Source organism: Cydia fagiglandana, chromosome 21, assembly GCF_963556715.1.
Source record: "Cydia fagiglandana chromosome 21, ilCydFagi1.1, whole genome shotgun sequence".
Taxonomy (NCBI): domain Eukaryota; kingdom Metazoa; phylum Arthropoda; class Insecta; order Lepidoptera; family Tortricidae; genus Cydia; species Cydia fagiglandana.
Genome location: NC_085952.1, coordinates 9,713,948 through 9,786,036, shown reverse-complemented (window position 1 = coordinate 9,786,036; position 72,089 = coordinate 9,713,948). Strand labels below are relative to the sequence as shown.

Below are 72,089 nucleotides of genomic sequence, written 5' to 3'. Positions count from 1 at the left end.
CTTGTAAAAAATGTTTACGGAAATTTAATGTTACGTGACACCTACTATTGGCTAAGGTGGCTCATAACATTCAGTTCGGTGCAAAGTTATCTTAGACGGACTCAAATGTTAATGAATTAAATTTAATTCTAACTTATTATCGAGATGTCAAACCGCGTCCGCTTAGCCCCGCCCTCCCCATTTAGGTACTCGCGAAATGGATAGCGAATTGGATGTTTATTTAACAATTTTCAAATGCAAATCCCTTCCCCTCCCCCCGCCGAGTGTTGAGGCGTTTGCAGATTCCAACGGATTAGGGATTGGGTATAGTCAGCTTTGTTTTTTCGGGATGTATAATGGCTAATTTTCAACATGTAAGCATTGAAGATAATTTATCTCCTAGCGACCTACTTGAACTTTAAACATCGCAACTTTAAGATTATTATGTTAACAAATCAAGTTTTTTTATTTTTATTATTATTATGAATGGGCTTACTCATGGCCACAGACTAGCCGAGGCGTAGACGTGGCCTACGATGGAGCGAGCTCGCCCAGAAGGTGCCTGTTCACTCTTGATTTGAAGGTTGCCGGGTTATAAGAGCACGGAAATATAGACGCCGGCAAGGAATTCCATTCCTTGGTACTGACTTTCTAAGTTCGAATAGACTTACCTACTGCGTATGATGTTTTCGGGAAGTTAGCTAATAACCCAACTCAAGTAGTTATGCCAAGGATACGCGAATATCCTGAACTTGCCTACAAATAAGCCTCTCGAGCCTTCAACAAACAAGTATCATATCATAAAGGTTAAGTGGTGAAAGGTTCAAGTGTTTACAATTCCCACCGACTCTGGGTAAACATTTGTTTTCCATTGAGAGTAATTCGAATAAATACCGTAAAATACTGTATTGGGTGAAATTTGACCTTGATAAAATTTTATTTTTACATGTGAAAACTGAATAGTGTATATAATAAGTGGTTCGGACGTTTGTATTTTAGTTTCTATTTTATTTTGGTTAGTTCCATTTCATAACTTTGACGATAAAGAGGAAAACCCACCTCACCCCGTAGTGCCTCGTATTTGGGGTGAGAGGGTTTTTCATACAAAGGTGATTTTGGAAGATTGTTGGATCGATTTTTTTTTATTATGCGTATTACTATAGCCCCATTTTAAATTGGAAGAGATTATTTTTGTAGCAGTAGCCTTAAAATCCCTTGTCACCCCCCTCTCAAACCTTCTCTCCCCATTCATAACCCAGCTCTCCCCGCGAAACCTACTCACCCCGTTTTACGGTACAAATATCGACAAGGCTCGTTGTGACCTTTCGATTTATCGCCCACGGCGTTTTGGAATCACGATACAGTCACGATCCAATCATTTATTTGGTTTGATAAAATTACGAGTGGAATAATGTGGCTGTCAGTCCACTTAGCTCTAGCATCCTTACGGCCTGAGGGGCTACCGCGAAAACCAAAATTCGCAAATTGCGGGGATCTTTCTCTTTTACTTCTATGAAGGCGTAATAAGAGTGACAGAGAAGAATGCCCGCAATTTGCGAACTTCGATTTTCGCGGTTATACTTAGCCCTGACCACGACATTGCGCGACAGTTCGGCGATCTCGTTGTGAACGCGAACGCCTTGGGCCCGCCGCGCTGCGTCTCGCGTTCGCGAGTTGTTCGCTTACGTAGGTAACGGCTCCTCTACACGATTGGCCAACGCCAGCCACTCCAAAGCCATGCGGTAGAATGAGATAACAATATCACTTGCTCCTTCTAACGCATAAATGCGTCCCTTGGAGTGGCCGGCGTTGGCCCATCGTGTAGAGGAGCCAGAAGACGCAACGTAAGGCGACAACCATAGGTGGGAACGAAAGGTCCGCTCGCTATGTCTCGTTACAACCTATGATTAGCCGAAGGCAGTCGCGCAATGTCGTAACCAGCGCGTTATTGTGGTCACGCGTATCGCGCTTGACACGACATGATAGCCATCCATAAGGGTAAAATTCCATTTTTGACCGCAGCTGTCCTCTTGAACGATTTCCACAAGTTATGACTTAGATATCCAAGTCACATCTAGTAGATATCTAATGTAGATCCCAAAAATCTCTAGTTCGTCTCTAATCTTGTAATTATCTCGTTTCCCGAATACGCTTGTAATTCTCCGAGCCAAAACCTCGGTAACCTTTAAGAATGCAGACATCCCAACCTCTCATCAAATATTAATGGGGCCTTAATAAATGGAGGGCAATTTTGGGCTGACAGCTGTTCGGTAGGGCATTGTGAATTCCGAACTGGTTATTACTAGTTGTTAGGTTCGAGGTTAGGTCTCGAAGATCTAGGATGTCGCCTTTATTAAGATGTCACGTCACAGGACTTAGGGATAATGTATACCTGGGGGACTAGCCAAGATGACAATCGTTTTCAGAAACGCTCGGAGTGATTCGGGAAATGAATTAGAGATTCACTAGATATGAAATAGTAAAGATATGTGACGTTCGACGAATAATGTGGCTGTCAGTCCACTTAGCTCTAGCATCCTTACGGCCTGAGGGGCTACCGCGAAAACCAAAATTCGCAAATTGCGGGGATCTTTCTCTTTTACTTCTATGAAGGCGTAATAAGAGTGACAGAGAAGAATGCCCGCAATTTGCGAACTTCGATTTTCGCGGTTATACTTAGCCCTGACCACGACATTGCGCGACAGTTCGGCGATCTCGTTGTGAACGCGAACGCCTTGGGCCCGCCGCGCTGCGTCTCGCGTTCGCGAGTTGTTCGCTTACGTAGGTAACGGCTCCTCTACACGATTGGCCAACGCCAGCCACTCCAAAGCCATGCGGTAGAATGAGATAACAATATCACTTGCTCCTTCTAACGCATAAATGCGTCCCTTGGAGTGGCCGGCGTTGGCCCATCGTGTAGAGGAGCCAGAAGACGCAACGTAAGGCGACAACCATAGGTGGGAACGAAAGGTCCGCTCGCTATGTCTCGTTACAACCTATGATTAGCCGAAGGCAGTCGCGCAATGTCGTAACCAGCGCGTTATTGTGGTCACGCGTATCGCGCTTGACACGACATGATAGCCATCCATAAGGGTAAAATTCCATTTTTGACCGCAGCTGCACTACTAGTACGAACGAGTCGGTATTATTTTTAATGTAACATAGTAAAATGAATAGTAGTGCTGCTGTCGTTGGAAATGGACTGTCACCTTAATACGCCTGCGGGCGCAGCATGGTTCCATTGTTATCGCTTGTCACTATCCCCGTTACTTTCGCACTTACATACTTGTCAGAACGTGACAGGCATGGTGACAAGCGATAAAAATGCGACCGTGCTACGGCCGCTGCTGATTTATACAATTAATCGCCTGTGAGCGACAACTTATTACAATAAGTTTTTGGCAAAAATTTCATTTTCGATACAAGCTTTTATCGCCGACTGTACTTTTTTTTCCACAGGCAACTAATACTCATCGAGACAATTCTAAGAACCCCAAACGCAATTAGGTTTCGTTGTTTTATCATAAAGTTCCTATGGCCACCTCTGGTCTCCATCATCAGATCAGCTCAATGACACCATAACATTGCATTGTCACCCGACTTACGTATGTATGCAAAATTTCAGCTCAATTGGAAACCGGGAAGTAGATCAAATTTAACTCGCAAGATTTGATTACGCACAGACAACGTTCAGGGTGAAACTAAATAAAAGCTTGTAATAAATGTGTTTTAAAAGTAAAAAACATCTCTTGGGAAACATAGGTCTGGAATGTTGAAAATTTAAATGAGTCGCCGAATTCTAGAAGGCAATAAGCTCATCATTAACAAACAGGGTTGATATTTTATGTTGCTGGCATCCTAAAACTTCAAATTGTGTATTTTAAGTGCTGATAAGGGTGGACGACGAGTTCATCAGTTTATGTTAATACTTTGATGGCATTATTATTACGTAATTTCATTTCAATTTATCGCCTGAACGAGATTAAATTTTATTAAATTTTGATTTGAGCCTTATTATTAAATTAATTATACCAATAAATGTTTTGCATCAAAATAGTTCAATTTACATAAATATTTCTCTCATCGTATACCATTTTATTTATAGTAATTATACTAAAGGCCGAGCCACACCGGCTTGCGTGTGCGTGACGTGCGCGTGTGTGTGCGCTAAAATGTTGGAGCCGCACACGCACACGTCACGCAAGCTGTGTGCCATCTCTCATAAGGATCTGTATACTACAACGCCGCACGCGCACGTGCACGTCACGCACACGCAGCCGGTATGCACAGGCCTTTCAGATGTGTTTCAGGCACCTGCAATAATTTACGGGGTGAATATACAGTGTGTTTTCTGAAATAGGAGCAATAATTTAAACTGTAGGCTGTACTCCTCGAACTGACCAACATTTGTTCAGCAAGTTTTGTAAATAACTCATGTTTTGATTTTTATTACACTTTAAAGTTTATTCTAAGACGCAATGTATTGCACATTTTGTTATGTTAAAAGCGTGACAAGTAACGTCAAACACATTGATGTCAGTGTACATTGAAGGCAATATTTATTTTGTATGAAAAAGAGAAAGTTTAAAGGATTCATAATTTTTAAAAGTTGCTGAACAGATGTTGGTCGGTTTGAGGAGTACAGCCTTTAGTTTAATTTATTGCTCCTGTTACAGGAAGCACCCTGTATAAGGTCATACTGAGCAACTTTTACTATAGAACCAAATCTAAATCGCGAGAAAAAATTGACTCTCACATGCAAAATACCTGCAGGTGACTAAAAAACCCCCTGTATATACAGATCTACATATATGCTGACTGCTGAATATTCAACGTGGTTTCATGAAACATTTTTTAATTTATTATAATTATATCATGAATAATTTATTGATCATTTTATAATCTCAAAACATTTTAAAACAGATCTACCTGAAAACTAGAGATGCTCCGAATAGTGAATTTGGTCGAATACCGAATATGCCGAATGTTTGTGGCATCTCTACTGAAAACTCTACCATGTTCTATTACTATAATTTTAATTACTTCTTATATAAATCGACATATCATCATCATCTCAGCCATAAGACGTCCACTGCTGAACATAGGCCTCCCCCTTGGATCTCCATACGTGCCGGTTGGAAGCGACCCGCATCCAGCGTCTTTCGGCGACCTTAACAAGGTCATCTGTCCATCTTGTGGGTCAACATATAATTATTTATAACTCAAAACCATAGGTATCCTATACCAAGCTAACTTTTATTACTTATAGCTCCCTATAATTCAGAAGCTAAAACGCCGCACAAACTCAGTTCCAGCCTCCCAAATTGTCGGCGGCAGGCAAACACAAACATTATATTATATACAAGTATGGCGGCGACATACGACGCCGCTATTAAATTACTGTGACATGCACATATACTTCCAATCTTCGGTAAAGTTTGGTTGGGGTTCAAGTTATAAGCTTTTGTGGCGAATTAATTTTATCATTTTAACCCATTGGGAGAAGAGAAGAGAAAGCTTCGTGTGGTTTACATCTTTCGCACTTGCGAGGAACAGACGGTTGCTTAGGCAGGTAAACAGATAAGGTTCCTAGCATATTTAGGCTTCACCGCTCCCATTACCGCTCCCGCTACCGCCCCCGCTGCCTCTCGTGCCTTGCGCACTAGGCTCATAATAATAATAGATGGACACACAAGGCTCGTAGCGTATTTAGCTTCACCGCTCCCGCTACCGCTCCCGCTACCTCCCCCGCTGCCGCTCATGCCTTGCACACTAGGCTCGGGTAATCACGTTAGCGCCGTCTCCTGAAACGGAAATCCGGCAGGTAGACAGATAAAGGCTATTTTTAGCGTTTCGTATAAAATCACACATTGATATGACAGTTACGCACGATTCGTGGAATACAAGAATAATGTTTTTACTTCAGTGTCAACTGAAGTAAGAAAGTAAGTATTCACTAACCTTATAAAATAGTTGTTTCTGAAAACTTAACTGTCTGGCGTAGTCGGTAGTGACCTTTATTTCTGAGAACATAAGTACCTATCAATAGTCTTATTTAATATGAACACTAGTTTTTGCCGGCGACCTCGACGTGGAATGAAGAATAATATGTACTTGTTAAAAAGTACTTTTTACTCATGTACTTCTTTTCAGGCCCCAAATTATCTCCATGCCAAATTTAATCTAAATCGGTTCAGCGGGTGAAGAGGTCACAGACAGACACACTTTTACATTTATAATATTAGTTCAAATAGCAGAGATGTGAAAAATACTTTATAAAAAGTATTTAAATACAAAATACAAATACTTCCTTGATAATACTATTTCAAATGCAAAATACAAAATAGTTTTTGAATTTGTATTTAAATACAAAATACAAAATAGGTATTTTCAAAATACTTTTTAAAAATACAAATACTTTGCGATAAAAGGTACTCTGAGTAGTGAATACCTAGTCTGAATTAAAAAGTATTACTCGGAATTTCCGACTCTCTTTATTCTTTGAAATCAATCCTCTATCTAAAGTGCAAATTTCTAGTTGTTTGCTCATATTAACCGGTAGGATGTAGGTACGGATGATGGTTTTTAACGGCTAACTTTTAAAGTATTAATTTGTAATGTTTTACAGCTAGTATAATGCCTCTCGTTAGTGTGATGAAAACGTCTCGTTTGTGTTTCACCATGGCAGAAAAGTTTGTTCTCCTCTCGTGTCTTGAAACCCTCGCAACACTCAAGATTCCACTTTTTTAACCACTCGCTACGCTTGTGGTCATGTGCGACGTTACTAAACAGATTCAACAGTTCCATGTTAAAAGAATGAGCGTTGCCAGGATTGTAACATCAGAAGAGATTGTAATTCCTACCTACATTACCTACCTACTATAAAGTATTTTGTATTTTGAAAATAGAAAATAGGTCCCAAAAACTATTTCAAATAAAATACAAAATAGTTTTCTTCAAAAGGTATTTAAATACAAAATACAAAATAGGTATTTTGCATTTTGTATTTGCATTTTAAATACAAGTATTTCAAATAAGTCACATCTCTGTCAAATAGTATGGATACAGATGGATTATAGGTATTAAATACCTAATAATTTCGAATATATAATTAGGTATTATTTTTGTGTACCTACCTTTAATGAGATTTTCATAGGTCAAATGCCACATCACCCCATCAAAATACCTATATAAAAATGTCGGAAGCCCTCAAGACTTTTATGTTCGCAATAAAATCGCAATGAAGCTTTTTACAGGCCACCATTATCATCATACTAATTTGTAATTCGTGTTTGACACGCTATCGCCTCGCGGTACAACATTTTTACACAAAATGACGACCGGTCTGGCCTAGTGCTAGTTTTAAGGTATTTATCTATGAGCCAATAGTTGCCTGAAAATAAATGTTTTCATTCATTCATTCATTCATTAATAACACTGATTCTTCCATGGCATTTTTTCTTACTCAATCAAGAATCGAACCTAACAATATAAATAAATAATAAATAAATAAATAAATATTGGGGACATCTTACACAGATCAACCTAGCCCCAAACTAAGCAAAGCTTGTACTATGGGTGCTAGGCGACGATATATATACTTATATAGATAAATACATACTTATATACATAGAAAACACCCATGACTCAGGAACAAATATTAGTGTTCATCACACAAATAAATGCCCTCTGGGATTCGAACCCAGGACCATCGGCTTAGCAGGCAGGGTCACTACCCACTAGGCCAGACCGGTCGTCAAATATAGGATGTTCTACTAATAAGCCAACCAATAGCAAGAAGGCTTCATCTAAACGGGACCACTGGGAAATTAAATCCTCCATCTTGATCTGATGGGGTGCCTAGCCAACGTGTCAATCGTTAACGTTCCGTAGCGTAGCGTAGCGTAGTCATCTCTCTCTATCGGCCCGATTCATTTCAAACTTTAAGATAAGTTTTGTTAATCTTTGAACTTCTAACAAAAACGTCACTTTTGACACTGTCATATCCGATCCATATCGTATTTAGACCTAATATTTGACGTATCTGAAAGTTCGAATCGGGCCGAGTCATTCTTCCATATTAATGCGACAGAGACAGTTGCGTTTTGTTCGCTACGGAGCGTATACCGGGTGTGGCCTGTAATATGAGCAAAAAATTAAACTGTAGGCTGTACTCCTCATACTGACCAACATTTGTTCAGCAACTTTTAAAAATAACTTGTGGGTTGATTTTTAATACACTTTGAAGTTTATTCTAAGACGCAATGTATTGCGAATTTTGTTATGTTTAAGGAGTGACAAGCAACGTCAATCACAATGATATGGCGTGGCGATGGCGTCCATTGAAGGTAATATTTATTTTGTATGAAAAATAGGGAGACTAGATACTTCATAATTTTTAAAAGTCGTTGAACAAAAGTGTCACCATTTGAGGAGTACAATCTATGTTTTAATTATTTGCTCGCGTTACAGGCCACACCCGCTATACGATTGGTACGTTGACTACGCACCCTGAAATGGCGTTTTAGATCATGCTTTTAAGTGGCGGCTAACGCAAGATTTAAATATATTTCATTTTATTTAGGTTTCCAAATAAAACAATATAATATATATATTCTCTTTACAGTTTATTATTATAACGACACCTTTTTACACTCTTAACAAAATAAATTGAAAATATTGCACATTTTTACTTAACCACTAATTTTTTTACACACAAACTACTTACCCGTGACTTAGACATATTATTATAGATTTTCAATCCCATTATAGTACAAAATTATAAAATAAAAAGTTTTGTGCGTGGATCAGTAGGTCATTATTAATAATTTGGTGAAAATTTCAAAAAACATTGTATTTATTTAGTAACTTTTTTATCGATTATTTGTTTTAATCTACGTTAACAGATGTAAAAAAACAAAATACTATGTAATTGTTATATGTAGGTATAAGTAATGTAGTTACCTAGTTATAAAACGAAGTGCCTACGTGAGATGTATTATTATGTTTTCATTCTGCAATATATTTTGTTTAGTAAAAAGCCCTCGTTTTATGGTTAAGGAACTAATGGAATCTACTAGAAGTCGAACGTTTTGGTCCGGACCCGGACCGGTCTAGCGCGAGGTGCGCGAGTCATCCTTAAAGGTGACAGTCCATTTCCAACGACAGCTGCATTACTATCCATTTTACTATGGAAATTGACAATGACAGCGACGCGTTCAGTACTAGGAATGCAGCTGCGGTTAGAAATGGAATGTTACCATAAATCAGAAATGCCAAATAAACAATATTTTCTGATGAAATAGGTAGATATTCGAACAGCCTATTTATAAAACGTAGTACAGTTTATGTATGGTATTTTTATTTCACATACCATAAGCTCAGAATCCAATATGCGCATACCACGTGAATGCTATTCGATTCCGTATATAGCAGATCACCTCCCATAGATTCTGCATCCTTTCTAATATATTATAAATGCGAATACAACCTGTATGTCCGTTTATACCTCTTCACCCTTAAACCGCTGAACAAATTAAGATAAGATAAGATATCGTTTATTTCCGTGAATTATGGTAGCTAACAGATGTTACATAGTTTTAATAGGACAAATAAATAAATAAATAAAACACACACAGACACTGACATATTAAACACAAAACAGATTTAACAGCTTAAATTAATACATGGTTTTTATCAATCATCATGATTAGAGTCTGCAGTCTCGTTATGAATAAATGGATGATTGACAGGGTATATTGGGATTGTCATTTTGTTTCATATCTTAATTAATAGGTATATTATAAAGAAAATCAGCATTGATTTTTGTAGAGATGCTATGAAAAGCGCCGTTTAAATTAATTTCTATTTGAAATAAGCGATTATGTCACACTAATCCTACATTGCATTATCACTCTTTCACTTGATTATTCTAATAGCGAAAAGATCGTATTTTGGCTTCACTTTTAACTTTGGCCTTTGGTGGTATACTTAATAAGCATTTCACCTATCCTCTATTAATGTATTTATTTAAGCCGAGTAAAATAAGCAAATCATAAAAAGGCGCCAGGGCGTCATGTGAGATCTTCTAGAGTCAAACGCTATTCATCTTATGTGCTCTATCTAATGGGAAGTGATCCGTGAAATATCGCTGTAGATTCCTTCTAAAGCGCGCAATAAAACTGATATATAACTATTCCCCGCAGTTTTATAGGAAAATGTTCAGTATGAAAAAGTAAATGAAATTTTTAATGAAATGTTCACAGACATATAATAGTAAAAGGCGACCTACAAACATTTAGATTAATACCTGGGATTCGATTATTGATAATAAACTTTCTTATGTCTTTTCTCGGGTTTCAAGTATCGCCATACTAAATATCGGTAAATCGGTACAGGCCGCGTAGCCAAGATGCCAATCGCTTACGCTCCGTAGCGATCGAAACGCAACTGTCACTGTCACATTAATATGGAAGAGTGATAGAGAGACAATGCTTTTCGTTGTCGAAGCGATAGCGATTGTAACCTTGGCTAGGCCGGCTGGCCTTTAAACGTGAGGAGGTAACATACAGACAGACCGACAGAGTTATTTTCGCATTTGTAATATTATGTATTAGTAGGAATTTTACTAACCTTAAACATTACATATGTTATGCAGCATTAAGACTAGTGGAAATACTAGTAAATACAATGATTCGAAATTAAAAAAACCGGGCAAGTGCGAGTCGGACTCGCGCACGAAGGGTTCCGTACCATAATGCAAAAAAAAAAAACAAAAAAAAAAGCAAAAAGAAAACGGTCACCCATCCAAGTACTGACCCCTCCCGACGTTGCTTAACTTTGGTCAAAAATCACGTTTGTTGTATGGGAGCCCCATTTAAATCTTTATTTTATTCTGTTTTTAGCATTTGTTGTTATAGCGGCAACAGAAATACATCATCTGTGAAAATTTCAACTGTCTAGCTATCACGGTTTGTGAGATACAGCCTGGTGACAGACGGACGGACGGACGGACGGACGGACGGACAGCGAAGTCTTAGTAATAGGGTCCCGTTTTACCCTTTGGGTACGGAACCCTAAAAAAATGTCAATCATCTGTATATATATTTGTGCATATATTTGTGCTAAAAGTTGATAAAGCCTGTTGGCGGCTGGCTGGCGCATGACCTCTTTGGATTATATACTATTTTCTTATTAAGTAAGTACCTTTTGATTTATTGAGTCTGCTTCTTCCTCGCGTTATCCCGGCATTTTGCCACGGCTCACATAGGAGCCTGGGGTCCGCTTGACAACTAATCCCATGATTTGACCACCACCTATCTATTAAGATCTTGTGTTCTGTCTTAAATAAATTATTTTTAATATTTGTGTAGGTAATTATCTGCGTGTTTGCATTATATCATTAATTCATCATACAGTCCACTCCATTAGCTATCAAAGCCTATGATAAGGTAAGGTGGGGTAAGACTATCACTTGTATGCCATCTTCATAGCGTCTTGTCTTTGTCTTGCCCCGATCAAAATAAACTTCACCCCACTTTACCTTACGCCAGCCATACTCTAAGTGTGTTCCGCGGAACCCTAGGGTTCCACGTCACCCCTGCAGGGGTTCCACAAGAATTTAGAACACTGTGCTTTAGTGGCCTCGAAAAATTGTATGTAGGGTTAGGTTACATTTTATGTACAATGTAGGGTTCCATCAAGTATTTCGCTTTCCAAAAGGGTTCCGTCAAAAAAAAAGATTGAGAACCGCTGCCTTACGCCATTCAATACGCATAATGTGTTGATGTACTAATATATTTTCATATTTTTTGTCGGGTGAATATTTACTTATTAAACTCAAGAGCAGTGAAAATGGGTACACTTTTGCATATACTGTGACTGTTGACTATATTAAGGTGCATTGAGGTAAATTCGAAAGCGGGGTATTTTTTACTATGGCAACACTTACTTCAACGCTTACCAAAATATCTTGCTTACTGTTGCTACTGTAAAAAATGCTTTAAGTTTAGTATTTGTTATTTTAAAAATGACCCCTTTTTCGAAGTTACTCTAATGCACCTTATGGTGTTGAAAAAATTAAATATTATATTATATTACAGCCATGTCTCATTATGTATATAATAAGAATAAAGTTCAGATATCTATTTCAATATATTAATTACAATTTTCAACTGATATACGCGCTATAGCCTTTCCCCATTTAATTAATATTTTAAATTCACTGTACACATAATATGACATATTAATATAATAACTAATATACATTTAGTTCGTAAATACCCGTACATTTCATATTTGATCTATGTAAATATCAGTTCATATTTACAATGGATCCACATCTAAAATTGATCTATTTGGCACCCAAATTGCCACTTATTTACTTATGAATTATTATTTTATCTTTTTTACACTATAGATATGTCAACGTTTAGTAAATTCTGGTTTATTAACACTAGGATAAATAATTCCACTACTTTCAGAACCGATGGGGGTAGGTATTTTAAATTGTAATAATTACACATTCGTGGCAAAAAAGAGTGATTGACAAAATGCATTCTTGGAACTCCTCAGTAGTTAATTTACAGCAAGTTGAAGTTACATCTTTTATTTATTAATCTATGACTTATTGATAGTACCTATAGGTATTTACCTATCCATGTTTTATTTTCTCAAACACTCGTGAGTGCCACGAAAAGTTCTATGTCTGGTAATAATAAACAAGTTGCGTCCAAATATTTTACGTAGATAATCCAATTAAGTTGTAATAGGTAGTAGAGTTACTTTCTAAAATTATATAAAATAAAACTTGTGGTTCTATTCTAACCTCACCGTTAGGGGTCATCCATTAATTACATCACACGTTTAGGGGGAGGGAGGGGGTCAAGAAAATGTGACATATTGTGACATGGGGGAGGGGGGAGACACAAACTTTGTGACGTCACTTTAACTTCATCAGTAACCGAAAATTTATTTAAATTATTTTATTCACTGTACATTTAAATAACAAGTTTTTAAAACGATAATCGTTTTTATTCGTTTAATTTTCTTTCCTAAGCAGTTTTGGGTTATAAAATTACTAATATTTATATCGTCAAAAATATTTTAATAAAATATTAATAATACTTAGGTACTTACTTAATTCGATTTGGCGATTTCGTAGAAAAAATGTGACGTCACACTAGGGGGGGAGGGGTTTGCCAAATGTGACCAAGTGTGACAAGGAGGGGGGGAGGGGTCAAAAAACCTAGAAATATGTGTGACGTAATTAATGGATGACCCCTTACCTACATAAATCATTAATGTAATTAATGATAAGTGAATTAATAATAAGTGCTAATCTTATCTTTAAAATGTTTTGACGTGTAATGTATCCGTGCATTTACGAAATAAATAAATAAGGTTTACTCGGGTAATTCCGAATGTCGAAAACTGTCGGATAATTCCGAAAAGAGACTTTTATTATGATGGAATTAGGGGTAATTTTCATCTGAATTTCGGAATTATCCGACATTCGGTATTACCCGAATACACCTTATGAAAATATAAATATGAAAACATTATGTAGGTAACGGTGAGGTTAGAATAGATAGATAAATGAATCATAAATCATTTATACGAATGACGAAGCTATTAGTGAGTGGACCGTTTTTTTCTGAGTTTAGACATTCGTACAAAAGTGTAACTGGGGGGGGGGGGGGGGGGTTATAAATGATTTCGATAATTCTAAATAACCGTGCATTTTTAACAAGTTATTCTAAAAGCATGAAAATACTCTCGGTGTAGATTTTTTTTTACATCAACTTAAAACTAAGTTATTTTATCATAGTTATCTACTATATTTACATTTATTTATTTGAAAATATAAAGTTTCTATGTATAAATAGCTCTTTAAACAATTTAGTGATCACAGGAAATGGTTCGAAGGCCAAGTAGGGTCTAAAAAGGTCTTACAGACTTACCATAAATTTATTAAGTAATAACTTAGGTAATAACTATACAAATGACTAATAAATATACAAATATACAGGATGTCTTTTACATTGACCGAGACTGCGAGGTGAAAATGTTGGTCTCACTTAGCTTTTTTACTGTGGAGCCAAAACCGCAAAAAAAATAGTTTGCTGATACAGTTTCAATCAAATTTTCTATAAGTTAGTAAAAATTTTTTTTCGATTTCTTGGTTGCTCAGTAACTATTATAAACACGTACATTATCACCTAGCAGAGTATTGCTCAATCTTAAAAATCGCCAAGTCCTCTCTTTGTCATATCTCATATATTATATTTATTACAGGCGGCCTAGCACGGTCGCGTTTTTATCCCTTGTCACCATGCCTGTCACGTTCTAACAAGTTTGTAAGTGCGAAAGGGACGCGCATAGTGATAGTCGATAAAAATGGAACCGTGCTGCGCCCGCAGGTGACTGTACGGCCGATGACAAAAATATCGACAAGTTTTTCATTTTATTTCAATGAACAAAATGCAAACATGTTAATATATTTTGACGTCGATCTGTACCATACAAGTATACATAATTAGTACAACATAGTTATTATATATCTACGTGTACAATTGACGATAAACGATAAATACCATTTTTTACACGACTGCCCAAACAAAAAGAGTGTATTGTTTTCAGGGTTCATGTTTGTATGTGAGTTTCTTTATTCCACCATAACTTCTGAATGCCTTAACCGATTTAGATAAATGATATATCATTAGAATCCTTACGTCATCCCGACTAACATAGGCTATGTGACGTCATAATAAAATCAATATGGCGGACATAATACATGATATTGCGTGATGTTTAGAAAAAAAAATCTTGCAAACCTATCGAGTGGGGCCTCAAAATGAAGAGATTTGAAAGACGATTTAAAATATATATGCAACATACGCGTTCAAGTATTATTTTGGTAGAATAAGGATTCACAAAATGTGCTAAGAAAAATAAATCATTCTATCTTATTTAGTGAGCTATCAAATGAAAGGGTTTTTACCGCTGATCATAAAAATATATATAAATCATATGGTATAGGTACCTAAGGTAAATACAGGAACTAAACACAAACATGTTCGAAATCGCGCTATTGAAATATAAACGTGTGAACTTCTATTTAAGCAATGGGCTTCGAATAATTTCTGGCTTATTGGATTCTTATATTTCTTGTGAATAAAATTATCCTTGCCTACTTAACCCGCCTGCGCAAAAATTGGTTTTGTTTTAACACGTGCGTAGGTAGGTAACACCTACCAACTTCGATCATTTCTTCTTAACTTTATTAGGTACTAAACTAATTTTCATAATAGGGATACTGCAATGTTCTCCCGAATATGCAAGAGTGATGGCGAAATTTCGATTTTCTTATTTCGCGGTAGAGCCCGAGATTGTGATGGAGTGTAGTAATGGCGCCCCCTACGCAGAGTTTCGCGTAATATTCCCTATTTAATTGTAAGAAGTATCTACGTGACAATGTTTATACATATTATGTCTCTTCCTTCCTTCTCGAATGCTTTGAACCTTCCTTTATTCATTCCTAACCTAACTAGTAGTAGTAGACATTTGTCAAAATTCAAAAGCCGAAATGTGAGCTCCGCGTAGGGTCCAAGGGCCAGAGCGCGCGCTTTTCACAACTTTCCCCTAAGTAATATCTTAATTGTGAAGGCCAAAGGCCGAGCTGCAAGAGTGTTGTGTTCAAACAGAGACCAATAGAACAAGTGTCTAGATGCGCAGGCCAAAGTCCGAGCTGGGGTAGGTAGGGTCGAAGGCCAGGATCGTCTGACAGGTGGAACTCACTGCAATTTCCCCTAGTATAACTGCAATCTTCCCTTTTATAGCAATAAAAAGCCAATGGCCCGAATCGTCCAATAAAGGCGCGTCTTTAGTATTCAAACAACAACAAGATACCATAAGATAACCTCGCGTAGGGCTGAATGCTCGAAGCGTCCGAGAGAGGCGTACCTTTAATATTTAAACACAGAACAATGCAATGTTACAAGTGTCTATGTCTAATGCGAAGCCCGTAGACCGAACTCCGCGTAAAGCCGAAGGTCCGGAGAGTCCGACAGGTACATGCGCTATCCTCAATTTCCCCTAGTATCTTAATTGGGAAGGCGCGATTCCACGCGACGCCGAAGACCGACCTGCGGGAGTTTAGTATACTACTCTACTACTACTACTACTACTACTACTACTACTACTACTACTACTACTACTACTACTACTAAGTAAGGTACTCGTGGAACTCGGTCAGACATTTGAAGAAATTGCACCCGTGGGCCTTACGCAAAGCTCGGTCTTCAGTCTACGTATTTTGACACATGTACAATGGTTCTGTGTTTCACCGCTAACGTCCCGCAGCATGGCTTTCAGCCTCGCGTAGAAGCGTGCTTCTCTTGAACGTTTTGGGCGTTCGGCCCTACGCAAAGCTCGGCCCTCAGCATCTGGTCTGTCGAGGCTACCTAACCTATATTCGCCAGTTCATCATTTGTAAGTAGGTAGTAATTACTACCACATAAAGATGTTAGCGTCGCGTAGACTGAATAATGAAATGCAATCTGACGCATATGATTGTTGTTCGATTTGTTGCTAGCAACGTGCTTTTTAGCCTAGAGCCATGTGCGTCCTGCTAAAGTCGCATCGAAGGTAATTGAGTCAATAACTTTTTAGTGGGAGTTAAAGTTATGAGTCTTTACTGAGGACCTTCAAACCCTCATGGACATGTTAAAAACTTCTACTTCTTTTTAAGAAGCTATATGGGAAAATGTCAAATGTCCCATATCGTGAACACCCGGAACGGTGAGTTTACCTAAATTAAAAGGTCCCAATCCCAGGAGCTAATATCCACATAAAGAGAACTTTGTGGACAAACTAAATGCCGGTAATCTTTATAAATAATAGTTTCAGTTCGTTTTGTCACTAAAATGTGTAAAATAAAATAAATTAATTAAAAAATTCAAAAACACGACTGCTGAATTTTAAAGCGAACTGAAAAGCTAAAAATAATGTTAATATGTTAGTTACATAAGGGGTCATGCACATTTATGGCCGTGACTGTAAGTAGGCACGTGTGCATTTAGTTTCGATTGCAGTCGGGGGACCTTTTGAATGAACGAATGCAGTAGGTAAATGAAGGTACCCCGACTGTAATTGAAATTAAATGCACACGTGCCTACTTACAGTCACGGCCATAAATGTGCATGACCCCTTATGTAACTAACATATTAACATTATTTTTAGCTTTTCAGTTCGCTTTAAAATTCAGCAGTCGTGTTTTTGAATTTTTTAATTAATTTATTTTACAATATTCACATTAAGTAACATTTTTGTGTCGTATTGTCAATAATGTTGTACTTTGACATGTCATAACAGATTCTTTAAGTGGCAATCAGAATGGGATAGAGTAAGAGTGGGACTGTTATTTTAAAATTCCGTCAAATTAATGTAGGTAATTAATTCTTGGTACCATTTACATACAATGGTACCAAGAATTAATTACCTACATGGTAATAGTAGAATTAATTACCTACAAGGTACCTACTTATGCGTAGTCAAACTTAGCCGCTCAATTTAAACAACATTCATATAATTTAAATCGTATTATTTAAAATAAAGTACGAAGTCCGGACATACTTACGAAAGCATTTTGGGCAAGTTAAAACGGAGGCCAATCGCTTCGGTCAATCAGGGCCATTAATAAGTATGTATGTTAATGTGTCCATAGTCCAGGAGCTCGGCATCACACAGCGTTTATCGACCGTAGTACAGTCGCGCATACTGCAGTACTTTGGCCATGTCTCTAGGCGAGATAACGACTCCATAGAGCGACTGGTCGTACAAGGAAGAGTGGAGGGAACCAGATCGCGCGGCAGATCACCTATGCGCTGGACTGACCAAATAAAATACGCAGTGGGAAACCGCGTATCTGACTGTGCCAGACAGTCTGCCAACAGGGAGAGATGGCGGGAGATCGTGCGAAGAGCTGTGTCCGCCTCTACTACCGATGCGGACGCCTCAACGTGACCACGATCGCTCTGTCAAGAGCGATACGACAGAGAAGATGTTAATGTCCTTGCAAAAGTTTTACCTAAAATACCCTGATCGGAAATAGCTAATAATCACTGTAGAGGGCCGCAGCTTTGCAGTAAGTTGTGCCCCGTACGGCTACGTCCACCAGTTTTGACATTGACAGATACGCTCGCGTCTACGTAAATTACTTTCTATACATCTCGCTTGCACTAATATGCCAGTACGAGCGAGATGCATAGAAAGTAAGTTACTTAGACGCGAGCGTATCTGTCAATGTCAAAACTGGTGGTAGTGGATCCGATGGCCAAAGTACATTACCATAATGTCGTTGAGTTTTAGCTGATTGGCCGGGTTTGGGCAGACCGAAATATCAAAGAAAAAACCGGTCGAGTCAAGGGTTCCGTACGTTAGGTAAGTACTTACCCAATTTTTAACAATGTTTTTTTAATATGGAACGTGAATGAAATGTCTAAAACCCGGGTCGAATCAAAAACTACTTGAGTGCTCATTTCTAATAGGTTTTCTTGTAATCTATAGGTAAAGAACTATTTTTTGATTTTTTTTCTAAATTTTAGATCCAGTAGTTTGGAGATAAAATTGGGGGGAATGGTCGGACAAGCAGACAGACGCACGAGTGATCCTATAAGGGTTCCTTTTTTTTCCTTTTGACGTGGCACACACGACTGCACCAAAATGTATGCAAAAGAATCATGAAACCTATGTTTTCGTTATTTATGCCATTTAAATGGAAATGGGAAATTTCGATCCACACAAAAAAGAGAACTTTCCGAGATTTTTCCACGTAAAAATTTCGCAACTTTGAATTTTTTTCGACGGCATATCAATAATTTTCGATGCTGTATACCAGTATGAGGTCGGTATAGACCCGGCTCTAAAACATTGGCAATTACTTAAAAGGCCCTTAGGAAAGTAAATGTTGGAGCTTGGGCCCCAAATGGGCTAAAAGTTACAATAATCATTCATTATACAGTCTAGTTACTGTTGTGGTTTCCAATTTGACCAAGTAGTTGCCCAAAAATAGGTAGTATTAGGTTAAAACAAGACCGAAGTGATCCCATAAGTGTTCCGTAAACAAAGTTTTGTACGGAACACTAAAAATGTAGGAATATTTTTCTTAATTACTCGTACCTTTAAGAAATGTCTTTAAAAATTAAAACTAAACACCATAATTTAACTGAATTTTAATGTAAAATCATCAAAATATTATCCTTTGGCTTTGATAAAAGTAAAAAACTAAGTAATTGTCAACATATTTGTGAGTCACCTTGTTGTTCGCAATCTGTGGCTCATTTTCTCGAACGATATTAGATTAATATTATTAGTCCACGTCAAATCGTGTGGGTTGCCATGACAATAGGTACACTAATAACATTAACACTACTACACTAATAACATTAGACTAATAATATTAGAGAAATGGGCCCCTGGAGCGGCCAGGCATTGAATAGACCTGATCAGTACGGATATCATGGTCGTTCTTGTCTAGCAGCATGATAAAACGGTGTCCGTCACTTTCTATCAAACAGTGACAGTTATTTTATCACGTGGATAAATATGGATAAAGCTATCCATAATACGCCGGCTGGGTCCCATTTCTCGAACGATATTAGACTAATATTATTAGTCCACGAACTGTCAAATCGTATGGGTTGTCATGACAACACACTAATAATATTAGACTAATATCGTTCGAGAAATTGGGCCCCTGATGGACCGATAAAACTAATACAAATTTCGTCGGGTGACAAGCAAAAGTCACTAACTAACATCATTGAAATTATTGGACAATAAACCGTGTTACAAGTGTAATAAAGTGCATTGTTACTTTAATTTTTTGATAGTACTTAGTGACTTTTGCTTGTCACCCGATGATTTGTCATCTAGCCTATTGCGCACTTAGTACCTATCACAGCCAATAATATAAAAATAAGCGCCTCGGTACCTACTAGAGTTCTGGTACTGAGTGAATGGTATCAAATGAATGGGAATCGCAGTCCCGATCCAGACGACTCCCGGAAGTGACCCACTTCGGCTTCCGGTCGGAACTGATAATGCTGAAATTATACGCCTGCGAAATGTTTATTGAATGTACGAGTCGTGCCAATTTTATATTCAGTAGGCTCATTAAGATTCATAAATACCTGTACACGTGATTACCCCGTTATCAATGTCCATTTCATTATAAAAAAATCATTTTTTAAATTCAGTTTTTTTGATAAAGAATAAATAAGGGTTGGCATGAAGTACATAATATTTTTCGCCGCTTAAAATTGGTTTACGGGATTTATGGGTGTACCTATTTGACATTTAGGTAGGAGTGAGTTTGGAATAAGGAATGAAAATTATACTTCATTTTCAGGATAAGAAAAAATTATAAGGCGAAGTTGGGGACGGTTAGCAAAGACGTTTCGGGGAGAGCGCTACACGCGAAATATTTACGCGATATGTTTTCACGCGAAATATACCGTCATTGGTAGTCGATTTGCGGAAAATACCCAGTAATACTAACTATACTAACGACACAATTCTGATTTTATTATACGTCAAAAATTATGTCAAACGTGACATTTTTGTTTGAATAAACGTCAATTTTGACACTGACAGATTCGATCCATATCGTATCGACATCTAATTTTTATTAAAATTAGAATACCGTGAAATTATAACGAATATAATCTCTCTAGTTATTTAAATAATACCTGTTTTAAAATATGTAACTTCAAAGCTGAAAATTAAGTGTAAATAAAGCTATAAATAATCCGAGTTATTCTCGGATTCAAGGACTCGTTTATTGCTCGGAAAGATCTAGAACATGAAGAATATTTCAAGAATTCCAATTATGTTAGTCATTTAAACATTGCCTTAATGGCTTCTTTTTCAAGGCTTTTTATACCGGGTGTGGCCTGTAATACGAGCAAAAAATTAAACTATAGACTCTAATCCTCATACTGACCAACATTTGTTCTGCGTCTTTTAAATATAACTTGTGTTTTATATTGGTCGTTAGCAATAAAGGTATTGTATCTATCTATTAAACAAAGATTTCACCAAATGAAATATTTGTGATGTATCTATTATTGTAGGTTCAATACTGCCGAGTCCTGGCTTTTACACAAATGTTACCACATTACCGGCGCAAATACTCGTACCTCAATACGGTTGACATTTATACCGAGCAAATAATGTAATATACATGACTGATTTCATCGAAATGCCGTGTTTACAAATTCATGATTGAAATTCCGAACTAAATATAATAGGTATGTATATACTCTTTGTATAAACGGTCATAATAGGGTACCTTTTCTCTTTACCTTCTAGGGTACTCAGTGGCGGATTTACCCTAAGGGCAAGTAGGCCCGGGCTTAGAGCGGCGAGATATTAAAGGCGTCACTCTGCAGTCTACAGTGGCGTAGCTAGGGGGGAGCGGCGGGGGCGGTCCGCCCCGGGTGTCACCCATTTAGGGGTGACACCCGACCGTGAACATCAGTAGTACCTATGAAAATTCGTAAAATGAAAGCGATGGAGTAAATCCTGAGATATTTAACAAAAAATACAATTACTCTTTTTAAATATATTTTACAATTTTGATTGAATTTTGGGGTGACACCCACAATTTCCGCACCAGGTGCCACCCATGCTAGCTACGGCACTGAGTCTATCCATATGATGGTGATGGGTGCTGAGAAAGGGGCGGCTAGTACTTACTACAGGGCCTGGGGCCTAGGGCGGGAGGCACAGCAAATCCGCCACTGAGGGTACTATAACATTTTACAAAAAATTACAATGACGTTTACCGTCCTGAAATACGTATAACCTCAAAACTTGCCAGAAAATTGCAAACAAGTACTAACATACCTAACGATTACCAAATTAAAATATTTCATTCACTCATTCGATCCGTTCATTGGTTAATCCACCAGAACATTACAGGTGCTTAATGCTTGTAAAATATCTGAACATGACCTTATTTTAAATACCAATTTAAATGCAGCCAGACATCCGGGAATAGTCTCCTGGGAACCATTAATGTTAATTACAAACTTATAGCTGCCAATGCATTCCGGTTGAACATTCATGGATGATTCATTTTAAATGAGTAGGTACGTTCAGTGAAGTACTTTGTTTTTTCAAGGACAGTTAGCAATAGTAGCTGGTGTTCGACCAAAGTTTCGGATTCAGTTTTCGGCAAAATATGTTTCGGCCGAAGGTTCAGGTTCGGCCAAAAAACTTGCCGACCCGTCCGGCCGCGCTGATATTTGTGTCTGGTTTCAGCAGGTTTCGGCATAAAAATCATGTTTCGGCCGCATGTCCGGTTAGACCGAAACTAGAACAAGTCAGTTTCGGTTTCGGTAAAAATCCGGTTTCGGTCGAACACTAATAGTAGTTCATGTAACAACGCGCTAAAAGTACTGCCACCCTAATATTTCTTTTTGACTTTTTTAAATATTTCTTTTTTTATGAGCGTCACAGATAACAGATAAGTATGTAGGTACTTTGATATTTTTGATCTGTAGGTAGTCACTAGGGTGTATTTTTCCGCTCACATTCATTAAATGCTATTTAAAGACACGAAAGGGGATGAACTATTTCTAGCGAGGCCAGGGTCAAGTGTAAAACCCTAGGACATTCTGTATTGCTGAGAGAAATTTTTCTCCATTGGAGCTTCGTCTTTTTAGGCATAATTGTGTGACTGAATAAAGTCGATGTCCATACCAGTTTGATAGTGACTTACACCATTTTAGAACGTATTCATCGTTCACTAACAGCTTAGGGTGATTTGTAGAGTTTCGTAATGAGGATCGTGGATAAACGGGGCGTTTACAGCCTATTTGCAAAAAGGTTTTAGCTAAGTATATGGATAATGTAAACACGGGTTTTCTCGGAGGGCAGCAGGTAGGGGTTATAAAATATCACGTCAATTTGGTACTTATTGAAAAAGTTTTGAGTATTTTTTTTTATCGTATGGAGTTACAGTTTTTTTTTTCCTAGCCTACTTTGGTGTCCCACTGCTGGGCAAAGGCCTCCCCTCGTTTTTACAGGAGTTACAGTTACTGGATTTAAATTAAATATTAATCTAGAGATTGAGGTTTGCACTCTTCAGATACCGATGGCCCTTTCACTGAGGTTCGCTAGGTGAGGTTTGAGTAGTTATACTATTGAAAATTGTGATACACTGAATGACAAAAATTTTGCCCTGCAGGGTGGAAAAAGAAATAAATGAAATCTTCTACAATTAATAGGGAACTAACAACCGTTTGCTTTCCAATGTCAAAGGAAAGAATGAAGAGACATTTGACGAGATTGATTAAAAAAAAAGCAACATTAGCCAAGTAAATAAAATGTAAATTCATACAAATAATATGCCTACTGTATACCTACTGAATCTAAGTTACCATTTTTAACTTTAAATTAAATAGAAGGTTCATAACGAAGTTTAAAAGAATTATCCATTATAATAAACGAATTAAACTGTGACCCGGTAGAATTTTCGCACCTGCAGATTTCAATAACCCTTGGAGTATGAAAATGTCATGTACGTCCAAATGTTGCCATTTTTGAACTACTTATTTAAATGTTGGTTTTATTAAATAGTTTACTTTTGTTCTTAGAGTTAAACCAAGAAAAGTCTGCAGAGATTTTGACAGCACAGGCAGTGCAGGTGTTATTTTAAACTTCTATTAAATTATGACGTATAAATAACACTAGCACTGCGTGTGCTGTCAAAATCTCTGCAAATTCTCTTTTTTTTATTTGTAATAGAAATTTATAATAAATGGTAATAAAAACGGTCAAGTTCCTGTCTCTGATTAAAACCATTGTAATTTATTGCCACATCAAAAAATCTATTTGTGTCAAATCGTTCTCTACCATCACAAATCACAATTATGTCCAATAAATCGCTACGTTTTATTACAAAAATAGCATTTCAATAGTCACAAATCTGAATCACGCCATCCATACTTAAAGTACACATAAGTACTACACATCTTTTTCCACTGCCTCATCGAAAACACCTACATTATTTATTGGAATACACACATTTCTCAACTTAATGTCTGAAGCTTAACGTTCCTTTTCCTTGAAAGTATACGTTTATATCTCGGTTAAAGGGAAAAGTATGCTACGCCCTTGCCCTAAAGTGCAAGTCTCGTTACAGGGTTTTTTAGACAAACGACACTTAACCTTGCCACTCAACGCTAAAGTCCTTATTTGCTTAAACAAGGAAATGGCAACAGCTTGAAGGTAAAAGGAGAAAACTTACAATTTCACAGTGACAATCTTGATTTTTGTCTTTTGTTGCTTAGTTTTCCAGTCTCATGAGGGGCGAAGTCATCATTCGAAACGACTCGATAAGAGAAAGTGACAAGTGGGAATAGGACGACTTGAAACAAATGCCGCGTGAAGTTAAGGACGTCTACAAGCCCTGATTAAATACAAAAGATGTCTTAAAGTGACATTCCATTTCCAACTGCAGCTGCAATACTGTTCATTTTACTATGGAAATTGACAATGACAGCGACGCGTTTCCATAGTAAAATGAACAGTATTGCAGCTGCAGTTGGAAATGGAATGTCACTCTTAAGGTGACAGTCCACCACAGCAGCACGTTTCCAACGACAGCAGCACTACCATTCATTTTACTATGGAAATTGACAATAACACCGTTCGTAATACTAGTAGTGCAGCTGCGGTCAGAAATTGAATGTTACCCTTGTGTTGAAAATTATCAAACGGATCACAACATTCACAACCTTCCATTCATTCATATCGTTTTACGATATGATAAAACTGTAATCATCACGGTCAAATAATTAAGGATGACTCACGCTAGACCGCGGGCCTTGCCTGGGCCGAGGCGTCCGACATGTAATTTTCTATGACGGCTGATCGGTAATCACACTAATCACGTGGTGCTTTTAGGCCAAGAAATAAGAAGTTATAGAGGGAAATGCTAGGAACACAATATTTGACTCCGTAACTTTGTTTGGACTAGTTAGGAGGTGAACATATCAAAAGTCCCCGGCCGTAGCCCCGGTGCTGGGGGGGAGAGGGGGGAAAGAAGGTCTCATTTTTCGGTTTTTCACTAATATCTTGGAAACTATGCGTCTTAGCGACATGACTACTGAGACAAACCAAAAGCTGATAAAAATTGTTACAAGTTTTATTCAGTCAAGTTTTTCGATATCTTGAATAGTTTTTGAGATATCCGCTCTTGAAAGTTTATTTAGGGCTTTAAATTTTATCTTGATATCTACATTAGTGAAGCTGCTAGGCCGTGTTTGGTATCATTTTCGTATAAATCGGGGATGCTGAATTCATTTTTGGTATCACATTGATACCATTCCTAAGAAAAAACATATAAACTTTAAACAACTAACTTTTTTTTAAAATTCCTCTTCACGCTTAAACCGCTCAACCGATTTAATTGTAATTTGGTATACAGATATTTAGAGTCCCAAGACAGGACATAAGATACTTTTTATCTCAATAATCATCCTTTAAAGTTGTGAAATGGAGTATGGGGGGAATTCAACTTCATCGACGAAACTGAATTCCTGAGGTTCATACTGCTTAAGGTAAGGTTTGAAGTCATGTTAGGTATCATTTTCATCTAAATCACAGATGTATACCATCCTAAATTTCACCTAAACCGGTTCAGCGGTTACTGACTCCCCATACAAACTTCCACCCCACTTTTCACATCCTCAAAAGATGCTTTTGGTTATAAAAACTATCCTATGTCCTGTGTCGAGACTGAAACTATTTCTGTACCAAATTTCAACGAAATTGGTTCAGCGGTTTAAGCGTGAAGAGGGATTTTTAAAAATATATATTTTTTTTAATTTTGTTTTTACTTCGGAACAGTGTCAATGTGATACCATAAATGAATTCAGCACCCCCGATTTATACGAAAATGATACCAAACATGGCCTAACAGCATCACTGATGTAGATATCAAGATAACATTAAAATCCCTAAATAAACTTTCAAGAGCGTCTATCTCAAAAACTATTCAAGATATCGAAAAACTTGACTGGATAAAACTTGTAACTAATTTTATGAGCTTTCGGTTTGTCTTAGTAGTCATGTCGCTAAGATGCAAAGTTTCCAAGATATCAATGAAAAACCGAAAAATTCGACCTTCTTACCGCCCTCTACCCCGCAGCACCGGGGCTACAGCCGGGGACTTTTGATATGTTCACCTCCTAACTAGTCTAAACAAAGTTACGGAGTCAAAAATTGTGTTCCTAGCATTTCCCTCTACAACGTTTTTTGAGCATTCATTTCCTGACCTATTTCCTTAGAAAACGACGCGCCGGAAGCTCCGGCCCGGCCCGGCCCGGTCTAACGTGAGTCAACCTTTACTCTTTGTAGTTCTTCCCGTGTGAAAAAACTACCACACTCCGCGTTATTCCAATAATTTTCTATGGTTTATTTCGCGCATGTTGTGAAATAATTTACATACAGTCAACATCCCTAATATCCCTATCGGAAAAACATAAAATGAATCACAACCTCTGCTGTTACACTTTATAGGTCTCAAATCGCACTCGGGGGATCGGGTGAGGAGGATCGACACAGTTTCGCACTTAGACGTCTGATGACGTTTGGATTGACGGTACAACCTTTATTACTTACGTCTTGATGTTGTTAATCCCAGCCCGGAGGCTAATTTAAATTTACATTTTGACATCAAAATGATATCTAAATGATGTCATTTTGTCACTAAAAGTGAGATCAGATGGTTCACTCGAATGAATGTTCACTAATGAATTCATTTTTCACTTTTGGTTCATTTTACGTTCACACGTGTCACTTTGAGTGAATGATGAATAATAAAGAAAGGACACAAAATGAACCGTCTGATTTCACCTTAAATGGTTTTTTTTTTAGTATCTACGAGTAAATCCACGTGGGTCTCGCTCGGTCGCTCGTGCCCAATACCTACGGACAAGTATACATACGAGCGAAAATCACGCGAGAATGATGACTAAATGATATCAATTTGATACCATTTTGAAGTCAGAATGCAAGTATGAATTGGCCTCCAGAACTCAACAGTGCCTAGCTAACATGCCAGTCGTTTACGCTCCGTAGCGAACGAAACGCAACTATAACTCTCGCACTAATATGGTTGTTTTAGCGCAAGCGATTGTCACCTTGGCTACTTGGCTAGGCACCCGGGTCAGCTTATATGGACTTGACACAGTTGATCATGAATGTCTGATGTTGCACTGTAATGACTGTAGGTATAACCCTTATGACCTTCACTATAAGGTTGTTATTTAGTTTGACTCATCTGGTCTAGAAGATGACGCGGGCACGGCCCTCAACAGATCAGCTGAAGTTGACCTGACACAGTTCTTCGTATGAATGTCTGTAGACGTTTATTGCTTACACTTTAAGGTTGTTAATCGCACTCATCTGGTCTAGAAGATGACGCGGGCACGGCCCTCAACAGATCAGCTGAAGTTGACCTGACACAGTTCTTCGTATGAATGTCTGAAGACCATCCTATTTCTTACACTTTAAGGTTACTAATCGCACTCATCTGGCCTAGAGATGACGCGGGCACGGCGCTCAACAGATCAGCTGAGGTTGACCTGACACAGTTCTTCGTATGAATGTCTGAAGACTTTGGATTGTTCTTATTGCTTACAGTTTAAGGTTGTTAATCGCACTCATCTGGCCTAGATGATGATACGGGCACGGCCCTCAACAGATCAGCTGAAGTTGACACAGTTCTTCGTATAAATGTCTGAAGACTTTGGATTGTTAAAACCATCCTTATTGCTTACACTTTAAGGTTGTTAATCGCACTCATCTGGCCTAGATGATGACGCAGGCACGGCCCGCAACAGATCAGCTGAAGTAGACTTGACACAGTTGTTCATATGGATGTCTGAGGACACGTTGGAGTGGTGGTGCTCGCGGCGCCGCGGACAGCAGTGGCGGTGGGGCATGTCACCACATAGTGATCTGGGGACAATCGGGACATGTAAAATGATGTTGAGACCCTTGGTTATTGGAGTCCAGGTATTAGGGAACTGTTAAAGAGAGTCAGAGAATCTCAAAAGACTTTATAGTATGTCAGTCAATCAACGCATCTAAAGTAAGCTATGCTATACTATAGACCGACTGCTTAAATGAGTCCTCGCCTGCGCGGTACGGGGGCGCCGGGGTAGGACGACTAAGGGTAGCGGGGAAGGTGCGGGCGGCAGGCGTACGGCGGCGGCGCCTCATTTAAGCGGTCGGTCTATAGCAGCGGTCGGCAACCTTTTAGCAGCCAAGGGCCACATAGTAGTTAACGGAGGTGACGCGGGCTGTACTTTGTTAATATTTATGACTTTATGAGACATTGTCGTTTGTCACTATTACATACAAAATAGCCAAAGCGGCACTCGGGCCGCAAGTGACAGGTTCACGAGCCGCATGCGGCCCGCGGGCCGCAGGTTGCCGACGCTGGTCTATAGTATGTATTGTGTGTTTCAATACATTCTTTTTATTGAAGGAATAAGAGCGTATGCAAACATTTTTGAACACCTGACACATAGCATTCAAACTTTGTGTGCCACATGAAAGCTTTTCATATAACCGTATTTGCAAAACATAGTTAGGGCAAACTTGTTGCTTCCCTTCCATTGAGAGGAACAAAAAAGAGTTGGAGCATAGTAATATTTGGCGAAATACACCGACAATATCGAGGAAAATAATGGGCGGCTTTTTATTTTTTCTTTTATCGTCAGAATTTGATACAGTTTCGTAAAAGTATGGTATTTGAGTATTTCCGTAACTCAGCGGAAAGATATTTTGCCCAGACCTCGTTCATATTTTCAAACTGACGGCGCGGTTTGGAAAATGATTTAGAGATTCACTATATATCTGAAATAGTAAAGATATGGGACGTTCCAAGGTAAACGGTACCTTATGGCGGCTGGCGCTTACGCTATTATTAACGCCGCTCGAATATTCAGACCGGGCAATGGTACCTTTTGCCGCGGAACGTCACATATCTTTACTATTTTATTTCTAGTGAATCTCTAAATAATTACCCGAATCGCGCCGTGAATACCAAATTTTATCAAAATCTGATGATGATAAAAATAAACTTCAACAAAAAAACCCTCTTCAATCTGTTCTTATTCTTCTTGTTATGTCAAAACTGCGTATTTTTACTCAATATTCTTATTTGTACGGTTATACACGGAAACATCTGATATTGGAGCGGTTCCTCAAAAACACAATTTCGTTTTAATATTCTTCTAAAACCGAAGACAAATTGAAGAACGCAATATCGCTTCCCATCGATATTATCTATATCGGATTTTATAGACTAAGAGCTAGCCCCGAAAAATGGTACATGATAATACTTAATAGCAACGAAACTGATTTCGTTAGTCTGCTAGCCGTAGCCGTTTATCTGTAGAGATCAGAATGACAGGCAAGCAAATATTTTCTTTAAAAAAAAAAGGAATGTCAAAGTACGAAAAAAGTTCCGAAGTTGTCTTATGGGCATTTTCACTGAACTGTGTACTATTAACGGCTAGTTAGCAATCGTTACAAAACTGACGGTCAATGTCAAATCCCATACATTTTGTCAGTAATGTAACGGTTAGACGTTACTAAAACACGCTTTAAAGTACAAGTTAAAATGAAAATGCCCTTATCCATAGAAGGCGAGTCCTATATTTTATCATTAGAATAAACAATATTAAGCATTATTGCGGAAATCAAAATCGCGGACTTGGTACATACTACCTACTTGTTTCCCCAAATAGAAACGTCTAGCAATATTACATTCGAATTAAATACAGAATGCCACTTTATAATACTACACAAACCTAGAACTTTAAAACTTGTACTTGTGGCGAGGCTCCCCGCCACCACCATAACATATGTATCCGTAGTATATAGGTATAGGATAAGTTAGAGCCGACTGCGCTCGGCGCGTAAGATTAGTCTCATAGTAAACACCAACTAATGAACACGCATCTTTTAATTTATTTACCGTACCTTCTGATCCCATTAGTACCCAATTACATATACTTACATACATACGGTAAAGTGGTGACTCCCGACGTGTCTCAAGTGTTCCGCGCGCCAACTTAGAACTTTTGATTAAATCGGCTTCCGTACCTCGCATCACCATGACGCTGACGGAGGAAGTAACTCAAGACCAGCTGCAGCCCAACCAACAACCTGTCACCCAGCAGTTCCCGCAGCAGCTGACCGCCATCACCCTCTCGTCGCGCATCCCTGAGTTTTTGCGGCAACAGCCAAGGCTCTGGTTCCACCAGTTCGACGCCATAGTGGATCCACAAAAGGCAAGTGACCTTCATAAGAGTCAACTTTTAATTGCTAAGTTGGGGAGAGACGAGTTAAGGGACATTAGTGACATTTTAGAAAATATGCCTGAAACCAATAAGTTCGAAACAATTAAAGCCCGATTAATATCTGTGTATGAAGAGTCAGAGTCGAGGCAGTTAAATCAACTTTTGAACGAGATTGAGTTAGGAGATCAAAAGCCTTCGCAATTACTCAGACGTATGAGAGAGTTAGGTAAAACTCGCGTCCAAGACGACACATTAAAATTACTATTTGTCGGTCGTCTCCCTCAGTCAATACGTGCAGTGATAACGGCGTGTGACTCGGGGGAAGTAAAATTAGATACTTTAGCTGCGATGGCAGATAAAATAGTAGAAAGTACCAAACCATCGGAAATGGCCGCTATAGCATCATCTTCCACAACCTCTTTTAAATCCGATAACGACAAATTATTACGGGAAATAGCCAACCTAAAATTAGAAATACAGGCCATTACCAATAAATTAAACACGACAACGACTAGGAAATCGCGAGATCATGTCCGCCGCACGCGTTTTCAAAGAGATCCATCGCGAACACGTTCGAAAAGTAATAGCTCGAATAAAACCGCATTTATGTCCCAAGTAGCAAAACCAGGTGAATCTAATTATAAATGCTACTACCATTTCACCTACGGACAAGATGCTCGCAAATGCGGTGATCTTACTAATTGTCGTCATACTTCCGGGTCGGAAAACTAACTCTGACACCGGCACGCATATACCAAGTTGTCGGTGTCGAAAATACATACCGTTTATGCGTTACCGACCATAATACAGGCACGCGATTTTTGATAGACACTGGTGCTGATGTGTCTGTTTTAGCCGGAAAAAGGCAAAACACTCAGTCAGACTACACTTTATATGCTGCCAATGGCTCAAAAATTAAGACATACGGCGACAAAACTTTAGCAATTGATCTTGGCCTACGTCGTACATTTATTTGGAAATTTATATTAGCAGACGTCCAAAGATCAATCATAGGTGCCGACTTTCTAGTAGCTAACAAATTATTAGTAGATTTACATGGTAAGAAACTAATAGATAAAATTACTCTACTATCACGAGCTGCTAGCATCTGCAAAGATGTCGAGCCAACAACTATTCGGTCAATTGACGTCAATAATGAGTATCACAAATTATTAGAGAAATTCCCTGACATCACTAAAAAAGAGAATTTCAAATTAAATCCGAAACATGAGGTCCAACATCACATTTATACAACTGGTCCTCCAGTTTACGAAAAAGCACGCCCACTTAATCCAAAAAAATACAAATTAGCCAAAGCCGAATTCGAAAGAATGACGCAATTAGGCATTTGTAGACCATCTAATAGCCCTTGGGCAAATCCACTTGTGTGTGTCGATAAAAAGGACGGAAAGGAAACAAGACCTTGCGGTGATTATCGTAGGTTAAACGCACAAACAATTCCTGACCGTTATCCATTACCAAGACTTTTAGACTTTACATACACACTTAAAGGTAAATCAATATTTTCCAAAATCGATGTGCGCAAAGCCTACCATAATATACCCATGGCACCAGAGGATATTCCAAAAACAGCTGTAATCACGCCTTTTGGATTATTCGAGTATACTAGGATGAATTTTGGCTTACGTAACGCAGCGCAGGATTTCCAGAGGTTAATCAACACTGTACTCAAAAACCTCGATTTTGCATTCGCATACTTAGACGACATAATTATTAGCTCCGAGTCAAAAGAACAACACATTAAACACTTAGAGTTAGTCCTAGAACGACTCAACGACTACGGACTTACCATAAACACTAATAAATGCGAATTTGGGAAATCGGAATTAATTTTTCTCGGCTATCATATTAGTAAGGAAGGTATCAAACCAAGCGAAGAAAAAACGCAACTCATTTCAAACTTTCCCCTACCAAAAACAGTCGAGGAACTCCGGCGATTTCTAGGAATGATGAATTTCTATAGGCAAAGCATTCCAAAAGCCGCTGAAATTCAAGCACCATTAAACGCTTACTTACATAATGCTAGAAAAAACGACAAAACTAAAATTACATGGTCTGAAAGTGCATTAGAAGCGTTCAGCCAATGTAAGAAAAGCATTAATGAAGCTTTAGTTTTGTCACATCCGGAAGTGTCCGCACCCCTAGTTCTAATGACTGATGCTTCCGGAAACTGCGTAGGTGGCGCCTTACATCAACAGATAGGTGATAAATTAGAACCCCTAGCTTTCTTTTCAAAAAAACTTACCGAAACCCAATGTAGGTACAGTACTTTCGACAGAGAGTTATTAGCTATTTACATGGCTATAAGGCATTTTCGTCACATGGTAGAAGGCAAAGAATTAACTGTATTAACAGACCACAAACCATTAACATTCGCACTTACAAAAAAGGTCTCACCTTCAGATTCACCTAGACGCCTCAGACAATTAGACTTTATATCTCAATTTTGTGACAAAATCCAATACATCGAAGGTGATAGAAACACAGTAGCCGACGCCTTATCGAGGATAAATGAAATATCAATACCTAGTTTAATCGATTATAAATCGTTAGCCGAAGCACAAGAAAATGACGCTGAATTACAGAATCTGAAAACCCAAAATAATCTACAATTTAAATTAATCACAATGCCAGAATCCGGGATAAAAATAACTTGCGAAACATCAACTGATAACATCCGACCTTACTTACCATTACGTTTCAGAGAACTTGCGATTAAAACAATTCACAACGTGAGTCACCCCGGCATCTCTGCTACAAGGCATGCGGTTAAAAATAGATATTTCTGGCCTAGCATGAACACAGATATCAAAAATATTGTAAAATGTTGTATTCCGTGTCAGAAGTCAAAAATTCAGAGACATACCATCACACCAATAGGCGAGTTCGACAACGCTTCACGTTTCGAACATGTGCATATTGACATTATAGGTCCGTTGCCGCTATCTAACGATTTCAGATATTGCGTCACAATAATAGATAGGGTAACAAAATGGCCTGAAGTGATCCCTACAAAGGATATAACAGCCGAAACGGTTGCTAAAGTGTTCGTAGAACACTGGATAGCTCGTTTCGGTTGCCCCAAGCGAATCACTTCAGACCAAGGCCGACAATTCGAGTCCGATTTATTTACGCAATTGTTAAAAAGACTCGGCATCGAACGTGTTCGTACAACAGCGTACAATCCGAAAGCGAACGGCATGATCGAGAGATTTCATAGGACATTAAAGGCCGCCATTATCGCCAAATGTAAAGATAATACACAATGGTCACAGGAACTACCTTTAATCTTACTAGGTTTACGCTCAGCCATAAAGGAAGACCTAGGTTTTAGCCCATCTCAATTCTTATACGGCACAAACCTTAGATTACCAGGAGATTTATTTACCAAACATAATACAAACATAAATACTAATGAATATGTGAATAATCTCGCTCACATCCTCTCATCCGTTCCGAGTATTGCGAACGCTACTGGTTCTCACAACAAAAACAACATCTTCATACACAAGGACTTAAACTCTTGTACACATGTATTCCTGCGTAACGAAGCTCGAAAGTCCTTAGTACCTGCGTACGAAGGTCCATTTCAAGTTTTATCTCGCCATCCAAAGTTCTTTGTTATCACAGTCAACAATAAACATGTCACTGTGTCACTTGACCGTCTCAAGCCGGCTTATCTTTTGATGGCCGACGATATGACGGTTACGAGCTCCAGCGTTCAACGAAGTGATACAGTAGCCGCATCTCCGGGTGTCATAACATCACCAACACCGACACCGCAGCGGAATGACACTAATGGCACCACTTCAACCGAACCGCTGGTGAGAACAAGATCCGGTCGCACGGTAAAGAAGACCGTGCGATTCAACATTTAGCATTCCATCACTCACAGTCTACATCAGTACATATTCGGACGTCGAGCTGTACACATCCACTCTCAACCAAACATGGGGAACCCACCAAGCAAAACAATGATCGTGGCCCAGAATGGTGTCGCGTCGGACACCAAGCTGAGGACATCGGAGAAGGAGGACACATCAGGAGACAACACAAACTTTAAGATGTCTCTCGCAGCCGTGGTGCTGGTCAGCGCCTTAATAACGCTAGCCACCCTATACATTGGCTGGCGTTACTGCAAACAACGCATTAGAGCAACAGTGGACTATCGTATAGAGAAAACCATAAGAAAAAGGACCGCAGCCGCCGTGCAAACCGGCGCTATTGGAGCGCCGCCGCCGAAACAACAAACAATCAACCATGTGATAGTGTAAATAGTGTAAATACTTAGTGCAAACGTAAGATAGTGAAGTAAAAAGTGCGGGCCGGATTTTTAGCAATAGTTTTTTCTAGATTTTTCTAAGGGCGGAGGACTGTGGCGAGGCTCCCCGCCACCACCATAACATATGTATCCGTAGTATATAGGTATAGGATAAGTTAGAGCCGACTGCGCTCGGCGCGTAAGATTAGTCTCATAGTAAACACCAACTAATGAACACGCATCTTTTAATTTATTTACCGTACCTTCTGATCCCATTAGTACCCAATTACATATACTTACTTACATACGGTAAATACTCTTCTAAACTTTTACTATTATTTTGTAACAACTTGTTTTTACCACCGTGCAATAAACGATTATGATTATGATTATCGGACCTCCATAGATGAACAGCTTCCAAGAACTTTCCAGGAAACGATAGTATAGCAAACTATTTCGCTGCTCTCGAAATCGTGATCCATTTTCCGAGGTTAGCTCTCCGTCTATATGGTATCTTAATCCTTTGAAGGCCTAAGCGGTTGACGGTTCCCTGCAAATCCTTTTATGTCCTTTATTTCCTTTTACGAGACTGTAAATGTCCGGGAATTGGGTAATCCTGACTGTAACAGGCCGTTGTTACGCGAGTCTCGGCTGTTATGATAGAATACTTTTGATGTAATCGTTGTTTAAGTGCTAATTTTTTATTTTTTTTAGAGAATATTTTAGGATATACCGGGTGTGGCCTGTAACACGAGCGAATAATTACCTAAAACATAAATTGTACTCCTCAAACGGTGAAACTTTTGTTCAACAACTTTTAAAAATTATGAACTATTTAGACTCCCTATTTTTCATACAAAATAAACGGGTCTATATTGGGTTGCATAATAATTGATTGTCCTAATGTAATGTTACGCATAAAACTCATTTCGCATAATTGTTATTGTGCTGGAAATATTAACATTTCTGAAAAATTATAACACAAACCTAACCTAACCTACCCTATTCTATACAACCTATGCAAAATATTTTAGAAAATACTTTCCGTTTCAGCTGGAGAAAAAATATGCGAAAAGAGTTTTATGCGTAACATTACATTATGACAATCAATTATTATGCGACGAGATAGGATCCCAAAATAAACATTATCTTCAATGGACGCCATCGCCACGCCATATCATTGTGATTGATGTTGCTTGTCACGCCTTAAACAACAGAATTCGCAATAAATTGCGTCTTAGAATAAACTTTAAAGTGTATTAAAAATCAAACCACAAGCTACCTATTTTTAATAGTCGCTGAACAAATGTTGGTCAGTATGAGGAGTACAGCCTACAGTTTAATTTTTTGCTCATATTACAGGCCACACCCGGTATATCATTTTACTAGCCCTCTTATGCATGGGCCTCAAACTATCTCCATACGGGATTTCATCTAAATTGATTCAGCGGTTTAAGGACGACTCACGCCAGACCGGGACCGGAGCAAAGCCGGAACTTCCGGCGCTTCGTTTTCTGTGGAAAGCACCACGTGATCACCGATCAGCCGTCGTAGAAAATGACATGGACGCTTCGGCCCAGGCACGGCCCGGTCTAGCGTGAGTCATCCTTAAGGAGCGAGAAAAAGGACCTGGAAGTGGGTTAGGCACCGTTCGCATTGAGACTACACCATGTGGACTGCAGCAGTATTATAGCTAGATAGATATTCCTGCCGACTGAATTACTGCCGCGAATGTAAAAATCTAATGATGCTGCCTGGATTTTTGACATTTGCGGCCGCAATGTCGGCAGTAAAGTCGCGCTGCAATACTGCTGCAGTAATACTGGTGTATCCGAACGGTACCCTTATCGGCATGACATTGGACGCTCATAAAGAGAGGAGTTACAGAAGGAATACAATTTCAGGATGATATAATGGAAACTAAGGGCCACCACTGCGTCTCCCGAGCGTCGGCGTCTACTCAACTCTATGGCTGCTGCTCGACGCAACGTTAGCGCAACTGCGCAGCGACGCCATTTTCCATAGCGCTGACTAGCACCAAAGCTCAAAAGACGTGGGGTCTCTCTAATTGCCCCCCCACATCTAGCGTCTTTCGAGCGTCGGCGTCTGGTCGGCGCTATAGAAAATGACGTCGCTGCGCAGTTGTGTCGACGTTGCGTCGACGTTGCGTCGAGCAGCGGCCATAGAGTTGTAGACGCCGACGCTCAAATGACGCTAGATGTGGGGCTCTCTAAGACTAATGAGTAGGTAAACACATTGGGTGGGGACTGACCTACAGCAAGAGTCCAGCGTCTTGCGGAACGCGGCGCGGAAGTCGCGGTTGAAGTACGCGTAGATGAGCGGGTTCAGCGCAGAGTTGAAGTAGCCCACCCAGAACATTCCCGCTACCACGGCTGGGGGGGAGGGGCACGCTGGACCGCAGAGCGCTGTTATTAAGTACCTGTTGGAGAATAATCATTATCAAAACATATAGGGGGGCTCGGGGGTCCACGTAGGGGGCCTCGGGGGCTCCACAAGGCGCTCAACAAGGGAGGCCACAGGTGACACTAGCGCAGGCAGCTTTCTCGCGCAAAGATTGGCCATAGCAATCCAGCGCGGGAACGCTGTCTTCGTGATGGGCACCCTACCAAGGGCGCAACATTTTGATAGGTATTTTAATTTTTCAGCTTTAGCTATCTATAGTCAATTTTAGTTTACATTCATTGTAAGTATAACACTTATTATATAATAGATGAGTTTTTGCTAAAATAAATATATCTGCAACTCCAGAAGTGTTACATGCGCGTTGCCGACCCTTTAAAAAAACCCGTAGTACACTCCTTTTTTGAACAACCCTATACTGTAGCCCCTTGAGAAAACCTCATGGCTCCTCTACACGATGGGCCAACGGCGGCCACTCCAAGGGACGTATTTATGCGTTATAGGGAGCAAGTGACATTGCTATCTCATTCTACCGCATGGCTGCGTCCCTTGGAGTGGCCGGCGCTGGCCCATCGTGTAGAGGAGCCATCAGCAAACTTACCATAAAAAGAAAGGTAGCCAGCAAGCCAAGAACGCAGACATGATAATGCCCAGAGTCCTGGCCGCTTTCCTCTCCCTCTTCATCTTGTTGCTGCAAGCGGGCTGCATCTGTATGCTCTGTCTCTCTCGCATCACCTCGCCCATGGAGATGCCATTGATCTGCAGGTGCTTGTCCAGAAGGAGGGCTGCTACTTTACTCCTGTTGGACAAAAGATAATATGAGACTAAAGCACAGTTCAGGGTCGAATCATGCTATCCCTTTCGGCTATTTAGGGTTGTCAAAATTCAAGTGATTATCTTATCTGTGGTCGTGCACGCACAAGGAAGTCAAGTGGTGCCAACCCTAATAATTGCTCGGAGCAATGCTGAGCCGAGCCGAGCCGAGTTAGGCCGAAGTCAGGAGTTTCACACCCGGTACTAGGTACAGAAGATTTACTCTCTAACAAAACGCGTCTGTTACGTTTAGGGCATATACTTATGACCGCTAGGTGGCGACAGCGCCACGAGCTTGTGGCTAGCCACCAAAATTGGTGTGGGATGTACATGTAGCTGTTGCAAAGCGACGAAATCGCGGAGTGAGCCACGCCTGGCTAAAGTAGAAATAGTACCTACATTTCACCGACACGATCCATTTCCTTGACTTCTATACATCAAAGTTTTAAGCATTAGTGACGCTACGATGGATGTGATAAATATCTCTGGTCAGTCATTTTTTTTAAAGAATCGCGCTATGTTTTATGGAATACTGAAGATTCAAAAAAATTTGACCGCTGCAGTAAAAGCAACTGATTTTCGACTTGATTTTTGAGATACACTCAACAGCAAAATCAGCAGGCGAAATCTCCAAAATTATGTGCACACAATTCTGTTGTGAAGAAAACCTTTGTGTACAACTCAAGGTACAGTCGCCATCAGATATATCGGAGCGGCCAAGGTGATCACAAATATCTGAGAACGCCTCTATTGTCAAGGCGTTAGAGTGCGTGGTCAGATATTGTGAACACCTTGGCCGCTACGATATATCTGATGGCGACTGTACCCAGGTGCACTATCCAACAAAATGAGCCAAGCGTAAATTGTAACGAATAACCCTGCAAAATCGGTATTATTACAAAAATATAGGACGCCATGTCAAGGACACATCATTAACTTTATACATTTATACATACTTTACTTGATGGTTATAGGAGCTGTATTCCAATTGCTTACAGAGCGACCTCACGCGAGTAGAACAATCGTGAACTATGGGCCCGATTCGGATTTTGAAATAGATATCTATTAGATATCTTTTAGACATCACCAAGATACGATAACGATATGTTTAAGATCTAACCTGTCAAATTTGACATTTGCACGATTCTGGAGATACTCTTGAACGATTTCCACAGGATATGACTTAGAGATCGAATTCACATCTAATAGATATCTTACTCGATCTAACGTAAAAGTGACATTGGTTGCCCGAATTGCGCTGCAAAAGAGAACTAGTTGATATCTAAACTATACCGTATCTAGAATGGATCTAGTACGTGTCGTCTCTTGTGAATATCTTGAAGTTCGAATATGGTAGTATGTCAGGCGTGGCTCACTCCGCGATTTCGTCACTTTGCAACAGGTAGCTACAAGTACATCTGTCCCACACCAATTTTGGTGACTAGCCATAAGCCGCGCGTGGCGCTGTCACCACCTAGCGGTCATATCTGTCCTAATCGTAACAGACGCGTTTTGTTAGAGAGTGAATACTCTGTACCTAGTACTATTATTTATTCCTATGGCTACCACAAGTTTGACACTGACATAAACACTGCATCTCACTCGTGAACTGACAGAATATAAAATTATACAGACAAAGCTCTTAGAGTTAGACCAAAATAAGCCTGCAAAGATTCTGATAGTATACGCAATGCAGTTGACACGACATAATATCATAGACGTTTGACATTTAAAATAACACTTGCACTGCGTATGCTATCAAAATCGTTGCAGACTTATGTTGGGCTAACACTAAGCGCGTCGTCTATATATATTCGTATATATTTTATCCGTCTCTTAGTTAGTCCCTCGTCTCCTGGGTTTGTCAAGCTTTAGGAATAACCCATGGTCGTAACAAAGTTATAATAGTTTGTTGTTCCAACTTCCTACGTAACCCTAATAATGTTGTTACGATAGAGCCACCCCACACTAGCGTCATTCGAGCGTCGGCGTCTAGTCAGCGCTATGGAAAATGGCGTCGCTGCGCAGTTGCGTCAACGTTGCATCGAGCAGCAGCCAGTTGACTAGACGCCGACGCTCGAGAACCGCTAGTGTGGGGTGGCCCCATAGACTAGGAATCCTCTAGACCGAGTTTAGAGCAATTATTTCATGCAACCGATGATGCCAAAAATGCAGGGGTGCGCGGGACGAGGTGAGCGAAGTCCCGTGCCGTGATTGGTCCGTTCAAAGACTCGGACGTCACACAAAGACACTTTCGACTCGAACATAGAGTAAAATTACCGTATGCGTGGCAGAGGGGATAGCGCGACTATGCTCAGTCTGGAGGATGTTTTGTCTGTGGACGGCCCATAACATCTTAACAAAAATAATAGTGTGTAGAGAGTTACCGTCATGGTAAATTATGTAGACAGTACAGTCAACAACAGAGCAGAGCAGGCAAAGTGTCAAAAATATGTATACCTTTGGCTTACTGGATTCAGAGTACACCAGCATTACTGCTGAAGTACCTATTGCAGCGCGACAATACTGCCGACAATATCAACATCGATGTTGCTGCCTGGATTTTTTACATTTGCGGTAGCAATACAGTCGGCAGTAATATTGCGCCTTTACTGTGACAAGTGGTACAAAAATCTAAATCCTTAACTGTATGTACAGTTCGTTTTTTTTAGCATTAGAAATAAGGTAAACAATCTTGATGTGTCTTGTAATTGAAAAACACATTTTAAAAATAAGTTACGGCAAATATGTAACAATTTATGAATCTAATACGATCATTTATATTCTTCTGCTTTCATAAGTAATAGTTACTGATTTTTAAAAAGCGTTTTTCAATTAACAGACATGACAAGATCGCTTACCTTCTTGCAAGTTCTTTCTAATGCTAAAAAAACGAACTATAGTGTATCTCTACATTTTAGCGGCAAATGGAGACTTGGACTATGTTTTACTCGGTATGCATTTACCATTTCTGCTTACATTTACCATTTCCCAGACATCAAGATTCAATGTAACTGCCTAATCCGTTCCCAAACATGATTTTACCAAGCCGTTTTAGACCTAAACTCTTAGATAAAAGAGCTTAAAATTGATTGATATTTACTTGTGCTTCATCTAAACAATATCCTTTTAAAATACACTACCTGAATGCGTAATAGGGTTACCCTACATTTTGTAGGGAAGTATCATAGATCATATTGTAACAACAAATACACTAGGCCCACTTGCACCATCCCACTAACCCGGGGTTAAGCTGGTAAACCGTTAAACCATTGTCAAATTGTACTGGTAACCATGGTAACTCCAGGTTTAATCAGTTAACCGGGGTTAATGGAGTGGTGCATGAGGGTCTAAATATGTTAATTTTTAAAACAAGGAAAGGGTTTCGTGTTTATATGGAATATGTTTTAGTTTGTTCGATTTATCCGAGAGATGTCGTTGATACTAATGCAGAAGACAAATAAATAACTTATGTAAGTACTAAATACATCTATAAATAATACTAAATTAAAACTAACAACCCTAAATATATCTAAAATAAAACAAAGAATATAAAAACTACTCAAAGAGGCCTCCCCGCGCAACCCCCGGCGCAAAGGTGCCCATCACACTCGCAGAATAGGTAACGGTAGTATAATTATGTTGAAACTTGTATAAACGTGGGGAATTGGAATGGAAGTAGCTCATCACCTGCCTCGCGTTGTCCCGACATTTTGCCACGGCTCATGGGAGCCTGGAGTCCGCTTGGCAACTAATCCCAAGTATTGGCGTAGGCTCTAGTTTTTACGAAAGCGACTGCCATCTGACCTTCCAACCCAGAGGGTAGTCATTACTACCCTCTGGGTTGGAAATTGGGGCAGAACGGATGTACTTTTAGCTACCCGTACATCCATTGAAGTAGCTCGTATAAGAATAATATTCGTTTAGTTGATTATTATTTGACAGGTTAAGTCCTTGTTTGCTATTACATTTATTTTATTTATACAGAAGTGTTACTGTAAATACGTCTTTACCTAAGCTTCAACTTACTCTTACGCACATGCATCCATTGATAATATACATGTAATTTGGTACTACGTCAAAAAATTACAATAATGGGTAGGTATGCGAGAAAGTTGTAATATTAACCAGTTTTATTCAACATTTTTCCTTCATGAAACTCGTGTCCAATACATTTCAAAGCAACAATTTCATAAATGGAGGAAAACTGGAAACTCCAACATATTTTAGTAACGTTATTTTGCCCAAAGCTTCAATAGAAATCAGATTTAAAAAAAAATATTTTGCAACATACAAAGCAAAGCCAGTATCGGGTTGGGTGTCAAAGTGTTCCAAACTAGGTACTCCAGTGATCAAAAATTGGGTGCATTTTTTATTTTTGTTACAGTGAATCCTCTGTAACATAATCTGTAGCAACGTAAACGTTATGGTACCGTCCTGATTACATTTTGATGTAGGGTGCACGGCAGTGCGCGGGCCAAGTCGTTATGCTGATATAAGGCATCGTAAAGATTAAGTGTGCTCGCGTCTCTACATAGTGTAATAAATCTTTGAGAGCTCTTTACAATGGACTAAATGTATGTCTTCTTTGTTGCCAATATGATGACAATAAAAATAACATTAAGGTGGCACGTTATACAATACTTTATACTCTCGCGTTTTGTACACATATTTAATTGCTCAAACGGGTCTACGGGTTTACGGGTATAAATATCGCGGTAGACCCATTTGTGTAATTAAATATACATACCTACATATAAGGTGACACGTTTATAGAGAATTGTCATTTTATTTAAAGATGCATTTTAACCCCCAACCCAAAAAGAGGGGTGTTATGTTTGACGCCAATGTAGTAGTAGTAGTAGTACACTTTATTGCACAGAACAAGTACATAATACAGAGAGAATACAATAAATGTGTACAAAGGCGAACTTATCCCGTTAAGGGATCTCTTCCAGCTAACCTTTAAGTAACTCTTTAAGTAACTTTAATGTCTGTCTGTCTGTGGCATCGCAGCTCTCCAACGGATGGCCTGATTTCGATGCGAATTTTCGCACTGCAGCATTGACGTGGGCAATGTCACTGTCAATCTGTTTGATAAACTGAGGGCGGAATGACAGTTCTAATCAGGACTGCAGATTGGAACCGACAGCTGCGCAATTTATCAAGAAAATCGACAGTAACATCGCTCGCGTCAACGCTGCGGAGTAATAATTATGTACGGTATACAGGATGTTACTGACCATCAGGCTTTAAATCCAGGGCTCGATTCTACTCGCTAAACTGAGCTACTTTTATTATGGCACCAATCCCGAAATCCCTAAAAAAATTTTTATGGTTTCATACATTTTATCTGATCAGATGTCGACGTTTCTATGGATAAGCCAAAAAAAATTCCCCGATTTTAGGGTTGGTCCCATAGTAAAAGTAGCTCAGTTTTGCGAATAAAATCAAGCGCTGGAATTAAAGCCCCATGGTCAGACACATACTGTAGGAAGGACGACAATCTCTTATGGCAGAACTGTTGCAAAAGTGACCAGCTTTCAGCTTTAAAATAATACTCGTAGTTCGAAATCTCTCCGTTGGCACTAGTTGCTAGGGCAGAACAAGGTCATGACATGAACCATAGATATAGAGATGAAATGCGGAGGGGCAACAAATAATCCGACCAAATTACGTACCTACGTTGTTTTTGGTATATGGTCGTAATTTTGTCGCATTTCGCATGTTCTCTCCCTCACGGGCGCACGGGCGCACATCTATATAAAATACAAGGTCTATCTGCGGTACCTATTCGAACTTCAAGATATGCACAAGAGACGACACGTACTAGATCCATTCTAGATACGTTATAGTTTAGATATCAACTAGTTCTCTTTTGCAGCGCAATTCGGGCAACCAATGTCACTTTTACGTTAGATAGAGTAAGATATCTATTAGATGTGAATTGGATCTCTAAGTCATATCCTGTGGAAATCGTTCAAGAGTATCTCCAGAATCGCGCAAATTTCAAATTTGACAGGTTAGATCTTTAACATATCGTTATCGTATCTTGGTGATGTCTAAAAGATATCTAATAGATGTCTATTTCAAAATCCGAATCGGGCCCTATGACATTTCATTAGGAGCGTTTCGCGAGTGAAGTTTTGACCCGACTTTGACCATCATTTCTGACTTTTGTATTTCTTTAATGCAATAGGTCCCATATAGACATTTGATCCTAAAAACCGGGGAAGTGCGAGTCGGACTCGCGCACGAAGGGTTCCGTACCTAATGCATATGCAAAAAAAAAAAGATAAAAAAACAAAAAAAAAACGGTCACCCATCCAAGTACTGACCACTCCCGACGTTGCCTAACTTTGGTCAAAAATCACGTTTGTTGTATGGGAGCCCCATTGAAATCTTTATTTTATTCTGTTTTTAGTATTTGTTGTTATAGCGGCAACAGAAATACATCATCTGTGAAAATTTCAACTGTCTAGCTATCACGGTTCGTGAGATACAGCCTGGTGACAGACGGACGGACGGACGGACGGACGGACAGCGAAGTCTTAGTAATAGGGTCCCGTTTTACCCTTTGGGTACGGAACCCTAATACTAGGTCTATCTGCGGTATTCGAACTTCAAGATATTCACAAGAGACGACACGTGCTAGATCCATTCTAGATGCGTTATAGTTTAGATATCAACTAGTTCTCTTTTGCAGCGCAATTCGGGCAACCAATGTCACTTTTACGTTAGATAGAGTAAGATATCTATTAGATGTGAATTGGATCTCTAAGTCATATCCTGTGGAAATCGTTCAAGAGTATCTCCAGAATCGCGCAAATGTCAAATTTGACAGGTTAGATCTTAAACATATCGTTACCGTATCTTGGTGATGTCTAAAAGATATCTAATAGATGTCTATTTCAAAATCCGAATCGGGCCCTATGACATTTCATTAGGAGCGTTTCGCGAGTGAAGTTTTGACCCGACTTTGACCATCATTTCTGACTTTTGTATTTCTTTAATGCCCATATAGACATTTGATCCTAAAAACAAACTCGATTGATATCATATAAATGGAAATTTGTCGTCCAGCCTATTGAAAGAGATTTCAAAATGAGTTTCTGCTTTTATTGTATTAAGCGCGGCAGCCTACGTCTGCTAATTCGGGTCACGTATACCTATAGTTCGTTTTTTTTAGCATTAGAAAGAACTTGCAAGAAGGTAAGCGATCTTGACATGTCTTTTAATTGAAAAACGCTTTTTAAAATTCAAAAACTATTACTTATGAAAGCAGAAGAATATAAATGATCGTATTAGATTCATAATTGTTACATATTTGCCGTAACTTATTTTTAAAATGTGTTTTTCAATTAAAAGACACATCAAGATTGTTTACCTAATTTCTAATGCTAAAAAAAACGAACTATAGGGTTACCAGATGACAGGAATTTTCCTGACATGTCAGGAATTTTGGTCTTTTGTCAGGAATGGGGACGGAACATGAAAATGTCAGGATTTTTTTTAATTGATAGACTTTTTTATAAGGACCTTTTTCTTTACTTAAATTAATCCAAAAGCATTGTAAAAAAAAATGAGATCCACTCAACTTATCAATAACTTCGTAATTATTAATTAACAAATCTTTACTCATGCATACATACATAGATGTTTTAGAAATCTAATTGTACCGCGTCGACGGCAAGCATATGAATGCCAGGAAAAATATTCGGAAATCAGGATTTTTGTCAGGAAATTCTAAATTTGTATCTGGTAACCCTACGTATACCTGCACAGTGTAAAAAGCAACAGTGGTCCGACCGCCTTTGACGTGTACCGAGCTACTAACAATGCGATGACAGCGATGTATGTAGCTCGGGTGCACGCGAACCACCCCTCGTCCCCTCGTCGAACGACTGTATAGACTGTGACTAAAGGGATACTTATTATTGAAGTTTAATAATGTATATTTGGACATTTGCTCATTGAAAGTCCTCTATTACCTCGTAATAATACCGATCCTCTTAAAGTAATAAAGTTTAATAATAAACATCTCTTTTGTTTTCGTACCCCAATTTAGCACATGTATTTTTATATAAAGTTAATTGAAATTTTGACCCAGGCTCACCTCACAATAAATATAGTCGCACCAATAAAAGTGCTCTGCAGCGGATTTGATAGCAGCGTACCTAAGTGTTATTTATACGTCATCAATTCATAGAAGTTTGACGTTTAAAATGACACTTGCACTGCGTGGGCTATCAAAATCGCTGCAGACTTTTTACGGTCTGACTCTAGATATCCTTGTCCTGCAATTATCCAGATTTACTTCAATGAAGGGGATTAATTCATGAATGAATTTCAAATATCCGGCTCTGTGAAAATGATCTTAATCGTTTCTGAAAATATTAAAGGATGAAATATTTCCAGTGAGGCATTTAAAACGTCGCAATTTATATTTAAGCAACAGTGAAGAGTGAAAAGTAGGTTGTTGGACAAGCATAGAGTTGAATTCCCTTGACACTACGAGTATCAACTCTCTTCACCTCTACATCGGTTTATGTCGATTCTTACTGTTATTTTTTCACTGTGACATCTCCAGCACTTAACCGAGCGAAGTAAATTAATTCAAATTCGATTTCGCATCACAATGATATCATTAAAATGGGGCGTTTTTCACTTGGCGCCCCCAATTTAAGGATACGGCTTATTTTCGAATACCTATGGATAGCTATGTCGTGAAAAATTATAACGCTACGTCTTACGTAGGCGAACAACGCGCGAACGCGGCGCGGCGCGGCGCGGCGAAATCAATCCTTTGATGCCCATAGAAGTGTCCTACGTAAGCGATCTCGTTGCGAACGCGGTGCGGCGCGATTTGCACGCGAATGTCAGGCGGCGCGTTCGCGCGTTGTTCGCCTACGTAAGACGTAGCGTAAGAGTTAAACCAAGAAAGTCTGCAGCGATTTTGACAGCCCTCGCAGTGCCAGTGTTATTTTAAACGTCAAACTGCTATGAAATAACTAATGATGTATAAATAACACTTGATAGATAGATAGATAAAAGCTTTATTGCAAAACATTATCGTGACAAAAAAATTGAACTTATGATAAGAATAAAACTAAAACTTATGTCTAAGTACTATACTAAACTACAACATGTGCTGCAGCATTGCTGCCACAGCGCTGGTATTCTGCGGTACGGACTCACGGTATGATCAACCACCAGTGAGAGCTATCAAAATCGCTGCAGACTTTTCTTGGTCTAACTCTACCTACATATTGTCCGTAGACTAGTCAAAAAAGCACTACATAGGTAATCAAACGGCGCTACAGCATTAAAGTAGAAGTACCAGTGCTCGACGCTGCACTAGTATTCGACATTCGACACATAGACTAGGAATCCTCTACACCGACTTTAGAGCAATTATTTCATGCAACCGATGATGCCAAAAATGCGGGGATGCGCGGGACGAGGTGAGCGAAGTCCCGTGCCGTGATTGGTCCGTTCAAAGACACGGACGTCACACAAAGACGCTTTCAACTCGAACATGGAGTAAAATTACCGTATGCGTGGCAGAGGGGGTAGCGCGACTATGCTCAGTCTGGAGGATGTTTTGTCTGTGATTCGACAAGAGCACTTTATGTCAAAGTACCTAATATACTTGGGTTAAAGAACGGCGAAGATTTTGATTTTCAAATTGAATCCTTGTCACATTGACATAAAGTGTCCATGTCCAATACTAGTGCAGCGTCGAGGACTAGTACTTCTACCTTGTAAGTAATTAGAATCGAATAATCTAATTAATATTACAGAATCGACTGGGTGCGAAAGTACACCTACCTACGTTAAAAGCTCGACCTTACCCTCATATTAATTAAGTTCAAATTCAATTACAACGTGGTAATGAGACGTACAGTCACGGTGAATTTTCAACGACTGCAGCACTACCATTCATTTTACTATGGAAATTGTCAATAACACCGACGCGTTCGTACTAGTAGTGCAGCTGCGGTCAGAAATGGAATGTTACCCTAATTGGTGTGCCATTTAGGGTTCACATTCATACATACTTATGTACGAAATATCATTTGATATTTACCACTAGCTTTTCGGTGAAGGAAAACATCGTGAGGAAACCTGCATACATCTGCGAAGAAATTCATAGGTGTATGTGAAGTCCCCAATCCGCATTGGGCTAGCGTGGGGACTATAGCCCAAACCCTCTCGCGCATGAGAGGAGGACTGTGCTCAGCAGTGGGACGTATATCGTATATAGGCTGAAATGATGATGATGATGATGATTCATACATATATATAGGTATTCACTTCACATTGGACATTCTTCAGCAGGCCACTGACGAGCCTTCCAAATGGATGCTGTTACAATGGATTCATCCAAATGGACGGCGTCCTAATACTAAACATTGTACGTTTTTGACATTTTGGATTGCAGCCACGCTATTTGGACTGTTGGAAGGCTCGTCAGTGGCCACCTTTAATTCTGAGACCGTAGGCACCTACCTCTCGAAAGTGGGATATTTCAATGATTATTTAACGATATCAAGGGTTAAAGCGTTTTTCAAATGTGAACCCTAACCCGTCAATTATAAAGGTAGATTTTCTTGTAATAATTTGATAAGCTGTGGTATGATATTTTGGTACTAAATATTTGAATTTTGAACCAATTTCGTGAGTAAATCGTACGGATTTGAGCTTGATTAGGTTTGGACCTTGTTTGGATATAATCATAGGGCAAAGGTTGTGAGGGTACGGCCGGCCAGAGCGCCTACCGCGAACCACGTTCGACGTGTTGCCTCTCTGTCGCACTTGTAAATTCGTACGTTAGTGTGACAGGGAGGCAACACTTCGAACGTGGTTCGCCGTAGGCGCTCAGATACATGGAATTAAATTCATTTCACGGTTTATCTCACGTATTTTTATTACGCCCGGCGTATTTCGATTTGTATTTGTTTACCTATGGTAAACATAATGGATTAAAAATGAAAAAAATTAATTAAAATATATGAAAGACCGAGCTTTGCTCGGAAAATATATAAAAATTCATAAATGCACGTTTTCCCAGAGATAAGACCTGGCTAGATCCATTTCGCCCCTGAAAACCCACATAAAGCAAATTTCATCGAAATGGTTAGAGCCGTTTCCGAGACCTCCGAAATATATAAATATACAAGAATTGCTCGTTTAAAGGTATTAGATAGATTATTCTTAGTTTTAGTATTGACATTTAAATTATGTTGTATTTTGTTTAATGTGTTGTATATCCTAGAGTTTAAGGTGTAAATTTGCATTCTACTATTGTAGTTAATCATGTATTACCTAATAACAATAGCATAAGAACCATTGCAGGTAAGTACCATGTTTATTAAAAACAAATTTGAATCTAAGCGGGTCGAAACTCCAAACCGGTTTGTGGTATTTTTGATGTGATTTTCTTGCAACTAGAAGTAATGTTGCTATATAAATAATAGGTACATTCCATAACACATTCCGCTAAGAGAAAACATATTTATTTTTCCTTAACACCCTAATATTTATGTATGAGCCAACACTGTCTCATCGCGTGCTTGAAATAATTGGCCAATAAATTACATTCGGCAAGCATTTACTAGATAATGTGCCTCGGAACAAGCCATTTAACTAAGTGGCTGAGTTATTTACTAGCTTGTACGAATAGATAACGAAATTCGTGGTGACTAGAATAAGTAGCTAATAAGTTGTTGTCAAAAACAAACAGATTGCACTTGGTAGTTTAGGTATTATAGTTTTTCAGCATGTATAATTTTAATTTATTTTACAATAAATCATTTATTTACATACAATATATATACAGTGGTACTACTAAACGAAATTAATAACTAGCTTAAATTATTTTAGCATTAGAGAAAAGGTAAACATCAATCTTGATGGGTCTTTTTTATTGAAAAACACATTTAAAAAATAAGTCACGGCAAATACGTAACAATTATGAATATACGATCATTTATATTCTTCTGCTTTCATAAGTAATAGTAACTGATTTTTAAAAAGCGTTTTCAATTATAAGACACTTCAAGATCGCTTACACTCTTACTAATGCTAAAAAAAACGAACTAAGTATAATAAGCAATTACCGAATAACGTCAGACTCTCCGAGCATATTTTTGATATAGGCGAAATGATCATAAATTTGATGGAAGCTTTGTTTCAAGAAAAAAGGTCTATTTTAGCATGGCCTCCATAAATTCTCTTCATAGACAAATCACCTCGTTGGTGTCTAGGTTTACTGTCCATTTTATTCACCATTTGCGCCCTAAGTCTGATTTATTCTACCAATCTAGTGTTTGTGTTTTGAAGAGAAATATTGCTTCATTTTCTGGTTATTCCTAGCTCACAATGAAAATTAATATCGATGAAAAAATGAAAAATAAAAAGATAAAAAGGTAAATTTCTGGAAAATTTTACAAAAAATGAAGGAATTTTATTTTAAAATAGTATAATACAGTGAAACCTGGTTAATTGGCACCTGGATAAATGGAAAACCTCAATAATTGCAACCAAAAGTCCGGTCCCGGTCCCTTGAGACCAAAAGGCCTCTATAATTGAAATTTTGGAACCTCTATAATTGCAATTTAGATTTTAGTGCTTTTCGTAATTTTGCCTCTGTAATTGACCACATCCTAACTTAAGACCTCTATAATTGACACTGTGCTAAAAAAATCCGTTATTGTTGCTCTTGTTTTTACCTCTATTATTGAAACGAGTCTTCCCATACAACCATTTCCAGTCGCCGTTACGACGCGGTGTAGACACATCTTGTGTCGACACCGTCTGTTTCGGTCACAATTCCAGTCGCAGAGTCGTCGCCGTGTCGACACAGTTACCAGAAATGGGGAAGGGTCGACACATGACACAAAGTGACATAAAGTGTGGTCGCCGTGTGCACACATTGTTTCGGGTTTGCGACTACTTTATGCCAAAATCATTCGTTCATTCGTTCATTTTGTTCCTGTCAAATGGAAACTGTCAGATGGAAAAATACTTAAATAAAAATAAGTGACATTAATACGCCATCCCTAAAACGGATTACAAGACGTAATTATATATTGTTTGCATTTATATTACAATAGGACTTAAATTATTATGGGGAATTAAACTGCTCGAGTGATTTGATAAACTAAGTGTAATATAATCAACGCGCCACCACATTGTTTTAGTTTAGCCGGAAATGAAATTGTTTACTTCTCAGTGCCTGTGTTCATAAATATATTATTTGATGCATTTTTAGTACTTCGATGCGTATACTATACTTAAATAACAGAAATAACGCTTTACATACTACGAAACTTGTTAATTATGATGTATAAATATGGTTTAAGGCTGAGAAATATTGCAGTCACAAAGTAGTCGCAAATGTTTCGACTTTGTGTCGACTCTGTGTAGACACATGACACGCGCTGTCAAAAGTAATAACAAAGTTACTGGATTTGCAAAATGGCTCCTTGTGTTCATTTGTTTTCAGATATTCTCAAAGTATAAAAATGCCGTGGTCAGAGATTGGACTAATAGATTAACTGTTTATTCGACTAATTAATGGAATAAAAAAAGTTAATCCTCACATTTTAATCGCGATTAGTTTAGTCGACCTAACATAGATTGAAATTGAATTAATCTGAATATTAATCGAATAAATTATCGATTAAATCTCGATTGAAAGTTGACAGGGGGACATTTTTGTACGTAAATGGAATAGGATTTGCATGTAAATATTTCCCACCTTTTCGGGGCGGGGACAAATTTTGGATGTATTCCCATTTATTCCCCAGGGAACAGATGGAATAGGATTTGAAAGTAAATATTTCCCATTTATTCCCACCTTATCGGGGTGGGGACAAATGGGAACACACAATTTTCGGATGTAATCCCATTTATCCCCGCAGGGAACAGATTTAATAGAATTTGCATGTAAATATTTCCCATTTTTCCCACTTTATCGGGGTGGGGACAAATGGGAACACACAATTTTCGGATGTATTCCCATTTATCCCCGCAGGGAAAAGATGGAATAGTATTTCCATGTAAATATTTCCCATTTTTTCCACCTTATCGGGGTGGGGACAAATGGGAACACACAATTTTCGGATGTATTCCCATTTATCTCCGTAGGGAACAGATGGAATAGGATTTTCATGTAAATATTTCCCATTTTTTCCCACCTTATCGGGATGGGGACAAATGGGAACACACAATTTTCAGACGTACTCCCTGGCGTGACAATGTGACGTAACGTGACAGGTGCGACATTTCGACAAGTCTCATTGTTGCTGACGTCACAGGCATCCATGGGCTACGGTTATCGCTTACCATCGGGCGGGCCGTATTCCTGTTTGTCACCATCATTGTATTATTTTTAAAAACTTTATTATATTGGCAAAAACAGGTATTTCTTTTGCGATGTTTATGATGATAATGATGAAAATTGTCACAAGATTTCAAAGAACTTTCGGTAATTCTTGAGTTCTGTGTCGGAATTTTTGTCGTATTTCTTGTGACAAATGTCATTAGCTTCGCAAAATAAGTACTTATTAACTGGCGATATAGTGGAGTTTTTTTTTAATTAACATGATGGTGGCAAACAACCACACCGCCCGTCTGATGGTAAGCGATTACCGTAGCCCATGGAGGCCTGTGACGTCAATTACAGTGATGTAGACAATTGTTGGACCTGTCACGTCCTAAAACCTATAAAACGATATTCATGACGACTTTTATGACAAAATGCGTAGCCGCCATCTTGGATTATAAAATGGTCATCATTTTCGAATTCTGCACTCCCTAAAACCTATAAATCGACATCCGTGACGACGCAAGTTATCTTTATTTTCAGATCTAACCAATTGCTACAGAATACAAAGGACAAAAAAAGAAGCAAGGAGGTAATGAAACAAGCAAAAATACTGATGATTCCTCGACGCAATTGGATGATTCTTAAATTGTGTCCAGATTTTCTTGTCATAAAAGTTTTTATCTTTCACATATAACTCACACAAGCTCCGTGACATTTCGACCTTGTAATTTTTTTAATGCGTTTGTTTATATATGCGTATCTCACTAGAATAATATAATCAAGGTTATGTTTGATGATTGAAATAGTAACTCTAAAAATTATATTTGTGTCTTATATTCCTGCCGAAGACTTTTATTTTTCCTTTTCCTTCTACACAAGTTAGGCCAAGTAATGAGAATTTAGGGCTCTCAATTTTATCTTGACTTCTACATCAGTAAAGCTACGAGGCCATGTTTGGTATCGTTTTCGTATAAATTCACAGTACCAAATTTAGTTATGGTATCACATTGACACCATTCCGAAGTAAAAACATATAAACTTATTAAAATACTTTCTTTTAAACTCCTCTTCACGCTTAAACTGCTGAACAGTTTCAATTTAAAGGTACACATATATTTTGAGTCCCGAGACAGGACATAAGTAATAAGTTACCTCAAAAATCATCCTTTAAAGGTGTGAAATGTGGTGCAGGGGGGAATTCAGAATTGAATTCTTGAAGTTAATACTTACTGTTTAAGTTTAGGTTTGAAGTCATGTTTTTTATCATTTTCAACTAAATCAAAGATGTAGAATTGTAGACCATCCCAAATTTCATATAAATCGGTTCAGCGGTTATTGATTTTCCGTACAAATTTTCACGCCACTTTTCACAGCTTCAAAAGATGATTTTGGTTATAAGATCTATCCTATGTCCTGTTCCGGGACGCAAACTATTTCTATACCAAATTTCAACGAAATCGGTTCAGCGGTTAAGCGTCAAGAGGAGTTTAAAAAATACCGGCCAAGTGCGAGCCGGACTCGCGTATTAAGGGTTCCGTACATTAAGTCCGCCTCGCGCTTGGCTGCACATGTCTAATAGGTTTTCCTGTCATCTTAATAATCGTGATAGGTAAAGGACTATTTTGTGTATTTTTTTCAAAATTTAAGACCTAGTAGTTTTGGAGATAAAGGGGGGGGGGGGCAATGGTAATTTTTTGGGTATAAAATCAATTTGGTTACGTTACATGTCCGTCTTCGGGTCCCTAATTTACATATATGTACCAAATTTCAACTTAATTGGTCCAGTAGTTTCCGAGAAAATAGGCTGTGACAGACGGAGAGACATACAGACGCACGAGTGATCCTATAAGTGTTCCATTTTTTCCTTTTGAGGTACGGAACCCTTAAAATTTTTTTTTTTAATTTTGTGGAACACGGCCTAGCACCTTCACTGATGTAGAAATCAAGATAAAATTGAGAGCCCTAAATAAAGTTTCAAGAGCGGATATCTCAAAAACTATTCAATATATGGAAAAAATTGACTAAATAAACTTGTAACAAATTAAATTAACTTTCATTTTGTATAAGTGGCCATGTCGCTACGATGCATAGTTTCCGAGATATAATCGAAAAACCGGAAAATGGGACCTTCAAAGCCCCCTCTCTCCCCCCGCTCAAAGGCTACGGCCGAGGACTTTTGATATGTTCACCTCCTAACTTGTCCAAACCAAGTTAAGGAGTCAAAAATTGTGTTCCGAGCATTTCCCTCTACAACTTTATTGAGCATTCGTTGCCTGACCTAGTAGCGTATTGCATTTCTTTAAAAACTTTTCAGTAAAAGGTTGACGGGTGTTGGATGTTTATATGGTTTTGGTCGATTTTTATCATTCGCATCGCCCATGATGACTTACTAGAATTACTTACGAGCACACGAGACACTAATAGTAGTTTGACAAACCTTGGTTTTCAAGAGGTATTTTATATTGACATTTGCTGTCACAAATTGGCTGTCAGATTTAGTCGCAAACCGCACGCAAAGTGCACACAAATGTGTCGACACCTTGTTACGGAAAAGTGTAGACACGGCGACGACACTTTGTTTCGAAACAATTCTAGACACATTGTGTGGACTCTGTTACGACACATCTGACATTTAGTTACCACTTTGATGATTCTGCGACTGGAATGGTTATATGGGTTACTTATTACCTCTGTAATTGAAATAATGTAGTTGTAGACAGCAAAAACAATATTTTAATAGCACTAATCATTTCATTTATATCTCCATCCAGAATTCAATTTATTTATTGGATATCTATCACAGCCTGTAGTAGGTGAAATAGTTGTGATCAATAAAAAACATAGTATGCTTTTTACATTCTAATAAAACTTTCTTCTACAATTCAAGGGAATTTTTTAAACCCAAATGATAAGAAAATAAAGTGGTAATTAATGTACTTAGTGTAAAAGTGCAAGTATAGACAGAAGCAATATATAGACCAGAAACCCAGAACGTAAGCGTGTAAATCTACTTTAAAGGGTTATTTGCCAGTTAAATTTGTCAGAACGCAACCTCTATTAATGAAAACCTCTATAATTGACACAACGATTTTTTGAACCTCGTTAATTGACACGACCTGCTTAAATGAAAAACCTGGTTAATTGACAAAAACTGGCCAGTCCCATGAGATTGCAATTATCCAGGTTCCACTGTATAATAACCTACTGGTCGTTCCTCATAATTATGATGGAATAATAAAACTTATATTTTAAGTTTATATTATACATTTTTGGTTTATTTAATATATTCTTTTTTTTTCAGTTTGTATCGTTATCGAGTACCTGCATATATGTATACCGGGTGTGGCCTGTAATATGAGCAAAAAATTTAACTGTAGGCTGTACTTCTCATACTGACCAACATTTGTTCAGCAACTTTTAAAAATAACTTGTGGTTTTATTTTTAATACACTTTTAAGTTTATTCTAAGACGCAATGTATTGCGAATTTTGTTATGTTTAAGGCATGACAAGCAACGTCAGTCACAATGATAATGGCGTGAAGATTGAAGATAATATGTATTTATTTTGTATGAAAAATAGGGACTCTAAATACTTCATAATTTTTAAAAGTTGTTGAACAAAAGTTGCACCGTTTGAGGCGTACAAGCTATGTTTTAATTATTTGCTCGTGTTACAGGCCACACCCGGTATAAAAAGATCCGTGTTAAAAATTTCGCAATTTTGTAAACATTTCGTCCGTAGGTACATCAACACAAAGAATCCGTCAATGTCACAGTCGTATTTGTTTTTCGTACATATGTCGGCGTATGTGAGGTAGGTAAGATTTCGCTCATTGGGCACGAATGGAACAATAGAGGTACAAAAACAATAGGCACCTTTCGAATCAAATATTTACAGTATTCGATCACAGTTGTACGCAGTTCTGAAAATGTGTAGACAGAATTTATGACATATATTTTGCAAAATTTTGATAGGTATTTTCAATTTTTAGGGTTCCGTACCTAAAGGGTAAAACGGGACCCTATTACTAAGACTCCGTTGTCCGTCCGTCCGTCTGTCACTAGGCAGTATGTATCTCACGAACCGTGATAGCTAGATTAGCTAGACAGTTGAAATTTTCACAGATGATGTATTTCTGTTACCACTATAACAACAAATACTAAAAAGTACGGAACCCTCGGTGGGCGGATCCGACTCGCACTTGTCCGGTTTTTTAGCTTTAGTTGTAGTTAATTTTAGTTTTGTATTCATTTTATAACACTTATTATACAATAAATGAGTTTTTTTTTACGGATATAATATATCTGGTCGTATTTCTCTATGTGACAGCGTGAGAATGACAGGTGTCCATCTCATTAATTTTTTTGGGTTCCGTATCCAAAGAGTAAAAACGGGACCCTATAACTAAGACTCCGCTGTCCGTCTGTCTGTCACCAGTCTGTATAATCTCATGAACCGTGATAGCCAGGCAGTTGAAATTTTGACAGATGATGCCGGGGAGGTTTTGGGATTATACTGAGCAACTTTTACTATAGGACCAACCCCGAAATCGCAAAAAAAAAATCTACAATCCCATACAAAATGGACCAGCCAAAATGTTTTAAACAGCCAAATTTCTTTTTTTTTTACGATTTCGGGGTAATCGGAATGCACTTATTTTTTAGCCACCCTGTATAATTCACTCAATTTGCAAAATTGAAAAAAAATCGACAACAAAATAAAAATAGGTCAATTCAAAGGTAAAAATTAGACGTTTTCGTGGTAACGAATAGGTATATTGAATTTCGAAATCTTTTGAATGAAATGAAACCCAGATAAAAGGAATATAATTCCTCCATTAAGAGAAACAAAACAAATATTTAAACAGGCATTATTAAATCTCTTTCAATGTAGTACCTAAGCCGGGGTTTTAAAGCGAAACGGATTTATTTACTGAAAATTAAAAGGTCGATATGTGGTTGAAATAGTACGGCGCTTACGTCGTTTTGTGAACTACGGTATGTTGCGAGGATTCTTATCTCTGGATTATATTTGAGCCTTTATAATTCTATTATGAGATACATTTAATATTATAACTTTATTATCGCCGTGTTTAATGATATCAAGATATTTTAGATATTCGAGCACTTTCACTGCGCCGTTGCGAAGGGTTACCAGATGACAGGAATTTTCCTGAGATGTCAGGAATTTTGGCCTTTTGTCAGGAATGGGGACGGAACACGAAAATGTCAGGATTTTTTTGAATTGATAGACTTTTTTATAAAGTACCGTTTTATGTACTTAATAATACAAATCCATCCATCCAAGAGAAAAGATTATGGGATGTTACAAAATTGAGTTTTACACACTGTTAATCCCGATTTTAATTTAGGCTAGACACCCCCCGTCGACGGAATTATAAAAATATTCGGAATTCAGGAATTTTGTCAGGAAATTCTAAATTTGTATCTGGTAACCCTAGTTGCGACCCAATTTGACTCAAATAGTGAGTTATACGCGACGGTTTGCTTGTCATCATACTCATCATCTTCCTCGCGTTGTCCCGGCAGTTTGCCACGGTTCATGGGAGCCTGGGGTCCGCTTGACAACTAATCCCATGATTTGACGTAGGCACTAGTTTTAACGAAAGCGACTGCCATCTGACCTTCTAACCCAGAGGAGAAACTAGGCCTTATTGGGATTAGTCCGGTTTCCTCACGATGTTTTCCTTCGCCGAAAATCGATTGGTAAATATCAAATGATTCGTAATAAGTTCCGAAAAACTCATTGGTACGAGCCGGGGTTTGAACCCGCGACCTCCGGATTGAAAGTCGCTCGCTCTTACCGCTAGGCCACCAGCGCTTCTCTTTTCTATCCAATTTTCTAAAAGACTAGAAACATAAAATCAAATTTTCTCTTTCAAATTCATTTTAGAATAGTTCGGACCCACATCATTCCACAATCTCCGCTAATCACACACGCTCCATTACGATGCTAAATGAAATTCTACAAATGCTTGACCTACATTTACATATAAGGTATTCAATGTTATCATATGTTAATATGCTACTTTGGACCTTACGGCTTTGATTTTAAGTCTATAAAGGAAGTTATTCTAGATGAGGTGGCGCGTTGGGATACCGACGGGAAAAATCTTCAAAGAAAATAATTAGCAATTGGATTAAAAGTCAATTTCATTTAGAATTGTAAATTTGCACTTTTTTTTGAAAATATAACTTCAACATTTATTCAGCAAATAGGTCACAAGGGTACTTTTTCACGTGTTCACGTTGAGGATTGAATTTACATACAAGCAAAAATAATAAAAATAGGTACATCAACAATTTTGTAAAATATATAACTAACTGCAACTAGCAATTCAAACTAACGTATTACAATTACTTAGAGATGTATATGGTCTCTTAATGTCGAATTACATTTGTGGCGGGTAAAAAAAAAAAGATACAAAAACACAAAAAAGTTTATGTTGTTGCTAGGTATTCAAAATCACGAGTTCTTTTTAGAACATTTATACAAAAACCGTACCTACTCCCTGCTTTTAACATCCATTAAACATTTTATGGAGCATATTAAAGCAGAATTGCAAGACCCAGAGGGTTGGAAACTAATACTATGCAAATTTTTACCACAAGCTCATCATGGCGGCGCAGCTCGTCATGGTTCACTTTATTAGGGAAATCTGAGAGGTTTCGTCACTTCCGGCGAAGACTAGTAAATTGTAGACAATCAATGTTCATAATTATACTAATTAGGTAATTTAATTTTTTTAAGATACTTATATAACTATTGCAGGCAAAAAGAGCGACTACGACGCCTGATGGGAAGTAATTACCGTCGTCCATGGACACCCGCAACGTCAGAGGGCTTGCAAGTGCGTTGTTGGCCTTGTTTTAAAGGTCGTACCTATCGGTCGGAATTACTGCAGGTTCATACTTCATAGTTAAACTTCATAGTTTAACTGTTAAATAAGCATTGTTGTAGTCACGCCGCAACAGAAGGACCCAACTCTAGATTTATTCTATCGAAAAAGTGTTCAGCAATCGTATTTCGGCATCTGTTACACACTAAACTACTACACGCAATGCAAGTGTTTTTTAAATGCATCTATGAAATTATGACGTATAAATAACACTTGAACTGCGTGTGCTATCAAAATGGTTGCAGACTTTTCCTGGTCTTATAACTAAACATGAAAACACTAGAGTACCGGCTCTAAAAGTGCATTACTTTTCAATTCATACCTTTAATGCCCCAACAGATATCTTTCTTCGGCCTCACCTACCTACTGCCACAGATAACATGAGGAATAATAAGTTAATAGCTAGCTAGGTAAGTACCAGTCTTTGTAATTAGTAAGTACTTGTACCTGCCATGTCGTAATACTATGCAAATTTCTTGTTTTATTAGAGAATTTGGGGTGGAGTTGAATCCGTTCCGGGTCGGTTTTTGAGAGAAAACTAGCGTGTTCACGCGAACTGTACATTTTTCTCCCCTGTGGGCAATAGTTAACAGCTTGTGGGCATGTAAGTAATGATTTTATCATAGTTCTGTAAATAAAAGGAGGACCTTTTTACGTGGGTTAGGGTTAAATAAGAAAATTAACCTTTATAGCCCTTAACTTTGTGTATGTCCACAGGAAAGAACGTAACACAGTGATCTGTTTGACCCATCCTCATTAACATTGTAATAAACAATTTATAAGCAATTTCTCCCTCCAAAGGTAAAAATAGCCTCGTTAAATAGCCATAGCGTTTCGGGCCATTACTCAATTTTAATTAAATTCCTATCTTCTGATATCTTGCGATCACAGACTTCATTTATCAAATGCCGCATTGTTGATAAGCGTTTACAAAATCATGCGGTTACACTTAAATACTCGTCGTTCGTTCGGATATTACTGAACCGGTGAGCTCTATCCTAGGCTTTCCATCAGGTGTGACTAGAGCCAATCGCTGGTCAGTTTATTATAAAAAAATATATGTACTTAAACTACCTAAGCTACCTAAACCTACTAAGTGCCATAAAAGAATAATTAAACAATGGCATCTCTACCATTTTATTCAACAGTTGTTCAATGCCATTGGAAAAGTATTATGACACATATTGGTACTCTATATACAAAATGCCCCCGACTTCAAAAGTAAAGATAGGCCTTCATATACCTAAAGCTGAGTGCACATGTGCACAAACGCCATTTGCGCACCAATTTTCTGGTCCCACTTCGTAGTCTTTATGAAGTGCTTAATAGTCAATGCCATCTAGTGGATAAGTGGCCTGTGTCGATGAACGCAACACGCTGATGCGGAGATGATTACTTTTGGTTATGGGCCTGGATATTATTCAATTTGCTTTTGTCAATAGCATCTAGTGTTTTTCACTGGATAGGCTTTTGTTTTGTCGCTCAAGTTCCTGAATAGGAATGGGTTGATTTACTCGAAAATGCTATTAAATGTTCCTATTATTATTTATAGAAGTGACCTTCGGTTGCGGTGTTCGAAAGCTATGATTAAAAAAACGGTTGGTAAATAAACAGACATCAAATTATTTTTTGACAAGTTTTGACTTACCTAAAATCCAGGATTATTTAAAATTCGACATAAACATAAAACCTACTCCGTAATGACCTCCTAAGTCCCTGCGTACAGTTTTTTGTACATATTCCAAAATCTATTTTGAACTTTTACTCGTATTGTGTAACTTAGTTCCAATTTCAAAAACAAAATAATTACTTCTAGGTCTCGGGAGGTTATATAAGTAAAAGCGACAGTTTAGTTTCCATACAAACTTATACAGGATGCTTCCTGTAACAGGAGCAATAAATTAAACTAAACTAAACTAAAAAATTATAAATCATTTAGACTTCCTCTTTTTCATACAAAATAAATATTGCCTTCATACGCTGACATCAGTGTGTTTGACGTTATTTGTCACGCGTTTAACATAACAAAATTTGCAATACATTGCGTCTTAAAATAAACTTTAAAGTGTAATAAAAATCAAAACATGAGTTATTTTCAAAAGTTGCTGAACAAATGTTGGTCAGTTTGAGGAGTACAGCCTACAGTTTAATTTATTGCTCCTGTTACAGAAAACACACTGTATAAACAGAAGTCATAAAAAAAACCGGGCAAGTGCGAGTCGGACTCGCGCACGAAGGGTTCCGTACCATAAAGCAAAAAAAAACGAAAAAAAATGCAAAAAGAAAACGGTCACCCATCCAAGTACTGACCACGTCCGACATTGCTTAACTTTGGTCAAAAATCACGATTGCTGTATGGGAGCCCCACTTAAATCTTTATTTTATTCTGTTTTTAGTATTTGTTGTTATAGCGGCAACAGTATACATCATCTGTGAAAATTTCAACTGTCTAGCTATCACGGTTCGTGAGATACAGCCTGGTGACAGACAGACGGACGGACGGACGGACAGCGAAGTCTTAGTAATAGGGTCCCGTTTTACGCTTTGGGTACGGAACCCTAAAAATAGCAATATTTTATTCCCAAATTATAAATAAACCTAATACCTAAGTTACCAACAACAATATAAAAATATACCACACCTAAACTTTACTTTGCTATAAACAACACGTGCCTAAAATAGAAAAGGGCAATTCATGTGCACGGCAGAGCACGCGCCAAGTTCAATATCCGAACGTTTTCTCGTTTTATTGTAAATTGTAACATTTTTATATTTTGTGAAGGGCGAAAAGGTAGGCTTGGGTAAAGAGAACCAACTGAAACTAACTACCGTTTGACCTAGTTCTTGAAGTGTAATAGGGTCATTTTTCTATTTTCTAGCCTAGTCGGGTAGGCTAGTGACCCTGCCTAATAGGTACCAAGCTGCTGCTGTTGGTCCCGGGTTCAAATCCTGGTGAGGGCATTTATTTGTGTGCTCATCGCTGGTATTTGCTCCTGACTTAAGAAAGATTTTTTTCTAAGTAGGTATTTTATCTATACTTACTTATCTATCTAATATACCGGGTGTGGCCTGTAATATGAGCAAATAATTAAACTGTAGGCTGTACTCGTCATACTGACCAACATTTGTTCAGTGACTTTTAATGGCTCCTCTACACGATAGGCCAACGCCGGCCACTCCAAGGGACGCATTTATGCGTTATAGGGAGCAAGTGATATTGCTATCTCATTCTACCGCATGGCTGCGTCGCTTGGAGTGGCCGGCGTTAGCCCATCATGTAGAGGAGCCATTAAAATAATTTGTGGTTTGATTTTTAATACACGTTAAAGTTTATTTTAAGACGCAATGTATTGCGAATTTTGTTATGTTTAAGGCGTGACAAGCAACGTCAATCAAAATGGTATGGCGTGGCGATGGCGTCCATTGAAGATAATATTTCTTTTGTATGAAAAATAGGGGGTCTATATATGTATTTGCTCGTGTTACAGGCCACACCCGGTATATATTGTAGTCTAGTACCCACAACACAAGCCTTTTTGAGCTTACTGTCGTCGAGCTAGAACGATTTGTGTAAGATTGTTCCCTAATGATTATTATTTAATTAATTTTAGAAATTACAGCGGAAAAATACTTGCTTAAAGGCATAAACCTAGTATTACATAGATGAGCTATACGCGTGCCTCCGTGAGGGACAAAGACAAAACATACGCAAAGCGACAATATTAAAACACGTTTTAACATTCCTGACAACGTACCAAAAACAATCTACGTAATTCGGTCGGGTTACTTGTTGCCCACCATAAACCATACCACATTTTTGGTGGGGAACAAACAAAAAGTGCGACTGTGGCAAGGACAAGCAATAATACCGCTTTCTCTGCTACTCCCACTGAAATTTCCATAAGTGCATCTCGTTCGGTAGTTTGGCACCTCCCCCGTGTCATCTCTATATTATTGCACTTCTATGCTTAAAGGTGATATTCAGATTGCGACAGTGTGGGTTGATGTCGTTGCCGCACTGTTGTCGAGATTAGAAATTAGAAAAATCAATCTGTCACTCATTTTATATTTTATTCGTGTCGCAATCCAAATGCCACCTTAATACTGACAGATATTAAATCAACAAAATTATACCTACCTACGCCTAATGACGTTTAATTTTCCCTTTCATATCTCGATATTAACCCAAATTAAATACCTTATTTAACTTAACGCGTAAGTAACTTTTCTCATACAGAAGCCAAATTAATTAATCCAAAGTAATAAAACTAACTCGCAATTAATTTCTGTAGATAACCTCAACTTTACCGATTTAACGCAGCATACAAGTTGATTTTTTTTTGTTGATTTGATATGGGGCATTTGCTCTTGCATCACGCTCGCACCAATAATTGAACGTTTTCCTAAAAAGATGTAACTTGATTCCCACACATCCTGATCTTTTTGGGTTTCTCCAACAAAATCACAAGCATATATTATTCAATCCTGTAGCTAAATAAAAAACCGGGCAAGTGCGAGTCGGACTCGCGCACGAAGGGTTCCGTACCATAATGAAAAAAAAACAAAAAAAAAGCAAAAATAAAAAACGGTCACCCATCCAAGTACTGACCACTCCCGACGTTGCTTAACTTTGGTCAAAAATCACGTTTGTTGTACGGGAGCCCCATTTAAATCTTTATTTTATTCTGTTTTTAGTATTTGTTGTTATAGCGGCAACAGAAATACATCATCTGTGAAAATTTCAACTGTCTAGCTATCACGGTTCGTGAGATACAGCCTGGTGACAGACGGACGGATGGACGGACGGACAGCGAAGTCTTAGTAATAGGGTCCCATTTTACCCTTTGGGTACGGAACCCTAAAAATGACCAAAATTTTATATGGAAATTTTAGTTACCATTACATCACGCAACACACAAGTAAATTTTTTTTAAATACATTGTGACGTAATAGAACCGATATTTTGGACATTTTTTAAATGGTAGAATGGAGAATGCTGAAGATTCTGCAACAGTCTAGATTTGCAGTAATCATCAGGTTTTCAGTTGGTCTTTTTTTAACGCTCAAATAGCAGAAGTAATGTACTCTCAGTCTCAGTCTGAAGGGGCCCACTGATTAACAGTCCGCCGGACGGCATCGGCCTGTCAGTTGTTCGGAACTGTCAAAATTTTGTTCTAACTGACAGGCCGATACCGTCCGGCAGACTGTTAATCAGTGAGCCCCCTGAGAGTATTTCCATTTCAATGTCAAATCCATGACATATGTTTATAATCAGAATTCCGCACCGGCCCGAACTTTAATCATATTATAACTTCGCAACTATTAATTACTGAAATTTTAAACATCACCATTTGCGCAAAGGATTTAACCGCAATTCGGTTTTAAAGGAATATCGACTCAGTTTGAAGTGTCATATGGTTCAAAATTGTGCAGTAAATAACGTTTAGATGCAGTGCGTGGAATTATGTCGTGTAATTAGGAGGAACGTATGGCAATTATAAACATACAGGGTGGAATTTCGAGACGGAATTCATCCTAATATTTTGAGCTCTAATAATCAGGTATTGAAAAACATCATCATCATCATCATTTCAGCCTATATACGTCCCACTGCTGAGCACAGGCCTCCTCTCATGCGCGAGAGGGCTTGGGCTATAGTCCCCACGCTAGCCCAATGCGGATTGGGGACTTCACATACACCTTTGAATTTCTTCGCTGATGTATGTATTGAAAAACATATTAACTATTAACTCACATTATAGACGGGTCTAACGCGAATTATATTCAATTACCTATATTTACCGACGTTTCGACACAGGTTTCACTGGTCGTGGTCGCGGCTGACTGATTGTCCCAGCAAAATGTCAAAACAGAGATTTGTGCATCTACCCGACGAAAAGTGTATGGAAAAGTTTCCGGTAGACATCACATTTTCAAACCACCCACCACACATAATGTTAATTATTGTCAATAGTCCGACACGCAACACTCACAATATCCACGCACCCGTCCGAAGATAGATCCTTTGGCTTTAGCTTCTGTATCACTGGTTCCCAAGTTGGCGATAAGTTGAAACCATCCTCCCTATTAAAATTCCTGGGGTGTTTCTTGATTTCAATGTGTCGAAACGTCGGTAAATAAAGGTAATTGAATATAATTCGCGTTAGACCCGTCTATAATGTGAGTTAATATGTATTCAAAACGCGAAAGTTTAAAATATTATATATTAACTATTAATAAAATATAAAAAAAACTATTAATATTTTGAACTCTAATAATCAGGTATTGAATAAAATAGCTAATAAAAAAAAACGGGATTCAAATCCGGGACCTCCAGCCAGGCACTACCGTACCTACTAGACTCAATAGAAGGCCGTTTAAAAGCCGATTGTTATCCACTTTCTTCGGCAGTTCTTATGAAATCCTACATTTCCCAGCTTAGATTTCAATAACATCCAACGAGCCAAGGTCACGTGTAAGAACTATTTGTATTCGCAGAACAATTTGTATATAAAACAGCTAGTTATATAGCCGAAGGATCTGAAGAGATAAATTTTCTAAATACTTATACTTACATACTTTTAAGTACCTTACCCAAATAAAAGGTAAGATAAAAAGTATTTAGTTTAAGTTTCAAAAAAACCCGCGCGACGGTTAAATCTTCCATCGCAAGTTTTGGGTCCGTAGTTTTTGTTTCCTTTTAATTGTGGCTCTACAGTCTACACCCCCTCTTAATAAACCCTCTGTGAAAACTGTGAACTACAATAAAATGAATAAAGGGATTTAGAAACTTAAATCAATTTCACTTTTAAGCGGTTCCAAAAGTTTTTCGATAGCTAATACTCACAAGTTCTCAGAAGTTATTTATATGTTAATTTTTTGCGTGAAATCCAGTTGAGAACAGAATTTAAAGGTGGCCAGTGGCCACTGACGAGCCTTCCAACAGTCCAAATAGCGTGGCTGCAATCCAAAATCGGTCCGTGAATGTCAAAAACGTACAATAGGATGCCGTCCATTCGGATGAATCCACTGTAACGGCATCCATTTGGAAGGCTCGCCAGTGGCCTGCTTAAAAATCATAAAATTCATAAATGTTTGTATGGCTTACAGCCACGAAAAACGTTGTCGCCCTAAGGTGGAGGTACTGGTGCTCGACGCGGTCATTGTCAACGCGGAAACTTAAGTCATTGTAGAGGTAAGGCAGGGTGTCATCTATTGGGCATTAGCATGTAGAGCACTAGTACCACCCTGTACCTTACCTGACACTGCTTGTATAGTCTGTAATAGACTCGGCGGCCATTTTGATTGTATTTATTCATTAATTTCTTTATTTACATATACAGTAAGTACATGAAACCCCTTAGGGTATGGCAAAAGATAAAATTAAATTAAATTATGGACGCAACCGTCCCCTTGTATTATTAACCGATTTAAAAATTGAAGGGAAATATAGGCTCTCTCAATCTCAATTCGAGGAAAAGATTTTTAAATAGATGGCATCTTATAAAACGCATTGTAAGTATATTAATTATATTCATTTTACAATACGCTATAGCACTGAACATTGCGTGCCGAACCAAAACATTGTATTTTTTCCTGGTTAATATAATTCCAGTCTTAATTGAATTATAATGAAGATTACCACATAATTCGTTTTTAACTACCTATACCAATTTGAAGATAGAAATACTAATTTCATAAGCAATTACTCGGAATTCGTACGTGTAATAGATTAGCGTGATCTCAGACTTACCTAACTACCTATATGAATAAACGTCCCTAACTATATTATAAACTTTTCCCAGTAATCATACTAAATTGCTCCGAAAATGTTATACATGGAGAAAATTTGGACAGTGTATACCATACCTACAACATTCCATAGTACAGTCAGGATCAATAGTAGGTACAGTCAGCGTCGTATAGTAGGTAGCATCCAAAGTATTCAATAAGTTCGGTACGCCATACATAATATACCGGATGTGGCCTGTAACATGAGCAAATAATGAAAACATGGATTGTACTCCTCAAACGGTGACACTTTTGTTAAACAACTTTTAAAAATTATGAAGTTCTTAGACATCCTATTTTTCATACAAAATAAATATTATCTTCAATGGACGCCATCGCCATGGCGTATCATTTGTGATTGACGTTGCTTGTCACGCCTTAAACGTAACAAAATTCGCAATACATTGCGTCTTAGAATAAACTTTAAAGTGTATTAAAAAGCAAACCACAAGTTATTTTTAAAAGTTGCTGAACAAATGTTGGCCAGTATGAGGAGTATAGCCTACAGTTAAATTTTTTGCTCATATTACAGGCCACACCCGGTATTATGGTGTACCGAACTATTTGAATACTTTGGATGCTACCGACTATATGACGCTGAATGTAGCTAGCGAATCAGACAAGGCGTCAAAAGACATATTGACCGGGATATGGACCGTGATTACCTTTTGTATTGTTTTCGAGCTCCCGATATTTCGACGCAGTTACATTTCAGATGTAACTCTTGTTCACGGATAACTGAAGATAAGTCTAGAGAAACTAGTGAATCGTTCAAAACTGTTAAGTTAAATAAAGATATGTCTATATGTATAGACATAACTCTATTTGTTAATCTATTCAAGAATGGTAGACTTTTGACGCCTTAGTTTAGACTTTAGTTTCTCTAGACTTATCTTCAGTTACCCGTGAACCACTTATGTGTAGTATTATAAAAAAGTAGTCTTACCTGTACAACATCCTTTCCTGTCGATCAGCTTCCACGTAGATTCTATAGTACATAAACAACATTATCACTCCCGGGATCCAGAAACTCACACTACTCGAAATCACGGCATACACTTTGTTCACAGTGAAACTGCACACTTTTGGGTGTCTTTTCCTAAAGTCCAGATGGTCTTCCGTCGTATACCATCCCATGAAGATCGGTAGGAAGGAGACTAATGCTGGACTGCACCATACTACGGCCAGCATGATCCCTAGCTTCCCCGTTGTCATTATTAAAGGATAGTCCAATGGCTGCACGATAGCATAGTATCTATCCACGCTTATGCAGCACAGATGCAATATTGACGCCGAAGAAAAATATACATCCAAGGAATTCCACACGTCACACATGAAATATCCGAACAGCCATTCCCCATTGGTAATCTCCACACTGAAGTTGAAGCACATCGCCCAAATGGCTACCAACATGTCAGCTAGCGCGAGCGACACGACGAAATAATTCGTGATGACGCGCAGTTTTCTGTGTCTCATCACGGAAACTATGACTAGTAAGTTCCCAAAAATCGCTGCTAGAATAATAAACAGCATGATGAAACATTTTATGATAATTATAGCTACAATTATAGGGTGATCATCGAACTGTGCGTAGACCAGGTCGTTGGTTGTCTCATTAAGTTCTAAGGATTTGTTGACGTAAGAATCCGTGAGATACATTGACGTGGAGAGGTCTCTAAAGTCTACAGTGCGGTTGTCGAACGTGTCGATATTGAAGAGTAGATCCAGTTTCATGGTTCACATGTTATATGGCGTCTATGTGAGATTAATTTCTTTGGTTAAGATAAAGATGGAGCGGCGGCGGCGCTCGGTCCGAAACGGCATGGCGTACGATCTGGAACAAAGGAAAATTTCTTTAAGCACTTGTACTCGTAATAGCAATATTAAATAACTATCTTAAGCACTGTCTGTTACAAGCGCGTACCTAATTTTTTTTTAGAATAAATCGTATTAATTGAAGCTGTTATTTCACAAAAGCCGTCCGTACATGGCGACCCTGCCAGAATCTAACGACGTCCGTGCAATGTTTGTAAACTCTTACTCCATTGAAATCGTTATTCATAAAATTAGCATACTTTTGTTACATCCTTCCCTTCCGAATAAACACAAGTGTCAAAATAAGAACGGTTATCAAGGGTTTGTTTGACTTGACAGGAGCTCGAAGTAATTATCACCTTTAGGGTCACTTGTAACATTCCCGAACCCGCGGTTAACCATGGAGTTACCAGTACAATTTGACACTGGGTTAACGGTTTAATCGGTTAACCCGGGGTTGGTGGGTTGATGCAAGTGGCGCTTAGTGACTTTAATACACCCCCGATTTTTTCATAAAAAATTTGCTAATTAGTAAAAATTTAAATAAAGTTAATACAAATGAATGTTAACTGAATATTTAAATACATTCATTATTCAATGCATGAACAACAGTTAATTGCCTTTAATTTAATTGGTACTTTATAGAACACTAAACTGTGAAATAAATGTTTTGGACTTTATTCGTGCAGAAACTTACTATTTAACAATTAGGCTGAACAGAGACATTAATTAGGGCAAGCATTTAACATAAAACGAGAAAATTTAAGAGACATTTGTAAAGTGAAGAATACCTAGCCACTCACATGCTTGATATTTTTCAGTGACCTCTATTATTATAATAAAAGCACAATTTTGTAATATGTATAATAATCAAATCTCACGATATCTCGATAGTTTCCCCGAAATAATTATAACAGGTTGTCCGATATCCAAAATTAATTAATATCATTCATAGTGGATGATAAGGTTTATTATAATGAGATTAATGAGTTCCAATAACAATTTATGAGTCGGAATTGCTCGTTCATAGCCTACAGACGTCATTGTCACGTTGTTAATTGTTGATTGTAGGTACGAGTAGGTATGTTCTCAAAATAATGAGTGTTTTTCCGAGCCTTTTATGGACGTTAAAAATTATGTTTCTTAGTTTTGGCTCGGCATATAGGTACTTGATTTCCACACAGTTTTTCCCAAAAACATAAAATAATGCTGTGAGTTAACCAAAAAGATAATTCGTTAATCTATTGTCATAATTAGAGAGTCTCGCAGTTAAATAAAAGTAAGTAATATAATATTAATTACCTTAACGGACTTTCCGAAATGCTTACAGAACACGAAAAGGATTTCACAACTTTCTTAGTTCAATATTTGAACTAACTTAAGAATCAATAAAGTTAACAGAAAAAACGTTTATCTGTCTTGTAGTTTAGAATCACAGTGTTATATTGAGATTTAAAACGGTTTAAAAAGATAAGGTGTATTTGAGCGACTTGAAACAAGGACAAGTGTCATTATAAGTGGTAAACAACTGAATGTGTTTTTTATTGTCACTAAGACCATTCACTAAACCCGGGGTTAACCGGTTAAACCTGGCGTTACCATGGTTACCGGTACAATTTAACACTGGGTTAACGGTTTAACCGGTTGACCCCGGGTTAGTGGGATGGTGCAAGTGGCCCACTGTAGTTATGAATGGTTAGGTTAGTATTAGTCTCCATACAAAGTAAAATTTCTAAAAAAGCTTTCTGGTTCGCTGGTGGCCTTATGGTAGGAGCATGCGATTTTCAATCCGGAGGTCGCGAGTTCAAACCCCGGCTTGTACCTATGTGATTTTCGGAACTTATGTATCTATGTACCTATAGCCATCCAGCAGGGTAATGCCGTGAGTGTTATGGGCACTTTTGCATAGGAAGCGATAAGGAACGGGTTTTGACGGATAGTTACTTTCGTAATTATTTAAGATGTATTATGTATTGTGTCCAAATTATAAATAAATAATTTTGTACCTATCTGTATCTGTCCGATTCGTACGTTACGTACCCGAACTTTAAGATACGTTGACGTGTGACGTTTCTGTTTGAAGAAACGTTACATTTGACACTGACATATATATTCCATATCGTTTCTAGATCTATTAATTGTCGTACTTAGATTTCTTAAAGTTCGAATCAGGCCGTATAGCTTAATCAATAATCAGCTACAGTAAAACAACACGACTGAGACACGTTATAAGAATAACGATGAGTGAGTAATTTCTGCTCGTCTTCTTGTTTATGTTTTTATGAGATTATCTTATTAGGTACTGTTATTCTCATTGCATTTATACACATCGTCTCTAAGGAACTAGGACACGTAGGAATAGGAGATGATTCGTACGCAGTTAGTTTACACATGCGATTTCGATCGAAATTGGGATCTATAAAAATCATATTAATAAAAATATGTAACCAAAATAAAGACAGATTTCAAAACGGATTAGTATATATTCATTTTTAATAAATAAAAGAAACGTACCTATATTTTAGACAAACAGTACGTAGGTATAATTTAATACAGTGAAACCTGGTTAAGTGGGACCTGGATAAGTGAGAAACCTCTATAGCTGGGACTCATGGTGCGGTCCCGACACTTTAGCACTGAATTACCTCTGTTACTGAGAAAAAACGAACCTCTATAACTGGGATTCGTTGTTGTGATTTTATAGTCACATTTACCTCTATAATTGAGACAGAGAGTGTATTTTACCTCCTTTACTGAGACTATATTTATAAGATTACATTTTCCGAATTGTTTTTTAGAATTTTGTAGGGAATTAACCTCTGTATCTGAGATAACGTCAATCTATGACCTCTCTAACTTGGACTTCATTGAACAATTTCCGTATTCTTACTAACTCTTAGTTTATCCACAAATTACGCATTTACCTAATTGTGTCTAAACAACATCAAGTTTGATTTAGTTAATTTATGTAGGTAAGTAGTTAAAACTATCGAAACGAAAGCTGAATTTTGTATAAGTAACACGAAAAAATAAATTTTCATTTATTAAATTTCTAATACTTACGCAATAAAGTCCGTGTCAAATTTAATTTAATTTTGAAATATTTATCCTTTGGAGAATCATTCAAAATAAATTCAAATAAATATTTAAACAGACTTAAAAAATATTTAGGGACAAGGATTATTTGGACGTAGTTACGCGAAAACGTTCCAACCCACAGCGACCCCATTTTGAGATAAACGCAATTTTGTGTTTTAGCGGTACACTTTTTCCCTGTAATTATTTCAGGCAAATACTATTGGTTTTACTGTGGAATGCCAAACTGGTTATTGAATGATATGCA

General features: G+C 38.1%; 1 protein-coding gene across 1 annotated transcript; it reads right to left on the bottom strand.

Annotated features, from left to right (window-relative positions):
* Positions 1-27,195: 27,195 nt before the first annotated feature.
* Positions 27,196-68,785, bottom strand: LOC134675185 (octopamine receptor beta-1R-like). Its single transcript, XM_063533384.1, has 4 exons — positions 67,878-68,785; positions 37,673-37,870; positions 36,923-37,090; positions 27,196-28,014 (listed from the first exon to the last, which is right to left on the bottom strand). Exons 1-4 carry the CDS (start codon positions 68,663-68,665, stop codon positions 27,846-27,848), a joined length of 1,323 nt encoding a protein of 440 aa, XP_063389454.1. The 5' UTR covers positions 68,666-68,785; the 3' UTR covers positions 27,196-27,845.
* Positions 68,786-72,089: the final 3,304 nt, after the last annotated feature.

Excerpts from the sequence above, each read along its gene's own strand:
- LOC134675185 (XM_063533384.1), bottom strand. The coding sequence starts at position 68,665 with ATGAAACTGGATCTACTCTTCAATATCGACACGTTCGACAACCGCACT. Across the intron at positions 37,091-37,672 it reads TGGCTACCTTTCTTTTTATG|GTACTTAATAACAGCGCTCT; the intron begins GTAAGTTTGCTG and ends ATTCTCCAACAG. Across the intron at positions 28,015-36,922 it reads ACGCTGGACTCTTGCTGTAG|ATCACTATGTGGTGACATGC; the intron begins GTCAGTCCCCAC and ends GATTGTCCCCAG.